Below are 71,801 nucleotides of genomic sequence, written 5' to 3'. Positions count from 1 at the left end.
AGTGGTTTTGAAGATGAAGTCCTGCCTCCATTCATTTGGGATACGTTCTTTTTCCTCTCTCTCAACGGGGGCTTCGATTCCAAGTTCTGATAGTGTTTTCCCTACCGTTTTAGTGATGACGAGGCGCATGACTGGATTCGTGTGGTGTGCATGGAATAGTTCTGAGCCCTCTGGAGAGTCATACGTAAGACTCCGTCTATTTTGTGCTAGTCTGCTTTCAAGCCCCTCAGGTAAGGAAAGCTATAACAAATGCCTGAATGAGTCGCATTATGTCGTGTTCTTTCATCCCTTGCTGAAAGCCCATGACACTGACACAACTAGTATGGGAGAAGCAGGAATCGCCCTCGCCCGACGAAACCCAAGGTTCACTTTCGTTCTAACAGATCGAAAAGCAGCCTACCGAAATTTTTGTAAAGGCTACATTGGCCCCATTGCGCATCGACTTCTTACACAACTCTCGTCCTCACGCTCAGAGGGCGAATGGAAGCAGCTGATATAGATACCCGGCCACTGCGAAGTTAGAGGCAATGAGCTCGCCCATGCCTCGGCCCGAGAATTACTCTTCCGGTCCTCCGACCCCGACACATCGCACCCACCCTCGGCTATGCATATGGACCCGTTCCCATCATACACAGATATTCTAGAACATGAAAGACTTGAAAGACGGAAACTTCCGCCCCCAGGGCGAAAGCTCAGTAAAGAATCTGAGGTAGTGTGGCGTCGCCTGCAGACCTTGTCTTCCCGCAATACATACGTACTGTCCAAGATAGATCCCAATATATACGCACCACAGTGCAGGTTCTGAGTAACTAAAACAGCCTCCCTGTACCACATGGTATGGGAATGCCCACACAATCCACCTCTGCAACCCATAGCACAGCACAACACTGTAGGGTGGGAGGCAGCTCAGTCCAGCTCGGATTCGAAGACCCAAGAGGCCCTCGTGAGATGAGCGAGGATAGCGGCCCGTGCCAATGGGATCCCGGACCAAGGAGTCCGTTTACCGACACACTTTCCTCGGTCGCAAATAAATGTTTTCTTCTCTCTCTTTGTCATGGTTCTGTTCCCACGCTATAACTATCGTCATGTCATACCAACTAGCCCAAGCTGCCACACTTCCAAGTTATCAAACCATTATGGGATATTTATTAGTAAATTAAATGATTGCATTTAACATTCCCTGCCAAAGTATTTTGCATAAAATGACTGAGTCATATCAAGAGAAATAGTTCGCTAAAATGTGTTACCTTTAGTATTTTGACGCTTTTATTGTTCCGTTTCAGTTTCGGTTGCGGCAAACAACTCGCGTACGCTATCTCACATACAAGAAATGAAGTACGGCACAACTACTCATCTTGCATTAGCACCGTGATTGAGATGTATGCTTACATAAAAAAAGAGCAAAAAAATAAAAGACGCAAGTGAAAGAACGCTAGGCGCCAAATGCAAGGCTGTGACGATTTACGATGTGCATGTGGTTTTCACGAATCGCAATTAAGGCTACTTAGTGCAGATAAATTTGCGACTTACAGCCTACTTAGTGCAATAACTGATGTATACACCTCATTACATGATATAACCTCTATATTTTTAAAGCAGACCAGGATAAGCTTCCAATAACCAGGGTGCTTGCACATTAAACTCGGGGATAGCGGGACCCATAGAGGTGGGACCACTCGAAAGCAGTGTATCTTTCCATCAAGGCGGCACCCATGAGGTTTGTCATGTTACTCTACTCCGACCGCCGCGATGCGATTGTGATAATGCTTTATAGGACTGCATGGATTAAATCTTCGTAGCTTTTTTTTTTTTTTGAAAGCCTCAGTTGTTTAATCGAATGCGAAAATTGATCATCGGCATCCCACACCGTAGGTGTCAATGCGAGTAGTCAAGTACAAGTCACGTGATGACAATACTATATGACATATAATGACGTCACATACCGTCATTTTGGTCAATAGTACGTGTGTCAATCACGGAGGCAGTACGCACGCATAATGTCCATGGACCTTCTATTTTATAACACACGTATATATATACAGCGAGTGTTCAAGCGAGCCACCCGGTTACACCATAGCAAAAAAAAAAAAAACACTAAAAGAATATTTCTGCCACACTGCAACTTCAGGAACTTCTTTTTTCTTCGAAGACGACTGAAGAGTGACCCACCCGCCAGGCAGCATTGTGGAATGTCAAACTAGAAATGTTTCAGTTGTAATCGCTTTCACAGTCATTTACTTCAAACTTTGTCCATATCCCTTACACTATATTTATTTACTTATTTTAAGAGTGCATTATAACCTCTTTATTGGTTCACCCCTTTTAGTGGACATGACATGTTTGTTGTCTCGCCAATTCTTTTTCCTTTCACTAGAAAATAATTTAAATGTTATCCTTAAGCCCTATACACAATTTTTATTTATTTATTTTTAAGAGCGCACTATACCCCATTTGTTTAACCCATTCAGTGGCATCATAAGTCTGTCCGGTCTCCACTTATATATATATTTTTACATAAGAAGCACTCATTTATGTCTGCAGTCAGTGTACGCATACCAGGGGTTGAAGCGCATATATGCTTTGTATCGCCCTTCACAGAGAGAGAGCAATTGAGGTGTATGCAAAGAAATGCTCCGATACAACAAGCACCTTTGGTGCCTGTCTGTCTACGTATGTATGAATTTATGTATGTATGCATGTATGTATATAGCCATCTAGCCACCTACACCTGGATGCTCTCATGATCAACCCCTTGGAATACACAAAAAATAGTACTGAAGGGTAAGATGATGTAAGAACACAGTATGCTGGCCATGACATAAATAATGTCACAGTCTCGTTGCCTGTGTCATGAAACACTTCACAAAAACAGTGGCACATACCCGGAAGCGGGTATGTGCCAGTAGTATGTGGGTATGTGCCACAGGTGATTGACTCTTAGTATCTACCTTGGAACAACAAGAACACACATAGGTAACTTTTAACGCTTGAGAGTCAAGAAAAAGTTGACAGAGGCAGTGTTGACTGAACGAATGCAAAGAATAAATGTCCGTGTCTCAGCCAGAATCGTACCTGGTCCTTTTGCATGGCAATCAAGTATTCTATCACAGAGCCACACCAGGTCTTGGAAATACTTTGCAAATTAACCCTAATTTTTAATAAATGTGAAGTCTGTTTGCAGTACTGGTTATCAAATTTCGTGAACGTTTCATATGTACACCTAGAGACAAGAAGACAGCAGATGGGGTCTGGGAACAAAGCGGCGTTAAGAATATCATAGTCGAAATCAAGAATAAGAAATGGACATGGGCCGGGCACGTGGCGTGTATGCAAGATAACAACTGGTTATTATGGGTAACTGACTGGATTCCCAGAGAAGGCAAACACGTGAGGGGAAGACAGAAAGTTAGGTTGGCCGATGGGATCAAAATATCTGCAGGTATAACGTGGCAGCAGAAAGCGCAAGACCGGGTTGATTGGCGGAACATAGGAGAGGTGTTTGCCCTGCTGTGGGCGTAGTCAGGCTGATGATGATGATGATGACATTAAACACCCATGACAGGTACCTTGGAGCATGCACTGAGTCTTTATCAAAAGATGACATTACTAACATATAAATATAAAAGCAGGATTTTTTTTTTTTGAATAAAGGCCGCTTCTGGTTGTTAAATGGCTTGACATGAGCAGGTAACATGTCACACTACAAGTCTATCGTGTGAGGTATGACCAAAAGCTTCAATATGTAAAGCTATAAATTTGGAAGCAACTAAAACAGAAACATAGCAGTTAAATGAATACCGACACAAAAATTTTCCTCGTTCTGCTTTATATATGAATAAGTAGCTAGTGACCTGCATATCAAAGCCGCATACACTCAAAACTCAATATAACAAATCTGGATATAACGAAATATCAGTTATAACAAATTAATAGATTTAGTGTTAAAAATAAACCTTCATAACAAATTTTTGGATATAACAAAGTTAATTTCGTGTAATATACAAGTGTTATAATGAGGTTCGAGTGTACCTCGACCCACATATCAAGGCCGCAAACCTCATCTGTGAAAGCATGTGACGATTCAATATTACAAGATATTTTTCACGGGGCCCAGTTGCACTTCCAGTTTCAGACAGCACCGGCAGAGATGGGATGCAGTGTAGGCTTTGAAAAACTCGGATGACCTCGTGACAACACCAAAAAGCATTTGGCATCATGTGGACAAGAGAATTGTGCCATCTGCAGGAGTGAGTGCATGCAACGACCATGGCAGCCAACACCAACTGGTCACGTAGCTGGCTGCTGGTTGTTAGTGCTCGAAAAACGTTGATGTCAATGTCATGAGGTACCCCGTTTCACATTACGATCTGGCACACACTTTAATATTGATTTTTAGTATGTTCATGGCTATATAATATGTGCAGGATGTTTTGTAGGTGATGTATCTGTGCAAGTGCAACTCTCTCACAAGTTATCTCAAGTTCAAACTTTTGCGGCAGTGCTCCTTCAGAATACCACAAGATAAATGCGAGGTCACCAAGAATGCTACTTGCACTGAACTAGTAGAGAAAATGCCTTAGCAATGTCAGACATTTATTGAATAAGAAAACTACATATTTCACGTTTCCAGCACTTGCACACACACATGCCAAGAGGCATACAGTACTTGCAAATTTGCAAGCTGGTAGCAAAAGGCACAACTTTTTCACTTGGAGCCAGGCTCCTAAGAACACAACCTAAAGAACACTCTGATCCCTTTGAGGAAAAATCAGCTTTTTCTTTAACCACCGGCTTTTATAGAATCACAAATGATAAGCACTCAAGCTGTGCATGATGCAGCTGCTTCACTTAAATTGAGCAGAAAATTTCTGTATACTCATATCTACTCGTAAATGCTGAGTAACTCGTCATAAATTAAAACAATAAAGAAAACACAACAGGCTCACTTAATCTTCAGCAAAAACGAAATCTCTATTGTTTTAATAAAGCAAAAGTATATCAATCTCACCCTTAGTTTTACATTCTGTGAAAAAAATGAGGTGCTGATGATGTCACGATCTAATGCTGCTTTCCAAGTACATGGGTCAACCTTTTTTCTTATTACAATGATGTGTTTCTTCAGTGAAAAGTATTTACCCAAACATTTGCTTCTGAGATCAGTAACATCTGAGCAAATCAACGCAGGACTTTTAGTGTGCTGTCACCACTCGCATGTCTGCATTTTTAAAATGCAATTTGTTGATACAAGCTTTCTTATTTCAGTTATGATTCTTCTAAACACAATTAACAAGCAAGAATTGAGTTATCTGGGTTCTTCTAAAAACAACTTCTTTTCTACTTAATTTGCAAGACCGACTTTATTTCCTTTATCAGATTTTTATGAAAGTGAGTCAGCTGGACCATACACGGCAAGAATGGATAGACCGACTGCCCTACACCACATGTAGAGGATGCATGTTAAAATATGTACGTGCGATGAGAAACACGTAAGCTGATACAGAAAATAAAGACAGTAACAAAGGAAAATAGGAATAAATACGGCAACACAATATTAGCTGGCACAGCTACCTAAGAAATATGCCACGATCGTAGCACTAAAAATACAAGAAACATTACTACAATGCTAAAGGGCTTCCACGATGCTATGAGGTATGCAGAAGCACTATGAGAATTCAGAGGCGTGATAATGTGAAACTATCTTGCTTTTTTTTATTTCGTGTTGGTCGGCAGCACGATGTGATTGGTCGAAATATTTCACGCCACACCTACTGTGTTTGTCACAGCAAGCAACAAAACCCATGATAGTGCTCAGTAGTATAACTATGAAAACACAATAAAAATTTTTGGAATGGCAAAGAAGTGGTTTTTGAATAGAATATAGAAACACTGCCCACGAATAATTTTGGCTTTGAATGATCCTGAGTGGTGGTGAGACGGAATTGATTTGTTTAGGAGCATATTTAGTGCAGCTGTACAGTGGTGGTTAAGCTTTCACACTTCTTTCAAAATAAAATTCCCCTCTATTTTCTATTTGGGATAAAATATGGGGGCATTCTTCAGCTATTCTACAGATTTTCAAGTTTGTTCAGCTTGATTTAGCAAAACCTCTGCATACTAACCATCCTGATGTCGTATTCATTCTGCAATTTTCAGTGCCCGCACGATTCACAAGCAAAATGCTCACCTGAAGGTTTTTAAGTAACTCGACTGATTGTAATTGATTGTGGATTCAGAATTAAAACAGAACGGGACAGAGTTACATTATACCAGCCAAAGATACATAGCAATGATGCAGTGCTAGCTGTTGAGATGAGATGCCATTCTAAACACTGCCCTTGTGCCAGCACATTGTAAAACGTCTTTCCTACAAATAGCGAAACAGTAATATTTAGTTCCCAAATGTAAATGTAAACATGTGAGCAAGAGCACCAGCTATATATGAAGAGCCTTTTAAAGTGCTAACATTTCTGCAATCAAGTTTGATACAGAGGTGTCATTTTGCGTTACTGCAATGCCCAAATGCAATAACTGGCCATTTTGCTCGAAAAGAATCAAAAGCAACAAGCTTGTGGCGTCTGCATGCAACACGGTATGCACCGACCTGCCATAAGCAACACGGCAGCAGTACAAAACATGGTATGCTACGTGTTGTGCTTCCAAAATGATGGTAGGAGTCACTGTTTTTGAGCAGGAAGATCGGCATTTGTCTATCATTCCTGCACATGCATTTTTTCTAATTTCTTTCGAGCAATACAGGCCAGCATCGCATCTAAACTTAAATTTACCTTTTCAATCAACAAAATTTTCACGAAAGCAGTGTAAACAATTATTTATGAATTCCTCATGTAAAAATCTGAACCACTCGTAGCAAAAGTAAAGCTTATCATCACAGCATTTTAGAACTTTATAAGTATTCATCGCTATACAAGAAAATAAATTGAAGCAAAAGTGAAGAACTGAGCTTCAGTACCTGGCTGTTTGTTCTATGAAAACATGGACAAATTTAATTGGTCATTTGCTGAGGAGTTCAACTGCATGCGCCGTCAATCCACCTACTTACGAGATAAGAATGTGTTGAAAGCAGCAGCTTATTCAAAAGAGTCATAAATACCTGGCACTCATGCAACAATCAGTAAACAGTAGGTGCAGTAAAGCCCGGATAATCACTCCAGGAGATGTGAGGTTAGCATGGTTGCGCCCTTTCCCATGAACGCAGCTACACTCTGCTAAATTGTTCACATCTAATGCGGGCTTATCACAGCAATGAATGATCGTGGTTAACGCTAACACACATTCGAGCGCTGTCAACAACTGGAAAAACGTCAGCAGACATAGCCTCGGCTAACAGAATCACCGTTACTTGATGCAAGGTGTAAGTTTTTTGATTATGAAGGAAAATGTTAGCTGCACAACAACTAAAGAACGTCATATGAAAGAAAAAGCTGTGTTTCGTTAGTCAAGTCACAGAAACGAAAAACTCACGGTCTTCATGACCAAGAAAAATCTAGAAAAATGGAATGTGCTGCCCTTGGATTGTGCAAATTACAGTTCCTCTCATACAGGGACTACCAACTCACACGATACTCTTTCATCAATCAAAATCCACACCACGACAAGAGCCCTATCACAGCAGGCTCTTGAAATACAATGCGAACATACAAAATAATAATGACCGAAAACATCCAAACATTTATGCATGTGCCGCGGTGAGGTGCTAGCAATCAAACTCACGCTGAAAACACTACAGCAATTCCTTTTTAGCATTTCCTTCTGTGCGCAATGTAAACAACGCATATTGAAAATTGCCACGCACTGAACAATCTCATAAATTTCTGATGCTTGAATGTGCCAGAGGTTAAAAAGAATAAATATTACAAGGTTTATAAACAAGGCATTAGTGAAATGCAAAAGTAGCTCATGCTATTCTAACCTAACACCACCTGGGTTTTTAAAGCAGAGAGTTCATAATCATTTCTTTACTCTAGGCAATGTAACATGCACACTTGCTGTATGTGTCCGTTTTTGTTAGTGCACACACCAGTATAAATTCCCCTATGTGATACGTACCTGCTAGTGCTAAACAAAAAATATGAAGCCAGGAATCAATTCCAACGGCTTTTTCTTCTTGCCAACAGAATGTCGAGCTGCCAGATTGCCACGAATGCTCCACAATAGCTGTGCCTACTTGCTTGACAATAGGAAATATGTTAGTAAGAGCCACATATATTTTCTAACCTTGCTCGAAACTAGAAAACATGGCTGCAAGTTTTCAGCTATGAAATCTACAAATACCTCGGAAAATAGTAGCAACTACAGCAGGCCCTCTTTGACACGCCTGTGTTACGTAGTAGTGCTGAATGATTACCTGCAGTAACAAATGTTTAAATAAAGCTCGTTCATGCAGAATGACATTAACCGAGGCGTGTATGATTCGGACAAAACTTCAAGTAATACACACAAAACAAAGTCATTGCTATGCCCTTCCAACATGCAGTGTAATTGATAAACGATAAGAATAGCAGTGCGTGATACAATAAAAAATGAGGTATAGTGTGGTGATGCTAAGACTAAGTCAAAAGATGTGCATGTTCTCGCCCAAACAACGGTACAGTTTAAAATGCTATATTATGTTGGCACACACATTGTGGCAAAACACACACTGTGCAACTCGGAACTTGCACACTTGCATATCTAAGCAACGACGTACAGTTAGCTGTTTCAGTCAATTTAAACTTAGTAATGGTTTGGCTTGCCTCAGCAAAGTGGAAAATGAGAGAAGAAACTGCTGAATGCATGATAAATGACTACTATAAAAAAAACACTCACACACTTTTGTTCAACCTGTAGTTGGCGACATATTAAGGCACCCTTGCAGCATTCAGTCGTCCACTAGGAATCTAACGATAAAACTAACTACAGGACGAATGAAATAGGTGAATGGGCAGTATGCGACACAACTGTAAGCATTGGTGTGGCACTGCGAAGGCGACAGTGGAGTCTTGGATGCATGCATTTGGTGGCGGATGCCAAATGAGGTGAAAGGTGCTTGTGATGACAATGCAAGCAAAAGACTCTGGGAGCCACAAGTCTGTTGCTGCAGCAAGCGGCTTTGTTGTCTGCCCTTTGGCACAGAGCAAATGACAAAGCGAAAGAGGGAATGCAAGTATAGTCAGGCCATAGAAGTCTCACTCCGTACGTTTCACAGCCCTGTGATTTGTTACCTGTGAACCTCTTAGTGGAATACTAATTTGAGATGTTATCACTAAAACTACACTCTGCTACAACTTGTCTAGACAGCACTGTCGAAGTACCTAAGTGCATGCCTGCCACTATGCCAAAAAATAGTAATCTTTACTGATAATTTTCTGATTGGCCTTGCCGAAATAAATGCTGCGTTATTTACAATGAGACTGAAACAACTGCTGGAAGTTGTAGGTCAGATACAGTTATTGTTGCCTTTACGAGTATGCCTTTTTGTGTTGCTGTTACTATTTCTTAAACAGCAACAACTTTTCAGCATGCCCGTTTTCCACAGTAAACATGGCGTCCACGACGTTGTGGCTCAGCGTGCAGCTGCAAACGTGCTGTTTGGTTTTCCAAAAAAAAAAAAAAAGTGCTCGTAATATGACACCTAACCTTACACTAAAAAATCCATTCACATTTTTCGTGTACCTATATTTCTAAATGCATTAACGATGTGAGCAAACAAAACTGAAATCAGCAGCAAGCTGCTGTACTACATGTGGAGCAACATGAACGTGCGAAAGCCCCCCCTGTAGCCTTCGCTCCACTGCTAAGATAAGTTCTTGCTGAGTATAGCTGTCGTGGCCACAACTTATCTAGTTACTATAGCAGAATCTCGATAAACGGAACCTCAAAAAAGCAGAAAAATTTGTTACTATTAACAGCAGTTCCATTTGTATAGGAAGATGTATGGAGGTGCAGAGCCACCTGTGGGACACACCGTCAACATTGTTTAGAAGCTGTGAATGTAGTTTGCAATATGTAGTTTGCAATAAAATATGTTTAGAAGCTGTGAATGTTTTGCAATAAAATATTCTTCAACAGTCCACGTTTCACACATGTGCAGGTACCATAGACCCTATAATGTAATAGTGCGGAAAGTTGGGCAAGTTGGTTTGAGGATATTCTCGGAAACATTTCGGCGGGCACACAATAGATAGAAAACAAAAGACGAAAGACGAGGAGTTGTGAGTTCGCGCCTGTTTGACTTCTCGCCTTTCGTTTTCCGTCTATTGTGTGCTCGCCGAAACTTTTCCAAAAATGACCATAGACCCTCTACTTCTATATATCGCTGAAAACTGCAATTGAATTGGCGACTGTGTCATGGCCCCTTTGGGACAATAACGGTTTCTGTACCACTGCTCAGATCAGTGTGCACTATTCCACATTCTGCTCCAGGATAGAAAAGAAGTGCAATGCAGTGAGGTACAACCGCGTACAATGAAAAAGATTTGCAGTTTAAAGATAAAACCTGTTCTCGTCATACTACCATAGAGCGATCGTTTGATACTACAAAAGGGTGTCTTGAAAGGCCAGTTGGTAGACGAAATTGAGTGGAAAGAGTGGAGGAGTGGGGCGAGTAGAGGAAACACGCAACACACACACAGCACTTGTGTTGCACATTTCCTCTAGTTGTCTCATTCCACGCTGTTCTGATAACTGTAGAGATTGATAAGAGCGCCTTTTGAATCCACTGCACTGCGACAGTTGCCAACAGTTCCTGCGAGTTAGCCAGGCTCGTTCGTCTACTAAGCTGCATGTTTTCGTTGCTTCCTCTTCTAAGACTATAAAACATACATTATGACAGCTGCATGGGCTGATGAGCTAAAAGGTAGCACGAATGAACATAACAGAAAACAATGGCATTAGAAATGAATCAACAGAAATGTTATGACATCTGCGAGAAATCGATGCTACAGTGAGGCAATTTGTTGTGCAATGCGACACTGCACGTCGAAATGTGAAACTTCAGCTTTACGTTGCGTAATGTAAAATTGAAGGCATAGCCAAGAATAATTTACCCCTATGAAGTCTACACCAGATAAGAATGGGGCCACCTTGCTCTCACCGGGAAAGCGTCAATGCAGAGCAGGAGTATGTGCACATCAGCTTAGCCTGCACTGCCTGGGCTTTGTTGTAGACAAAGCTCCCCGCTCATTGACACCACTGAATATAAAATTATTCCCAGCACGATTTCAAAAGACGCCTTTCATAGAAGAGCCTTGCTAAAACCGCAATAATGCTTCGCTTTTTTTTTTCTCTACAACAACCGATACAGTAACAGATGTTTCCCAACTGACCTTATTTCCTAGGCTGCCCAAGCAAGTGAAATTCCTGTCCTGCCCAAGCAAATAAATAGCTGCATCAGAAAGATGGTGTGGGAAATAGTTACCTGTTCTGGGAGAAAAAACTATCCAGGGACTTAAACTTTGCTAAAAGGATATCTGACACGACTGCAACGTCAGACAAGTGGCTAACCACAGATGCTCCTTTGCTGTGGTCAACATAAAAAACTCCACGAAATAGACATGCTTGTGGTGACAATTTAGTCGATACGCACATGCTCGACACTATGGGCGTCTAAAAGCAAACAGAGCACATCAATCACAAGGGCTGTACACAACCACCCAAGGGCACTAACATGTAATTTAAATAAATATTCACTGGTAAGAATGGATGGAAGCCCCCACCCTTGTCGACTGTATGTGCTCAGCTTGTCCCAAGGCTCATCCACACCTGCAACTTGCATTGGTCAGGTGACCATTTGCAACTGGTGACCAATGTTCACACCTGCATGCAACTTGTACCCGTCACCACACAGAATTTATGTCTGCTGGCAAATGGCTCGCATTGCCACTGCCCCGTAAAGTAAGCGGACATCCTGTTCCTGTACACGCGATTGGTTCAGATGTTTGTGACTGCCATAACATGGTCACATAGCAGCCATGGTCACACAGAAACCATGGTCACATAGCAGCCATTTGCGAGTAGTTGTGTTGGCGACTAACTCGTTCGCGCAACTGGTGTTCGTTGTAGGTGTGAACGAGCCTTTAGCACTATTCGTAATTGTGAAAGGAAATGAACCCACAAGGAGTGTAACTAGGGTTAGGGAGGCACCACGGCGGCCAGGGTGTCGGCTGCCTGCTGGATGACCTGCACCAGCAAGGCATAGTGCTGCCTCAGTACGTCCAGATGCGGACCCACATCGGTCGGGGAGCCCAGCTCGTCCACGAGGCGCGTGAACTCGTCCATGATGCCCGGAAACATCTCGTCCAGAAATGTGGGCAGCTCAGGTGGGGACAACACCAGGTGCCTGCAAGGCACGGACGCAAACACTTGAAGATCACACATGTTACATTGGTGGGAGGACACAGCTATTGCTACAGAGGTTATTTCATTGTTTTTATAAAGATACGTTTTCTTTTCAATTATATTAAATTTTAGATATGCTTTGATATAAAAATAAGCATGAGTTCACACCTCTCGTAGTTGTATTGTGCCACTGAGTCATCTTAGAATCAGGTCAAACGACAATGGCAGTTTGAATACAGTCTTAGAAAGCAGGTATTGAACACAATTACCACTACAAAATAAACAGACATTAAAAAATTCAAAAACGAAATGTTTCATACAATATGGGCAATGGCCAGCTAGGAGATTCAAATATGCACTTGACTAGCTTATACGAAAGTCGCACAGGCTGTTTTGAAGAGCCATCGAGTTGACGGCCATGAAACTTCGCAGCTCCATTGACTCGAAAGAGTTCACAACATCAGAAAGCAGCTGCTGTGAACTGAAGCTGCTAGGTCCTGGCAAGTTCAGTTTCTGCGAATCCTAAAAAAGTTCCATGACCACTCAACACAGACCTCCGACCAATCACGAGTGGCAGCAAGCAACTTACTTTTTGTAAGGGTTCCGAGGCAAGCCTCTGGGATCGAGAAACACTCGTTCTAGCAGCAGCAACTGGTCATTCACCATTCGGATGGCCATTGGACTGCACGATAGACATCGCCACACATAGCATGAGAAACAAGCAGGCGCACTCATAAACAACAAGTGAATTCCTGGTGCAACGCAGAAGCTTCAGGCTAGACCACGATGCCTTTTTGCGCTGGGCCTAGCACGAAAACTTCGCCGACAATTACAATGTTGCCTAATGCAAATTACGAGCACAGCTTCGAGTTGGGACGAGGCCAACTGTGTTTGAAGATTTAGCTTACCGCAAGGTGTCAACGAAGCCATAAATAATTTTTGTGAGGTAGGACAAGAACCACTACACCATTATTCGTCTTTCTGCAGATGAGTGAGGTATACACTACAGATCTGTAAGGTACTGTGTAAACTTTGTTGATGCCTTGAAGCTACTCTGAATAGCAGCAGGTTTTGACTATTGGTAGAATGAAAGTGATAACACGTAAAATATGCTACATTTTGAAATTCACTACACTTGGAGCAAATGAACAGGTATAACAAGCTTTTAAACTTAAAAAAATATGAATTGATGCGAGGGTAATATGTTCATTTATCTTTGAAATAGGGCTTCGGGGCAGTATAGATTTTTCTTTTGGTTAGATGTATTTACAGTATGTTGCCCTTTCACCGCAGTAAAACCCCTTTTACAGGGTGTCACACAGGGACAAGTACCGTATTTACAATACTCGCGTAATTAATGCACTTTTGTTCTTGAAAAAGCAGACCAAAGTTGGGGGTGCATTTATCATGCAGGGAAAACTTTAGGAAAACTTTTTCGAGATGAGCAAAAAATGCAGTAATGCAAAAAGAAAAAGTTAGGTTGCTTAGCCTTTCGTAAATGACATATGCATATGCTGTTTGGAAACAGCTTCTTTGTTAGACTTACTCATCTATGTTTGTTGAAGGTGCTTTCTGCTGCAAGCTGTCCCTGTGCCACGCATGAGCACTCTATAACAGTGTTTCGTGGCTTTCTTTTGTCGTAATCGCTTAACCGCAACAGTGGCATCTGCTGTGATCTCCAAGGCGCTGAGAAGCGTGCGCTACGACTCTACAACACACTTTGCCAACTTCGTGGCAACCTCTTTAGAACGACCGCGCCGCCGCCGTTAAAATTGCACCAATATACTATCACCGAAGCATCTAAAACAAACCGTCGATAATATGATCATAACGTCAAAACTAGGCAGCCGTCTCACTGTCCACATGAGAAATTATTGTAGAAAAGGTAGCCCATATCTTGCGTTCGTTGAACTATGCACGGATAACAAGCATGAAGAGCAAATTGCAACCAAAGCGAGGATCGGGGGTGCTACCATGTTGCGGAAATGGTCTTGATCCTTTCTGGGTGACAAGCAATGGTGACGAATTGCCTTTCGCAACAGCCATGGCAACAGCAAATCCTGTTGTCGTCGCTCGAAAATTACGGGCGTGTGGCACACAACTTTTTCTACTCTTTTTTTCTACTCATTCTTTCCAAAAACAATAAAAGGGCAGAACAGCTTAACTCAGTTAACTGCCAATTTACAAAATATAACAAATAATGATTCTATGCCTTGAAATTGTTTTTGCATTATGTATGTACTACTTGTATTGAAAATTTATTTCTTCATTTATACTTTTGTTCTGATGAATGTGACAGTGATTTTCTGTAGATGTGCTTATATATCTTTTCTATGCATTCCTTTGAACTGATTATGTTTTTGTTTCCCCCCTAAATAATGTATACACTGCGATTTAGTAATCTGTAAATAAATACATAATAAACTCACTCAGAAGTGTCAAGCTCATTCTGGCGTGAGTGGAAATTGTAGGCTGCATCTGAGAAGTTCTGAACAGCAGCATCTAAAGGAGCTGAAAAGGAAACACATTGCATTCGTAAAGGCATGTACGGTACTACCGTAAAAACCGGAATATAGGTCAACCCCCAACTGTGAATCTTCTAAAAAGAAGAAACTCACAAAATTTCAAAGTATCGCGGCACACCCTTACCTTGATAAGTGCGCGAGACAACCAGCTGCACTGTGGTGACATTTATTTTTAGTTTGACACTAATCTTACGTAGGTGAACGCCAAAAGGCCACAAAGTGCTATCACTCAGACTCGTCTGAACTTGAGTCCGACGACGTCTGTTTCTTGGCAGTTACGTCCCAAAGTGCATCGTCCTACGTTCCATCCAATGCGTTGCTGATGCAGCATTTGCGGAAAGACCTGCGCACCAGCTCCACAGCCTTCTAGTTATCACTTTCCCCCGACTCTTTTTTGTTACACACCCCCTCCATCGTTTGTCCCCCCTTACTCTGAAAAACCCGCACGGCCAGACGAGGCCCGAGTTTTCACACTGCCACCCATCTTTCGAAGATCGGTCGTCCAACTAGTCTCCTCTCAGTTTTTGATTGCTGGTTTTGTTACCTTTTGATTGGTGTTGCCAGCTAGGAGTGACCAATCTACTTGCCAGCATCATTTGCCATCCACTGTACCTGATCATCTGCGTCTTGTGTGGATACGTGTCGTATTGTTCCAATGCACGCGCTATTCCACCGACTTAGATAATTCGTGATTTGTTCTATGTTTAGGACCTGTTTTCACTCACTTCGCACTGCACTCAGCATGCTCTCCGCATGCATTCGGAAGCGCAATGACGGCTTTTACACCAAACGAATCGTGAATTATCGAAGTCGGCAAGACCGCACGCAAGTTCGCCGGTGCCATAATACGATTCTTTGACCTTTGTGCGTGTAGACCACTCTCCAGAGCTTTCCTACGCATGAGTTAGATTTTCGTGGATACTGCACGCAAGCTACTCGACCTCTCTTTTCTCTGCATGTTTTGGTTTTTCAAGGTTACCTTTCCGCTACATACTCCCCTTTCTTCACTCTATCGAAACTCCTTCGCTCGTCTCCACTGCTCCGTGATGCCGCGTGACACAAGCCTCGCTGCTCAAATTCAGAAGTTTCGTTTTCTCACTAGAAATGGGTGACAAGCCCACAGCATTTCCACGCGTGCTGGCTTCCATGTTGCGCGTGCGCATCTTGCTCACTGTTAGTGTACCTGCGTGGTGAGAATGGGAAATGGGAAGCCTTCCGCAATTTTTTCTGCACTCAACAAAGTGTCAAAAGTGTGATCACTTGGCTTGGACGTAATCCATGCATTTAAGACATAGGTGCCGCGTTGTGAAGCGCTTGCTCATATTTGTTGACCGCCCGGCAGCTACCTTGCCACTTCGAGCGTCCCTGTAATCAGCCGTGAAGATGGTGAAGGCTTCGTGGGCGGTGGTGACGACCACGTTTGTGCGAAACTATTTTTGCGAGGCTGACTTCGTCAATGTTGGACCCGATGTTGAGCCTGAAGCTTTCGAACCAGACCACTCCAGCGGCGATCTGTGGCAGCACGTCATTGACTCCAACATTGGACAAGAGAGGGTGTGCGAGGCATCCTTTGCGATGGTTTCATTACCGTCGTTAATGACGCCAGCACTGCGAAACCGTGCATGGATGAGGGCGTTGTGAATGAAGTGCATGGCAAAAGTGATTTAGATGAATCGGACGGCGAGGATGACGAAACTTTGGAGCCAATGAACAAGCGTGCTCGAAGCAATTGGCTACATTAATAGCCTCGGGCAACTTGTATATGCCATGGGCTTCAGCGAAAAGCATGCTGACACTTTAAAAAAACTTGAGACCATCCTTACCACTACTGCTTTTTGAAACACGTGCATCACGAACTTTTTTTCGGAAAAACATTGCCGGGGAAATTTCCCTTTGAACATATTTAAAAGCTGTGTCTAATTTACTACGAACTTCGGGATACAGCGAAACTCAGGTTCATTATAGACCGACTCGACTATATATAAATTAAATAAAAAATAAAAAAAGTAAATTAGAGCACAAACCAAGTACAAAGTGTACTTGTTAAATAAAAAGTATTAGCATGTACTTTAACCAGTCAGAATCGGCCACGCACGGTCTAGTGAATATCACTGACCGTGAAATCTGATTGGGATCATTGTTACAGCTGCTGCCACTGCCTTCCTAAAACACGTCGTCCTCGGTTCCATCGAGCGCGTTCGAATGCCCCATTTTGTCGAAGCTCCTCTCTACAATGCTGGGCAAACTAGGTCCTACAACAGGGCAACACAGGAAGATCTAAGCATACGCACAAAACTGAAAAGGCCTTCTTCGATGGCAGAAAACTTACATTAGCAAGTATGCACTCTTTGCTTTCTTGCGTACCGATCGTGCCGATCATCCCACATTAAAGTACTTCCCCTTGATGTACTTGGCAGTAGCGCCTGGTTCCCATTTTCTTCATCAAAATTTACAACAGCGAGAGTCAATTTTTCAGACTCTATGATTATTCTAGCGTAGCCCATCGCAAGGGAACTCTAAAAATGCATCGGCTGGATGGCGAAATTTAAACTTCCGAAACCGACCAAGCGTGCGCTGCAGCGTGGACGCGGAGAACGAGAGGAACAGTTGGTGCAAAAGGCGCTCGCATTCCTCCGATGCCAAAAGTTGTCCATGCCGTGGCGTGAGGTGCATTCTTGCGGTGTTAGAGATGGGGAGACAGGGGGGAGGCAAACGTTTGAGCAGTTCTGGCGACGCGTCAACAGGTTTGAGTGCTCGAGTACGGTACTCTAGGGACCATATTTCGGGGGAAGTCTTCGAAAGGGACTTTGCACTACCCACCCATTTGGCTGTGCTTGTCTGCTGAAACATTAAAAAATCCCAAGTCTCTTCGTCCACAAGCCGGCGAGCTGAATCGGGGAGCGTAAAATATGCAAGAAAATATTTTTTTTAGCAATGCTGGCAAAATATTAGAGGTGCGCAAATTATGTGAGTAAGTACAGTACTTTTAGGCTATGTGTCAGACTTCAAACAGGAGTGGGCTTGCCCAGTTTTTGCTCAAACGCTATTGCAACGTCACGTACCTCACGACATATCAGCGAATGTGAACAACGTTAAACACAGAGAGAAGCGCCACATTTCAACACTTGATTGTGTCATCATGAAATCATACACAAAAGAGATATGGCATAACGAAGACCTGGTTGCCAATGAAACACCAGTGAACACAGGCAAATTATTATTCTCACTATTACAATTGGACCCACCCACACATATCAAACTACACTCATACCTTAATATAATGATTATGAATGTAACAAATTATCAGTTAGATTGAAGTAAATGAAGAACAGTTTTGTCATAGTTACAGCATGAATAAGTGTTTATAACAAATTTTCGAATATAATGAAGTGATAATGATTTTTAAGTGCATAACAAATTGTGCCTATCGGACAATTGTAAAATCCTCACGAATATATTTTTCTTATACCAAATTACCTGTATAAAGAACTATTTTGTGATCCCCTTCAGGCTGGATATACCCGAGTTCTACTGTATCTTTATTATTATTATGTTGAACTCGCTAATTTTTAAAGTATCAGACATGAAAAAGCGGTTGCTGTTATGCAGCACTTGAAAAAGCCAGTAGTCTTGCTCACCCAGGTCTAGGCCATGACGCGTGTGCAAGTGAAGGCTGATGCAGAGGTCCTTCAGTAGCTGCGCGTAGTCGAACAGGTTGAAGGGCAGGAAGAGAGAGTCGGCCAGGGTGCGCAACAACTCGCCCGCCACCGCCGCCACTGTGGCATGCGCCCGCAACTCTGGGTCCACGTGTTCTCGGAACAGCGAGAAGCGATCGTACTGGGTGTGCTTGCGTGGAAACGCCACTCGAGACAACTGCGTACGTTGATAACGTGAGACCAAATGCGTGTACTGTAAAAGGTTGTTCATTTCGGTATTACAGGACCAGAAAAACTATCCAAGTTAAGGGGGGACGTGCCTTTGACAATGTACTTTCTTGTTTCTGGCCGGATGATAATGAAAATTGGCTCAGACACTAACAATGGCCTCACCGTGCATCCATAAAATTTTCGAGGCGATAGCACAAATACTTTATGAGAGACAAATTATTTTTCCATTGAACCTCGTGGAGGGGGCTGGAGGATTTATAAAATGACAAAAATGGTTGGTAATTACTGTATGCACAGCCAAATGTATGTTGAAGGGGGCTGCGTTCTCAAAATAATTTTTTTGCAACACTAAAACTTGTAGCGTAACGTTTTCTCCAGCGACACTGCAATGAGCACATTTGCACTACAAACAAGAAACCCTATAAAAAATTCTTTAAGGAGTAAAATGAAAAACTAGGATCACAGCCCCCTGAAGCACAGTTCAAGGAGCATTACAAAATAAACAGAATCAAAATCTGTACAGTGGTTGCCCAGATATCTGCTCCACGAGCTGAGTATAATGCCAAAAAAACAGTATTGAGAAAACTGCGTTTAAAGTTTCAACTTCTTTTTTCGTCTCTAAAACACCTAAAGATTGTGATCTTAGGTTTGTCTTGTGATATTTAACTTCTCAGGTATCTGACCAGTGTGCTTTGGTTGCCCTTTCTTTCCCCCATAACCTCCTTTTCATGTTTTACAAAGAACAAGTATGGATTTCAAACCAAGTCCTTTGTATGAAGGAGTGGTGTTATAGGCATGACAGAAAAGATTGTGATTGAATAAGACCATATACTGAAATGATTACACATATTTCTTCTGCTGAAGTTGTAATTAGCATTGATTACTAATATTCACTGAACATTTCTTTATTTGGAGAGAGATTTGCATCAGAAAAATGGATCACACCATGCCGGCCTATGCCTTCTTTCCAAATAACAAAGTTATGGGCAGAAGACTGGTGAAACAGGAATTTTTAGCAGTATATTTAATGACGCGAAACAGGCATATAAAAATTCGTGCCTCTGATTCATACATGCTCTTTTGCCACTCTAGCCGTGAAATGCATCATCATACAGTCGGTCACTGAAACGCTAATCTACGAGACTTGCATTGCCTCAGAACATTCATAGATGTTCGTGGCGATACCAAGCACGGCTCCAAGCACGTATAAATTGCATCACACATGTTTGAATCGCATCACAAAAGCTTATTGACAGCGCTCCATTTTACCATGGAGTGCGCGGCCGCGTGGACAGTGCAGCCGCGTAATGCACTTGTTGGCGGCTTTCTGTGAAGATGCCAGAAAATGTGTAATTACGATGACAAAAAATTGGTGCGCACTGCACCTGGCATCACATTTTCGAGTGACGACACGGGAAACTGCTAGACGCAGTTCCGAGTAATCCTTGGCAGTGAGGGGGTGGGGGGCAAGTGCAGAGTTGACTGTGTGGTCTGCTGCCAATGCGTAAAATGCCCGTACGTGGTTCAGAGGAGCTAGCGAGTGATGTACTTTATTTCTTGCGAACAAGCACGTGGCCAAGAGTGCACTAGCGCATCGCTCCTGCCCGCAGTCTCGCTGCCAGCGGAGTTAAGGCTAAAGACGACTCCGATGACGCACCGCGCGCCCGCTCGTAGTAATCTGATCGTGCATCCGGTGCGGCCGCTCATAGTAAACTGATCGTGCCGCCGCTTACAGCTTCGTTGCTTGCGAAGAAGCACGTCGCCACAAGTGCGTTAGCGCGTCGTTCCTGCCCGCCGTCTCGCTGTTGGCGGAGTTAGGGCTGAGAACGACTCCGATGACACGCCACGCTCGTAGACCGTGCGCCCGCTCGTAGTAACCTGATCGCGCATCCGCTTATGGCTCCTAATTAACGCATAATTATATTTTAAACAATCACTGAGCCGTGAAAATATAACGAAGTAGCGATTTTCGAGAGACATGTCCTCGCGACGCACAAGCATCAGACGAACGACGGTCTCCCGGAGCGAGCATCGGGCCAATGGTGAGGCGAGCTGAGACAACATGGCGGCCACAGCCAATCAAGGGCCTCGAAACAACCTTCAAACATTTGCTTTTTGTGCGCTTGTTTTTATAGGGAGGAGCCAGCTGAGGCGGGAAAGTTAAATGCAGAGAAATGCTCTTTCCGATGAGCCCAAGAAGCCGGCTCCCGGCCCTACCATCGCGAAGCTATAATTTTTCAAAAATCGCTGTTTTCTCGCGATTTCAAGAAATACTTTCGCTACATAGGTGGGTAAAACTAATTTTCTGAAGCACTTCTGCACGGTTTTCAGTGTAGATATTTTGGAATCAGATAGAAAAAGGGTTCCAGAAACTGAAAACTTGATTTTCAAAAAATCGATTTTTTGCCATTTTTCGCGATCCCAAAGCCGCGTCCCCCCGCGAATTGTGAATTCCTCAAAGTATCAAAAAACAAGTATACATGCTACCCCCCCCCCTCAAAAATTCCTTATTCTGTAACCTAGGGCAATGAAATTTTTGATGTTTACAAAGCTTTTTATGCTGATTCCAACTATGTAATCAGTTTTATAGTAAGTCGCATAGTTTTCCTTTTTTGCCCCAACAATATGTAAAGTATAGCTATTTTTGACACACACTTTCTTTGCCACTAAACTTTAGTTTTGAACCATTAACGGCTAATATTAATTCACATTAATAGTAGAAAATAAATAATTAGCAAAAAGGTGAGTATAAGGCACATTAACATGAGAGGTCCTAGAATGTTCAACCCACACTAATTGGTCATTTCAGGGTCGTTATAATTATATACAAGACATCAAGTTTTAAAGAAAAGATAAGTCTACTCTCATTACAACCAACCATGATGATGAGTCTGCACGGTCCAAAGTCCATAATAACCACAGTACGTAATGTTTAAACTTCGGTTAAAGGAAGAAGGTGGGAGCGGGGCAGTGTCACCGCGTGGCGATTGTTCCGATTTCGCTCAGCAGTATGGGACAAACTAGTTCTGCTTGCTGATACATGCTGAATGTAATCAACTACTTGGTTAGGAAAGGCTGCAATCACCAGCAGCAGTGATTAGCAAAATCGCAACGGAAGTGCCAACTATTGAGTGCCGTTACATCAAGTAACGGGATGCTAGGCGGCGCCTGCACAGGTGCCAGGCTTGGCACCAATAAAATGCGTTTCTAGCATACTTTTTCCTCTACTTTTGTTCATTGGCTTGGAATAAATTATTTCTTAATTGAGCGGACGAAAAGGCACATCTGCTTAAATGGGACCGCCTAATAGCTGCTGGGAGCTGTTGCTCTCGCGTAGTCTCCATGGATAGCTGGAAAGTCCGAAGTTGGTCTGATAATTCTGAAATTAGCAGTGCCAAGGCACTTGTGACATTAATATTCGAATTTCACATTAAAACTCACCTTATACGAGCACCCAAACGTCTTACTTTCGAAACTTTGGTAGCGTTGCCTAACAACAACAGCAACTGAAGACTTCCCTGTTCTAACAAACATGTAATGCTCAAACTGGACACTTACCCCAAACTTATTTAGCGGCTTACCATACGGTTCACGCTGATGACGATGGCGATGTAGGCTGCAATGCTTTGTAATGGTTGTCCGTGAATGTCCTTTACGCTCTATACCATTGCAAATTTACGGTACTTCGCCCTCAATGCACTTCGAGGATCATCCAAATTAATCATATTGTGACCAAATATGACCGGATTAACGAGAGTTTGATGCAACTAAACAACACAAAGGCTTGCCTAAGCCATAGAATGGGTCCAAACTATCTGTTTTTTCAAACTATCGACCTTTTATTGTACTTTTAGCCCCCCAACGAAGAATTTCATAGTGAATAAATAATGATCTACCGCAGTGGTTCTCAGCCATGGATGTGCCGAAGACCTCTTGTGGACTGGTGGAAGTGATGGGGGGCCCCTTGCAGTAGATGGGAGGGAGGAGGGGATGGTACGTAGGTAAGTAAACACAACTGAAGCGTGAAACAGGTGCCTTTTATTGCTACCAAGAACCAACCAAACGTGCCAAATCACTTCATTTTTTACAGTTCATCAATACATGGCACAGTCACGCTTAAAGAAAACTGCGGGTGAGGGTTTCGTGGATCATAGAAATGGCTTCGCGAACCCCCATTTGAGAACCAGTGATCTACCGTATTTACTCGCGTAATGAATACACTCGCCTAATAAACGCACCCCCAACTTTATTTAATCATCCAAATTGAAATTTTTTTCCTCACGTATTAAATGCACCCCCAACTTTCATCCTTTGCAGTACCACGAACTAGAATTACTGTATACGCTACCATCAGCCTAAAGGTAGCAGATACAGTAACTCTACCACGAACCAAGACGCGGTGGTTACTCCTCTGTCAATCTTATCTTTCTTCCTTTCTTTTTTTTCCCTTTCTTACGCATACTCCACTCGGTTTGCTTCCACCCTCCCCTCCGGCCGCGGTAGCGCACCATTTTGTTTGTTTTTCTATCTGTGTGCGGCGCGGTCCCTCTCTTTTTGTATTGTTTTTGAAGTAACTATCCGCACGCCGCAGTAGTGTTCACGAATAGTTCGAGTTGTAGTGACACGTATCCCGAAGGAGTATGGCCACTAGCGTGGGTCCGGTCTTGGCGAGCCGCAGAGCACGCGTTAATTGTCGCCGTGGCGAGAACACGATACTGCTCAAGGTTGCAACACTTTATTGTCTGTGGCAACACCAAAACACAGTACAGCCCGTTGCAAAGGCGCGGCGGGAAAGCAAATGGGCTTATCCATACCACAGGCAAAAAGTACTACACAGGGTACCGCGAGCACGTCTCCGTGGTAAAAATGATTCACAGAGACACCGGCACCAAGGCCCGGTTGCTCAAGCGAGGGCAAAGGCGCTTACGTTGGCTTCGGAGAGATACGGGTCGGCGTAGCTTGGCCACGCTCTAGAACATTGTAGTGCCCTTCGGCAGAGCGTACGCAAAGGGGCAACAAAAAGTGAGCATTCACCTCGGGCGCGAGGCGCCATCAGCAAAGTCCGACGAGTCTCAAACAACGGGAGTCGACGGACGGAAAAGGGAATGCATGCTCACCATAAGCTGTCCCGGAGAAATCCGACTTACTACCCGACACATGCACGCGAAACGTCTCGAGAGACCCTGCGCCCGGGGCCACAGTCGACATCCGCTACCTGGTGAGAGGGGTTAAGCGTCACTCCTCACTCACTCAGCGCGGCAGACAGCGGAGGAGGGGAGTCATGTCGGGACATGAGAACGGCAGAAAAGGCGGCAAAGCCCGCCCAAAGACAGCGAGCTAGCCTCGATTCCCACACAGTGTAGAGACATCACAGCTCACAAGCATACAGCGTAGGGAGCTTACATGACCAGTCATGTAGGCTACAGCGAAACTGCCCACGCCATCCCACGGTCATGCAAAAACGAAGCTTTGTGGAGCCGTCGGCATCTGAAATGTGGTTTTCCCTTTGCACCGGGTGTTCGCTAGTGCCATTTACCACCACCGAAGCACACCGAAGGAGTGGAATTTCCGAGGTCGGGTAGGACATCTGATCAAAACAATGCAAGACGGTGAGGAGAGTTCTAACATTGTCATCGTAGCCCTACTTTTTTTTTTTTCACCTCACAAGTGATGCTGCCCACTCTCACCTCATTGAGAGTTCGTTCTAAGCTTGTGCTGCATTTTGTCGTGAAGGATTTGCAGAAATGTGAGCTACACAGCTGGTTTCAAGCTACAGGCGGTGCAGTACGCACTCCAACACAAGAATCGGAATTGATGAAGTACGTTTGCGCTACTGGCGGAAGGAGCAAGACAAGCTACGCGCTACAAACAGAGCGACGTTCGTTCAGAAGACCGAAGACCGAAGACCGGGAAGTTTCCTGCTGTCGAAGAGGAGATTTTGAAATATGACCGGGACCTACGAAATGATGGCTGCGTAGTTTCGCACTAAATGATCCAGACGCAAGCGCGAGCCACAGCCAGGAAGCACAACATCGCTCCCACAGTGTTTAAAGCGAGCAATGGATGCACTACGCGCTTCATGCGGCGCAACACACTGTGCTTGAGGAGGCGCACATCACTTTGTCAGCAACTTCCTCCTTACTGCGAAAATAAGGTAGTGGATTTTCACAAGTTTGCGATACGCCTGTGGCGGAACCGAGAATTCCTTCTTTCGCAAATCGGGAACGCGGACCAACACCCATCAATTATGACATGCCGATGAGTAGGACTGTCAATGAGAGGGGAGCACGTAGCATGCTCGTGAAAACGACAGGCGCCGAGAAGCGGCGCTTCACGGTCATGCTGGCTGTCACGACAGATGGCCGGAAGCTGCCTCCGTACGTTACTTTCAAACGAAAAACTATGCTGAAAGCCAACTTCCCAGCTGGAATGCACGTGCGGGCTCAAGAGAAAAGGTGGATGTCAGCCAATTTAATGGTTGACTGGGTGCAGATTGTCTGGAAACGACACCCTGGCGCCCTGCTTCTCCCGTCTCTCCTCGTTCTCATTTCGCGGCCACCTGGGAGAGAACGTTCGCCAGAAGCTCGAGGAGCTGCGCACAGAGATCGCCATCATTCTGGGTGGACTTCGGTGCTTCAGCCCCTTGATGTTTGCATCAATAAACCGTTCAAAGACAGCGTGCGCCACTTGTGCACGAAATGAATGACTCATGAAAGGCACGCCCTGACGCCGACCGGCAAGATAACGAAGTCATCCATCGAGATGGTGTGCTCCTAGGTTTTGGACTCATGGCGCTCGCTGACAGGTGATCTGATAATTAAGAGGTTTAAGAAGACGGGAAACGCAAATGCGCTAGACAAGAGCGACGACGATCTGTTGTGGGACCAATACTTGGAAGTGGCCAGTGACCTGGACGACGGTACCAGCGATTCTGTCGAAGATTGAAGCAATTGAAGTGCAATAAAAATATGTGCTTTCAAATAGTGTACGTGCATGTTTACTGTAAAAGGTAAGCTACACAATTTTTTTTGCATTATCGTGTTTTCGGCTCATCCCAAAAAAGTTTCAAAAATTTACCTCGCATAATAAACACACTCCCCATCTTTGCTCTGGTTTTTCTGAAAAAAAAAAAGTGCCTTCATTACGCCAGCAAATACGGTATACACGGTGCATATATTTTTTGGAAACCTTCTTTTTTTTTAAACATTTATAATAGGTGTTTTAAAATAATTAGTTGTGAAATCATTTTTGAATTATTGCTACCTATGTATTGTTCATGTTTTCTATTGTACTTGCTTGTTATGTACCTCTAATCATTTTCGCACTACTTCCATGTGTATGTACAGGTCCCCAGGGCTTGAATTGAATTTGAGTTGAATTGAACAGAACGACGAAGTTCATCCCGAACAAGGCTCTCATGAGTAGGCCGAAATATCCGTCAATATATGTTCACGTTGGTCGGTATCTGTTCAAAGTTCTTGCCACTTTACCAACCACTGCCTTTGGTGCCTACCACTCACCTTCTGAAGGATGTCGTCCACATAACTCATCTGTACCACTGGAATGCCTGCCTGTGAGAAGAAAGCTGCGTAACTTCCCTCAACATCCATAGCTCGCACTCTGCAAAGGATGAAGTTGAGAGTATTACAGAAGCCCGTCTGACCAGAATGAAACATTTCACATGATGGGATCCAGCCACAGACCAAAGTGAGTGTACTTCTACGTTTCGGTTCTTCCACGAGAACCACGTTCAATATAAAAACATTGTAACAGCTGATTATTTTTTTAAAACATCAAAGTACGTGAATTTTAAGAGTGGACGAGAGCCTTGATATAGCACAAAATTGAAAAAAATGCTCACTTCAAAAAATTGCAATTTGAGGTATTTATAGTTGAATGTATGTTTTGGAAAAATATTATATTATGGGAAAATACCATTTTTTTAATTAACAGCTTAATATATCAAATTACAAATGTTTTCAAAACCACACACATAATTTTCTTGGCATTGTTATTTCTGTGAAGTGAATCTGTCTTAGGAAAGTTTTCAGCAAGTTTCTGTGGAAGTATTTAAAATTTGTCATTACTTTTTTTAAATGAGATATTTTAAATCTGTTTGCAGATTTGAGATATCTGTTTGCAGATTTTAAATTTCGAATCTGTTTGCAGAGTTTACATCTCCCTTCAACGGTACGCACGCAAAGTAAATTTCATGACAGTAGGATAATAAAAAAAAACTTTTTTAAGACCCTTATCCCCCGCTTAAATCAATTTGGGCTGTGCCCAGGCCCATCTTCTAAACTTTGAAAGGGGGCATGCAAGCTCAGCAAGATACTACGTCAATGCTAAACAAGGCTCTGGCATTACATTGCTGCAATAAAAATGGCTAAGTAAAAAATGATTTGACTGTTGGAAGATTTGAAAGACACAACATGTGTTCTCAAAATATGACATTACTGTTCGTTTAACGTGTACAGATGTTTGTGCAGCTGATGACAGCTACAGCAATTGTATCAGTTCCTTAGCCCTGCAATCACATTTATTAATGCAACTGGGCTGTTTGACAATTTTCAGCAACAGAAAAAACTCAGCCAGACACAGTTTATTTTTGAGTAGCTCAATACCTTGGGAAATCCAGGATTCTATGGAATCTTACCAAGCTGGGAAAAGTCATAGATGGAAATAACAAGCTCTGACCAATATATAAAATAATGACGTTGCTGACTTGCTACGAAGGCCTCACTCATTATCCTGTGAACAAAGCTTCTGTTTTTTTGTGAATAAGTTGTGAATTGTGATCGAGAACAAGGCCGTAGTTGTGGGTTCGAAACATTTTATTATTTTAAATGACTAGTCATCACTCGTCATTTTTCCCAATAACTAGGGACAACGAAGAAAATAGAGCACTCAAACAAATGTTCCTAACTGAAAGTGAAATAAAAGCTGTGATCCCTCTTTCATGCCAGCAATAACTTCCTAACTGAAAGTGAAATAAAAGCTGTGAACCCTCTTTCATGCCAGCAATAACTTTGCAATGTGCAGCCACTGCAACTATATTGTGGACTACACGATAACAAACAAGGCAAGATAAGCAATAAAAATCAGCACACACTATAACCCAAAGATTAGGAAAAAAAGACTTTAATAATTGTAGAGGTTTTACAACTCAAAACCATGATAAGATTAAGAGAGATGCCATGGCAGACGACTCCAGTAATTTTGATCACCTGTGGTTCTTTAAAGCATACCTAAATATGCCTTCATCGAAATATCACAGTGGTGGCTGGGATTCAGCCTTTAACCTTCAGGTGAGTAGTTGAGAACAATAACCACTACACTACCGCGGTGGGTATTCATGAAGACTTGAGCATCTTTGAACCGAGGAACTCAAAAGTGCTTACAACAATTACTTGTCAATTTTCAATATCTAGCCTCTCCAGAAAACAGAAATACATTTTCGAAAGCACAATTGAAACAGAGACAGATCTGGCCTCACACATTTTTTCACGTGACAAACTAATATGGCATGTGGCGCTAGGTCTCGACCTTACTGTCCCGTCGGCACATGCCTTCGAACTTTCAGAATAAAGTTTTTCCAAACCAAACCAAATCGCTTCCACGTCTTGCTAATGTAACGGCACGACACTAGAACAACTATGAGTTGAGAGGAGAAGTGTACTGACGCTGGTCGCACAGGCAACATGGCAGCGTGCCTGTAGTTGGTCAACAGGTCCAGGGGCTCGACACTGAAGTCATCCCAGTCCTCCCCTTCCTCCAGGTGCGCTGGGGCAGCAGAGCCAGCCATAGGAGGAAACAGGAGCCGCGAAGCGTTGCGGTGCTTTGGGAAGGTGGCCACCCACTGCCTGTACACACTGGGCGAACCTTCACCACCAGTCGGAACCTGCACGGCACGACCAACAATCACTCTTCAAGGTGCTCACCCTACAAAGCATCACAACTATTGTTCCAGGTGTGATATGACAATTAGCAAAGAGTTTGCCAAGTATCAAGTCCCACAACTATTGCTTTAGAGAAAGGTTTGCTACCTTAGAAGTATGCCAACTGCTATTCTAGGAAAAAGCTAACTAGCTACCAAGTTTCACAATTGCTGTTTTAAGTAAGAGTTGGCTAATCAACAAGTTTCACAGCTATTCTTCAAGAGAAGAGTTTGCCAACTACCAATCTTCGCGACTATTGCTTTAGGTGTAATATGATGGCTTGTTTACTGCAGAGTGAATAGTTTGCTAAGTACAATGCCCCGCAACAATTGTTCAAGGGAAGCATTCGATGCTTATCACATATCACAACTACGTAGAAGAAAAGTAATCAAAACTAACATACAAGTGAGCAAAAAAAAAAAACAGAGAAAGAAAGTTGAGCCCTTGAAACACCCCTCCTTTGATTAACTAATAGGAGGAAAGAGTTGGCTGTGAACCAAGTTTCACAACTATTATTCAATGAAGGAGTTGGCTAGTCAACAGGCTTCACAGCTACTGTTTTGGGGAAGACTATGCTAAATACCAAGTTTCACAAGTGATTTTGTTCTAGTGAAGAGTTTGCTAACAACCTAGTTTGACAGCTAGTGTTTTAGGAAAGAACTTGAGTTCACTAACCACGAAGTTTCACATGTATTGTTCTAGCGAAAATTTTGCTAACTATCACGTTTCACGAACACATACTTGCTGGAAGTACTCTCCGCGAAAGCAATAAGAGCTTTACCTTTTGATTATGCTCACAGTAAGGTTGTAAAACGAGCTATATATGTGAATATATTTAGGGAGACTTCTGAATAAAGTTTACTGGCGAGTTTGCGCCCTGTCCTGTTTGTGTGTTCCTTCCTGTTTTCGTGGACTTTGTGCTTCTAAGTTTCAAGTTCACATACCCTGTTCCAGGGAAAAGTTTGCTAACAACCAAGTTTTGACAGCTACTGTTCCAGGGAACTGTTCTAAAGTACCCCATGGGACATTTTTATATGGTAGCATATTAAACGGGGCACAGCAGTAACCAATCTGTCATGATAACCATGTTTTTACTGCAGACTAAGCATTAATATACAGTCGACTCTCATTAATTCAAACACACTTAATTCTAACTTCTGGTTAATTAGAACTGACGCTGTGGTCCCGTCAAAGCTATGTGTATTCCAATGGGCAAAAGCACCCTGTAATTCGAACGCGCAAGCACTTGCGATGGTTAATTCGAACATACCGCGCTCCGAAAATGCTCTCAGCACCACACCCAATCCCGCGGCGGCACGAAGGAGGAAAAGAAGAAAAGGGAAGAAAAGGCTGCGGTGGAATGTTCGCTCTCTCTCAAATGCCGATCTGTGACATGCTTACGCCACTTTTTCCATCCCTGAAGGTAGAGACCCTTCTCCTTTAAACGCTGCTCGAAAAGAAAGACAGAGAAAAAAGCTGTCACGAAGTGTTGATTCTCTCTCAAATGCCAATCTTCGACGCACCGGTGACATGCTTCCCCCTTTCTCGTCCCTGCCATATAGAGATCCTTCTTCTTTCAACACCGCGTGCAAAGAGAACAAACAAACAAACAAAAAATGACCCCGTATTTGCATGTTTCACGGCAAATGTCGTCGAGAGACGATAGTCTTGCGTGTGGAGACAGTGAACAAAACGTTTATTTGATGTTCTGCACGAGAAAATCGATGAATTGTATTCTGGAAGCGCTGTGTTAGAGAGTCTCGATCCGTGCAGCGAAGCCGACTGAGCGCATCCAGGCACATTAGACACGAGCACTATCCGGCAGTTATTTTCGAAAATGAAGGAAGGCATGCACGCCTACACAAAAAGATGCATGCCTGTCTCGGAGGTGATAAGGTGCAGAACGCAAAGCGACCGGCAGGTGCCACCACCGTGTCATCTTAGCTAAACGATGGAAACACTTGCACTCTAGAGCATCGCGCTGCACTGTCAGCGCAGTGTGATAATCGCTATGGTCCATTGAATTACTTATGCGTGCCTATTCTAGTACAAAACCACACATACAGCCCCGCCGCGGTGGTCTAGTGGCTAAGGTACTCGGCTGCTGACCCGCAGGTTGCGGGATCGAATCCCGGCTGCGGCGTCTGCATTTCCGATGGAGGCGGGAATGTTGTAGGCCCGTGTGCTCAGATTTAGGTGCACGTTAAAGAACCTCAGGTGGTCGAAATTTCCAGAGCCCTCCACTATGGCGTCTCTCATAATCATATGGTGGTTTTGGGACGTTAAACACCACATATCAATCAAAGCCACAATACTAAATATTGACGTGTTGTTATGGTGCCTCAGATATGCGCAATAATTTCTTTTTAATTTACAATAGCACAAGTATGAACGCTGAAACTTGAGCAATATTGGTGGGCGCTACGGATGGGGTTGGCCGTTTGGGGTATCCCTAGGTGCCGTTTGAGGTATTGTTACGGCGGACAAACAGACAAATGTACAGAAAGACAGACGGACCAAAATTTTTGTGTCGAAATACCTTAAAAAAAAATAAAACAGCTGCTGCGGAGTGTCTGTTCTCTCTCAAATGTCAATCTGCTTCTCTCTGCGTGAAGACGCTCCTTCTTTTTCCTCACGTGCCGGCCACGCTGCGGCTGCGGCGCAGAGGGTAGCAGCGGAGATGCAGTTTATCGTTGTTTTTAGAGAGTGTCAGCGCTGGACATTGCCGCATTCAACTTCTCTTGCCAGAAGAATGCTTAAGCCGAAGTAGATATACTATGCAAGCTGCGTGCGAAATCGATTGCCTCGCTGCAAGGCAACGTGTGCAGACGCACATCACCGATCACTTCAAATAATAATAGATGTCCTGTGATTTGTGAATAAATGTAAGACTTCTGGAACTTCCCCCTCGTGTGTTAGCTCAATGCACATGCACGACTGCATGGTGAGCCCTTTGTTCATTTAGCTTTCATTAATTATAATTTCTATAAATTTGAACAAATTTTCAGGCCCCTTCGAGTTCGAATTATTTAGATTCGACTGTAGTTTTGAAGGAACTTCATGTCATACTCAGCAAATACAGGACTTATCACTCCACAAAGCCAAGATAAACGCTCTGCAAATAACCTGAACATTTTCATGCACGAAAATGAATGTCCTCACCTGTCTGGTGGCATTGAAGACCGCATGGTAGAGTAGCGGGGAGGCTGCCACACTCAGTGATGTGGACCCAAGCACCGGCTGACCAAGGTCGATGTAGGCCACCACACGACCATGCAGCAGCTTGAGGTTCTCCTGAACACCAAGCACACGCAACCAATCTTTCATCTTAATCTGTGTTATGAAGGTTAATCCTTGTGTGCTCACAAACAAGCTGGCGCGATTAGGTGCATTTGGTTGAGCATTTAATATGTGACGAAATATTTTTAAAAACATGTGAGTGGCCTGAGTCGAACTACACTGATGCACTCATGAGCTGTTACGTAGCAAACTTCTTGCAGGGCGAGTGTTTGCTTTTCGGCATGCAGTTTTACTTTGTGGCCAGCTGCTACACTGCAGCTGCTACACGGTAACAAACCCTGATATAACGAAATATCGGTCATAACGAAGTAAATGAACAATGGTCATGCTAAAAATTGCTTTCACTTCTTTGTACAAATGACAAAAGAAGGCCTAAAATCAACTGTCACGACCCTTGTATCAGCCTCTGGCTGGTTTTAGCATGACGCGCTTGGTCGTTACAGGAATCTCCATGGGAGGCCACCACTTTTCCATGCATGCGCGTGCCATCACACTGGAAAACTGCGCGTTCAAAGAAAAAAGGGTACACAAAGTGCTCAAGATCATGAGGCATGCGTGACGCATGTTTTTTTCCCTGTGTCAGCCCTGCCTGCCTAGCTTCCAGCACTTTTGTCGGCGCGAGAGAAGAAAGAATACAACTGCAGTGTGCAACAAATCTTTGTAACTCTGCTCGTACTGGACGGACTTTAAGAATTTTTGTAGCCGTGAATTAATGCGGCAATAACATTAGCCTTGCCAAAATATTCGAATGCTTAGAATAATCTAATAAATAATGCACTCTTCGAATTTACTTCGAATCCGAACTGAAATTATTGAAAACGTCAAATTATTCAAAATGAACTAATAGGTACATATACAGTCCATGTGTGACACCCTGTAAAGGTTGTTTGACTGCAGTGAAGAAATGCTAAACCGTGAAAGCACCTATTTAAAAAAAATCCACACTGCTGCAAAGCCCAACTGCAAGGTTAAATAATGATATTACTCCCACATCGCTGAATTTTTTTTACGTTGAAAAGCTTGTTATGCTGACTTATATGCTCGAAGTATAGGAACTTTTAAAAATTACCATATTTTACAGGCTATCTCCTGCATACTACTGAAAGTCGAATTCTGCTACTATTCAAAGCTGTTTCCACTTTCATTGATGCAAAAAAAATTGCATTTGCACATGCCTTGATTCAATTTTTTAAAAACATTGTGCAGGTTAGCTAGATCATGACAATTATGCTCATTTTTTTTTGTAATATGCGATATCTATACTATTTGAATTTGATTTGAAATTATACCACCAAAATCGCTAACAAAAAATATTTATTCGCACAAACCTAAATAAGACCTTTTAGTGAATCCATTTCACGGCTACTTGAATAAGTATTGCAGGGCCCCTTTAAGCATCCTTTAAGTTTTTCTTTTCACATAAAGCACTTCACTGTTTAACTTAATGAAACCAGCAGACAATGAAGCTATGGAATGTATAGCGGACACTACTGCACACAAGTAAACCTTTGGACTGCGCATAGGGCAGCCCACCCACCTGCCAGAAGATGATTCTATGTCAATAAAAGAATTTTCAATCAATTAATTGGTCAATCCATCAACTAATCAATAAATCAATTGGTGTGTTCGTTGGTGAATGGATAGAGGCACAAAACACATTGTGATCTTTCATCAGGCATGTACTGAATCGAGTTCCTTCAAATTGGTAAATAACCAAATTTCTGTGCCTTAAAAACCCATGGTTGTCAGATATGACATGAGGCTTAAAGCAAACACATCAAGTTAATGCTCAAGGATTGAAATGCACCATCAAAACAGTCAGTATATAACCACTAACATGCTCAACTATGCACAACTACTTGAGGTAACTGTAGTATCTTGTTATGAATCTGGGTGCTAAAAGCAACATTTGCTTCGACTGTAAGTTGTTTGTGTCAAAATTCCACCAATATCACACAAACTGAAGCAATGGAAGCAAGAATACTAATAAGCAATACTCAGCCCTAAATTTTCATGCTTCAATACAAAAGTGCTGTCCTGAAATGATCAGTATTAGAATGAGACAACGGTCCACCAAAATGTGTTTACCTCTAGCCACTCAACAACGCCCACTGACTGGAATTCCTCGGCAGCCCAGCTGCAGAAGATTACTGTGCGGCGTGGCCTCCAACCTGCATTGTACGCCGCAGGAGGTATGAGTGGCTGGCAAGGTTGTTCCAACAGGAAATACTACTCATGGCTGTAGAGTGTACTCATCAACTTGTAGAGAGAACTCACGTGCTGTAATCTACCATGGCAATGAGGGGAAGTTCATAGTTTTGTCCAAATCTTTGAGCTTTCGTTATAATCAGGAATGCACTCACCGGGTTCACATATCCCCCTTTATTGGTAGTACATAGCTGTAAAGTGTGCTCATAAACTTTTAAAGAGAACTCACGTGCCATTATCTACCATGGCAATGAGGGGAAGTACATAGCCTTGTCTGAATCTTTAAGCCTTCGTTATAACCAGCAGCCCACTCACCAAGTTCATTTGCTATAGTATCCCCTTCATTGGGGGTGACTATGTTTGTGTTCAGAACTTGTTTATTACAGTGATGCCTCAACTTGTGGCTAGAAGAGAGCAAGATACGTTGCTCATTGAATGACCTTGGCCTTCTCCATACTCAATATGTTTTGACTTGACGTTAGTGTGCTGTGCTGACCACTTTGGTGAGGGCATTACGAAGTTCAACCGGTCGTTCGACATGCAGCGTTTCAGCATCAAGGTCAAGAGCACTACCATTCTTTTCTGGAAATGAATGCAACCAAAACTGACTGTACACATGTTTGGAGTCTATGATTTCATTCTATTTATGTCACAGTACAATTTCATGGACTGCAGAATGATTAAATATATATTGAATTCTACAATAATTACAATTAATTGCTGAAACTCGCACAAACCACTGCATTACTTCATTTTCTTTCTTGTATTGTGATTCTGAGTGCTTTGAAATTATGTTACGATAATTTGACACATTGTTAGACAGTGCATCATAACTGGCACCTGAAGGGGACATTGTGATGCTACAGAGCAAAAATAATGTTGCACACTCCCTGAAGTGCGGCACAAGGAAATCCTGGCATACTTTATTGCTATGTCTCAACTTAGGACAGTTTTGTATTCTTCGTAGTGTGTGCTTTCTGTCGACGGCCTATTGGGTGCTTTTTGTTATTGCCCAGGGCTAAGTAACAAGCACAAGCAGCCCCGGAGGCAGTGGCACTAAGCTCCAAGTTATCTTCGAACGTGACCGAATATGTGCAGTATCGTGGAAGTGACAGAAGAGACAGGATAGCTTTGCTCAATGCTTTATATGATTATAGGTATTAAACAACATTTTCAATTCTTCCGGCTTTAACGTGGCAGTCTTGTAACTATGACTCCCCCGGTGTGGCATAGCATAAGTCACCAGATCTCAGGTTCGATAGAATTGATTTTTTTACATCACTAAAATTAATATTTTTTTATGATACTTTGGCTACTATACTTTGCACAAAATAGAAGGGTAGAAGCTTGGGCTATAGGGTATGTCATGATGAGTGCTATAGCACGAATTGAAAGAGAGGATGTGAACTGTGGCGCTTATATTCAGTTGTCTTTGTGTCCTGCATAAAAGCTAAAATTAAAACTTATGAAAGCTTCAATACACTGAAGAAATTTATCAATTTAATTATTTCTACAACATGTATAGCATCGAAGGCATTACTGTAGTACAGTTCGTATACTATATGCTATATTTTTTTGCAATAAAAGGGAAAGAAAATATATAAAGCAAGCTTAACATTCTCAAAGGTAACACAAAGTTAAAACACAACTAGGACAATATTTGTTATCATAAACAAAGTTGGGAATGAGATCACGGTTATCAGATACGGAAATGCATTTTTCCGGCTACAAGTTCTAGTCTCATGCAGTGTATGGGAAAAACAATTAGGAAAAACTGCTAGTACCACAACTATGTTCACGCACTTTCTTTGTGTTAGTCGTGCAGAAATTGCTGATTTTACCAAGATCAATGTTTTTTCCGCAAGAAAAAAATAAAAAATAAAAGAAACGGAAGAAGTGCAGAACATGTCATCGAAACTGTCTTCAGTATCTTTTATGGTAAAGTTGTGCAAAAAAGCTTGATGATGATTAACCAACTAACACATTGTCTGTATTTCAAGCAAACGATAGTACAAACTGCATTACCCTCAGCCTTTAGAAGCGTTCCGAAGGCTGCACTCAGTTCGAGCAGCAGGGCTGTGCTGCCAATGTCCGAGTCGCCCCACGCATCGCGGCCAGCGCCCACTAGCACGTAGCGATCTGGCTCGACACGCCCGCGCACGTAGCCGACTAGGTCGAACACAGATTGGTTGCGCAGCATGTTGTGCAGCTGCAGCTCAACCTCAACGGGTCCCGGTCCAGCACCAAGGGAGGCGTTGCCCTCGCCACCTAAGGATCCCTGCATGTCCACTGTCATTGGCGGTCCACCTAGATGCCTGCATGAAGTATGACATAGAATGCAAACAATATAAAAAAAAGTAGTCAGTGATAACTCTTTGTCAGTCTTTACAGCAGACAACGTTTTATAAGATTTTATACATACGACATTTTATAAAATACTAAGCAAGCATCCCTCCCCATGCAAGAGCTCCCCCTAATTTTACTGCTACTATGGTGGAGCTATTAGGCTTCTAGTTATACTGTTAGTTGTCGACGGAAAACTGTCACAATCATGAGCTGGCATCCAATCTCTTCGTCCTCTTCTGTTTCGCTTACAGAACACAAGCCCCGATAAGTCTGGCCTGGAATGCAATAGCTTTGATGGGCGAGAGAATGAGCACAAATAAAGAAAGAAAGATACAAATAAAAATGTACAGAGACATCCTCAGCAAAACATATTTCTTGGGGTCATGGGATTTCAACCAGCAAATACACAGTCCGAAAGCTAGCATCAAAGCCACTCTGCGGTACAAGCACGACAGCTGAGCTACAGTGTACTAGAAGGGGAAGTGTGTTGTGCGGCACCGAAAAGAGATTACTTGCGATGACCGTTCTACGTGCCACCAGATGGTGCTGCTGGTCACAGGAGCGCTATGTTCGCCGCAATGATAGCTTTGTGGGCAGGTTGCGCGGCTTATTTATGTATCATTTCAAGTTATTGTGGGGAGGGGTGCAGCTGTCTACACAATTAATAACCACTGCAATGCCACTCAATGATGTAATCTAGCCTTTGGCCGAGGCAGCTGCCACTTTTTTGCTGTGACGAGCGTACACAAAATGCAGCCTCACTATTTAGAGCTGTCCTTCTCGCTAGCCTAGCCTATTTATCTTGCACAGGATTATTTTTATATAGTGACCTAAGTTATCGCTATCGCTATCGGATGAATTTTAAAGCATTAACTCAGAGCTTAAATATATCTATGCATATGAGCGTCTGTGTTCAGTCATGAGTGTTTATCATTCATATTGTTTTCCATGCTAGAGAGTCAGGAAGCTTCAAGCCAATGCATCTGTGTGTTGCTTTTAGTTTTGCAGCTGGTCACACACAACGAAAGTTAGCAACATAACAAACATCTAATTCTGAATTTTATTTTCTAATTCAAAATTTTTGCAGAAGATTGATCCTTACAATGTAGCAAAAATATCATCACAAAGAGACACAAAGTAGCCTAATTAATAATATTGTGGTTCAGAAATCCAGAAGCTATTAATTATTAACCCCACCTACCAAGGAAGATGCTCAATTACATCGCCTCACCTTCCGTTGTATCAGCTGTCCTCAGAGCTCCTCAATTACTTATATAGAATCAAAAATGAAGAGGTACACAAAATCTCACTATTCTTTGTGTCAGCGCATTAAGATGTGTGTCACACCCTGGCTCATTTTTCGCTTTCATCTGACTAAAGCAAATTCTCGTGTTCCTAAGCTTGGCTTTTCTTTTCCGTAGATTACCAACACTACAATCCAAGCAGTTTGTTTTGCAGATAATTTCTGACATTGCTTTCTGAAAAGGTGGTTCAGTATCAGCCTTCTTTAATATTTACAGTGAACACAAGTATCAAAGTCATTTGCTATGACAAGCATGCAGTTCATCGAAAAGAATACCCATTACACTATGAGCATTCACCAGCGGTCAGTCTCAGGGGATCCCAATCATGTTACCGTCAACAGCATTCCAGGCCAGGGTACAGTCAGCTTGCTTACATTGTTTATTAGTAACTCTGCCTCCTCTGATGCTACGAGTTCGTCTGGTGCCACTCTTTCCTTCTGAATACAAGGGTATTTATGCGGTTAGAACACTTTTACCACTTTGCTTCTTAATTTGGATGAGTCGCTTCAGTGCTAGACCACGTTGGCTTTCAACTCAGCATAAGGAAATTTGAGACTCAACACAGTAGCAAAATTTCTGGCCATGCACTTGAATTGGCGAGCTTTTGAAAATGGCAGTCCTTGACATTCCTGTTAAGAACATTGATGACTGAATTGACTCGCTCAATGTCGTTATGTGCAACTGCTAAAAACATATTGCTTTTTCGTGTTCACTTCGGTTCGGGGAGAGCCTGATCGGTAAGGTTGCGATCCTTCCAGTGTTTCCTTTTTTTGTGGCAGCAACTCTGAAAGGTATTTGGGAGCACACATAAAAATAGTAGGAATGGCATCCTTTGATAGCAGCGGTTGGTCTCGGGGGATCTCAGTGACGTTACTTTTTATAGTTGTCTGAAAAGTATGCTGTGTTAACCTTGTCTTGATGTGCCACTCACAAAGAATGCTGCTCTCGTCGTCAATCACTTCTCTTGATGTTCTGCGACTATTTTTCACTGCAATCAGCTTCATGTAGCACCCAATAAAAGATCACGCCTTCTTACATGAGGGATAGCCGCTGTCACAATTCGGCGCAAAACAGAAACCGTCTCGCTTGTCCAGCTGTCTCTCTGTTATTAATAATGTTCTATTTTTTTCGTTTCCGTAAACAAACGCAGACACCACCACCACTTATTTACTAAACTACAGCACAATGTAGCAAGAAGTAGCGGCAACGAGAAATATTTCACGCAAACAGTGCAAACTGGCAAGGCAACACGTGCCAGCAGACATGATCCTTTATCTCGCAGCACCCCTAGTGCACCGAAGCTGTATCCAAACTGCTTCATCGCTGAGGGGGCCCTCTTGCCTCCATTAGGATGCACGGCGCATGGCACACTTCCCCTTTAAGATGTTGGCCAAGGAAAAGCGAGTGTATGCATAAAGAAAGGAAAGAGAGAAAGCAGAACACAATATTGAAGGAACAAGCAAGAGGGAAAAAATAAAGATATAGAAAGCAAGAACTAGAGAGAGAAAAAAAGGGAAGACAAGAGCAAAAAAAAAATAACTAGAGGCAAAAGAAACGGACCAGAGAAAAATGAAAGCGAAAGAGAAACAAAGTGAAAATTAAAGAGAAACAAAGAAGGCCACCAAGCTCCACACTTCTCCCAGGCTTGGCCCCACTGGTACAAAGCTGCCATAATTTTAAAATACTCCTGTGTCCTTATGAGAATTCTACCCCCTTCCTCTTCTCCCCCTACCCCCCAATGTTCCAATCATGCAATGCATCCATGCAACACAGGCTTGCTTGAATCGTGTTCAATCCTGCTAGGCAGCACAATTGCTGAGCACCTGCGCCTGAAGCTTGTCGACAAAATGTGATTTTTTTTTTTGTTGGCATAATGATTGCACCCCAAGCTTTATGCACGACACCCATACCCATGATATTTTTCAGGGTCCCATTAGCAAAAGCATGGCCTCTGAGCACTGTATTCCAATATCATACCTATAATGATGTAGTCACTCAAAGCAAGGCTTTCTAGATCTGTGATTGCTACTGAGAGCCGTTGCAGTGGGTCATCATTAGAGGTGTTTCCATGTCATGCTAACCGCACGTGATCGCGCAGCCATCGAGTTTGTGAGCCATCGCAATATGCTGTGCCATAAAGGACAGGGAGAAGACTTCTGAGGAAGTCCTCATACACTTATTTTCTTTCTTTTTTTTTTCAAGAAAAACTTCGTAGCTGACATCTTGAATTTTCGTGCTGCTCTGGGAAAGTGCACCCCCCTCCCACTCTTCACTCTGCCACAGCGCTTACTTGTGAACTCATGGTAAGTACATTTACCAATGAGAGTGAAGTCATGGCCCTTTAAAAGGACTCTCCAAGAGAGTCAAACCAGTGAGATTCGGCCATGAGCACTTACCGCAACAAAATCTCGGCTACACTGGCACTGATGGTCTGCGCCGGCACCATAGGCAGGTACACTTGCTCCCGAGGCAACCGATGAGCAGACACTGCGAGGAAGTTGGAAATACGCTTAGGAAATACTTGACATGGAACAAGTGAGAGCTTACGATGAGCGCTTGTGATTGTTTACAGCTAAGTCCATGTCTGGCTTACACTGCCTGCAGTGCTGAAATTTTGGAAATTAGGCCAATTGCAGAATTCCAAGTGTTCAGAAAACAGTTGTCCTACTACCAGAAATAATGTTTAACAAAGCTTAAATTCAGTCTAGTTGGTACAGCATTGTACTGTAGTTTTACTGAGCGAAATGCACAAACAAGTATCTTGATACAAGAGGACGGGACAGGTAATGTGTAAACTGCCAACTATTCACTTAAATACAAAAAAGGTGCTGAAAATAATAGCGACATCCTGTTCCTAGTACACACTTCAAACAGTGCAGGTAACGAACTTTCCGAACTTGCTATGCACCCACTACGTGGCCTTAAGAGATTAGGTGCAGCAATGTGTGTGCCTTTTGTAGTGGGTGACCAGCTTTAAACCACAAATCCATTATGATAATCACATGTCCTGACGCTCACTGGCAATGGGCACTTGTAAGATGTATTATTAGTGCAATATTTCATGTTGCATTGTGAATCATGTTTACAGGATGCGTGTGTTTATAAAGCATGGAAGCTACTTTCACTGCATTTCCAAGCAGAGGAAGTTCCTTTCACTGTATTCACAAGCTGACGCGTGGCCGTGTGGTAGAACATCTGCTTGCTACGCAAACAACCCAGATTCGATTCTCATTCGGACCCAAACAACCTTAGTTTGGTCCCCACTCTGTTCCAGGTTTTTTTATCATTTATATATGTTATTTGCATCATTCTCAATTTTTCAGTCACGGATAAGATCAAAGATGATCTTTCGCTCTCAATAAATGACGACGACACCGACGCCAACATTTCCGTAAAATGAGCTCTTTAACGCTATCACATTAAAATTAGGCACAGCACAAAGAGGAATCACATTCCCATCAAGTGCCATCAGCAGCTACATGCCCTGATGATAGCAGCATCTCTGTCGTGTACCTATTTTCTCTGTTCTCTTTAGATGTGATCGCATGTTTGACCAAACGCAGAAGTTGGCGCATAGCAGGTCAAAATGAACGCACGAAATCATGGAGGCATATTTCATGTTCAAATGACACTATAATATGAACTGTGCATCTATCGCTCTCAGTGAGGCTGCTTATAACATTATCGACAAATGCCAGATTAGTTGAGACTAAACACACGGAACATGATTGCCACAAAAATCACTTGCTATTGAAAACATCTTGTTCTAACACAGTCTTCATTATCTTCAAAGTCTTGGGTATATCTTTGACACACTTTTGCAAAAATAAACAGCTGAAAGTTTACGCACCACCTGTCTTATCCCCGTGTTTCAAGTTACCAATTTGTGCATTTCGCTCAATGCAACTACATTACAACTGAGATGAAACACTCGGCAGATCCGCAGTTCACAGCAAGGCAGGTCCTTAACACACAGTAAGAGGAACATGTTGACACTCCTTAAGGAAATCAGTTTTATGCGAAGCAGTCGGCAAGTAGTAACAGCCTATGTTTTATTTTTTGGCTTTCGACCAAGCGTCACAAAGTGGAATGATGTGTTTTTGCATATGTAGTAGCACGAGCCCATCGTGAGCTTACCAGGCACGTAGTCTACGCTAAAGTTTAAAGGGTTACTAATGGTCCGGCACAATATCAGCACTCGCATTACAACATACACATCAGTATTATTGAAACTAAACGCACTTTATGCTGCGATGATGCGAATATCATACGTAATTTCTGTTACCGTGCTCCTCCGGGGTCGAGCAAAGCTTGCTGAATCATAGGAATACAAATGTAATGTTTATTACACTGATATAAAGGCAGAACTAAAACTAAAGCCACAATTATTGTTAACGGGACATGATCCCAGCATCATCAGAGAACACGAGTAATGTTTTAGGCACCGCAAAACCTTACCTGGTTTTGCAGTGCCTATGTAGTCAGACCTCCTTTGACGAAGCTACAATGTCGTGAGGTGGTCACCGTGTGACACGGCGTCAAGTGACGTCATATGTTGGCGATGATTTTTCGCACTCATCACCAGTGCCATGCAATTTTGATGGCCAAATTTTGCGTTTGGGGAGGCATCTAAGGCATTCGCCTTAAGATCTGGTGATCCCTATTTCCAACTGACCTACAGCCGGGTATCCGGGTGTCTGTGGATCTCCGAGGAGAGGTCCCAGGGGGCTGGCACTGTGACTTCCGTCAGGTGGCAGCCACCACCAGGCAGTGCTGCCTTCCTGCTCTTCAGGGTAGCTTGGAGGCAGGGGTCGAAACTCGCGGGGGTCAGGGTACAGCAGGACTGCACGCGCACCTGCTCGCTGCGCCATCGCCAGCTGTTGGCCCAAGGGCTCCGTACCGAGCCGTACAAGTAGGACGCTGCCTTCAAGCGTCACGTTAGAACCGTGCAGCCAGTCCACGTCCGTTGAGTGTAGGCGACCCGCATACACCAGGGGGCCCTATGCAACAAGTTCGCATTAGTGCAACAATGCAGTGTGTAAAAAAAAAGGCGGTTTGCTCATCATTGAAAACAAAGATGACAATGACAGAGTGCACTCCTATCAAAACAATGAATAGGTGAAGCGGTGCCCTTTGATGAAGGCAAAAGGAATAATAAAGACTAAGTGGCTATTCTGGTTTTTAAGCAAGACAGGTTTCAATGCTCATCTTTAGAGCATACGCTACGGTGTAAAACACTTGGGTGTAACACAAATTCTTGCATAGGACAATGTGTGTACAGTGACTCATTGTACCACTACCATAGTCACCTGTCATCATGGCTTCCTCTTTGTCTCGGCTTTCAATGCTTGTAAACTCTTATCACGTCTATTCGCTACATTCTGAATATAAAAAGTCTTCTCATTAAACCCATATCATCATTACTGTTGGCTTAGCGCTAACATGACTAGTGTTTTAGCAATTACACACTGCGTTGCTGAAGGCACTTTAACTTAAAGTAGTGGCCAAAATAAGGCCAACTTAGCTTCATCTTGATTTTAGCAGCACACTGGGAGACTAAGAAGAAAAGAATGTGCACATAAGAATGTACTTAGCCCTGATCACCCAGTGCCCTGCTAAAATCAAGATGAATATGTACCAACTTGCTCAAGTTTAAATTCTCAAGTCAAATTTGCTCAGATCATAAGCAGATCAAGTCATAATCTGCCAGATTACACCCCCAGCAAGGCAAGGGCATCTCCCATGTTGCACCAATCAACGCGGGTCTGTGCTTGCTGCTACCATGTTGTGCCCACTAACTTATTGATCGCATCCGCCCACCTATCGGTGAGCCGTAAGATCAAGAAGTCTGTCTCCCCTTTTCCCATTTGCGTGTTCGCTTTCTCTTGTAATCCAATGAGGGCTGATAGTGAAAGTATTGTTTGTGACATTTTTACAGTATTTAGTAGCTTCAGTGTGTGGTAATCCCAAAATTGAATTGTAAATAGTCTAATGCATCATGTAATTAATGCTAACATCATTAATTTAAAACAATTTTACGTCAGTTCAAGACGCCCACCTATAAAAACTAAAACTATAAAAACTAGCTGCTCACAGCGGGGGAGCACCTGATACTACGTGAACTCAAGCTTTGGTGACAATGTATGTGCCATTTTCGAATTGGGAGACTCACAGGTGGTGAAAAATGAAACAATGTGGTTTATTTGAGTGTGTCCTTTTCAGAAAAAAAAAAAAAAAAACCTTCCTAGCGTAAGCAGCCAAAACCACCTTGAGAACAGTCAAACAACAGACCAAGAGGGGTGATGAAAAATACTCCTCGCAGGGTGCCAGTCAGGGTATAATGCATGCCCTGCAAATGTTCTCTGATGACGACATTACTCGCCTTACTCGTGAAATGTCATGCAGGGCCTCTCAAACCAGACAAGATGTTGATTGGTAGTGATACTCAGATGAGCACTCACCCTTACTTTAAAGCCAAATTAAAACATCTAATAGGCAACGCTCGTCACAAATAAACAGTTAGAAGTACTCCCGCACGCAGAAGTCCCAAACAGCACAAACATCTCGAGTTTCTAAATTTGGTGTCAGGTATCCTTCATGACCCGCAGTCGTCCTGCTAGACAGTAGACATCAACAGCAGAAGAAATGAACGCGGGCCGGGCATGTAGCGTGTAAGCAGGATAACTGCTCGTAACTGACTGGATTCCAAGAGATGGCCATTTTAGGTGGCATGTCTTGACTACAAGAAAGGTTTGGCCACTGGTTCTAATAGATGATGTCATATGGCATATTTGGTTGGCCGCTCCGGTCCTCCGGCTCAAGCCGCCAGATGCAGAGGCAGCTCGCAATCGGAGTGCGAGAGGCAGAGTACCAAACGAATATGTCGGCGGTCTCAAAATGCTCAGAGCAATGCGCCTGTAGCGCCATCGACAGCCAGTGTGAAAATCTGCCGGGTAAACACACGGCCGGTCTAGAGACGCGCGCCTCCCGTCCGATCCTCGTTCGAGCTGCTATCTTCAAAGCAAATCACGGGGTAGTCTGCAAGCTGCTGTAGTGACAGCATTGACGTTTCCTCCCCCTTCGCTAGACGCCTCATTATTGACATGGTGCATTTATGGCTTTGTAGATGTAAATTTGCCTCATACACACTCAAAAACATCACTAACTATGCACGTTAACGAAATACGAGCCCAGCGATGCCCCCTTCCGAAATGCATGCTCGTGCTCCTCCCCTACCGGCAGCCACATAATTGGCCGGCTCATGTAACATGATCCGTCCTCCCGGTCAGATCGCGCTATGTCTGACTTTGAAGTCCGAGTTTGAAGTCAGAGTCACTTTGAAGTAGGGAGCGTTTTGAGTCAGAGGCTGATGCTCTGAAAGAACCAACCAGAGGTAGTCTGAGTGCTCGAATTCTACCAACGGAAAGCGCAGCCACTTTTCAGAGTGCTCCAGAGCACTCGAAAACGCCTAACCGAATATGCCAATAGTGGTAGCAACGTGCATCTGTTACAGTTTTGCATTGAGTGACCTCGTGAACCCTGGACATTACTACAAGAAAAGCTTCATTTAAACGTGATCTCCTAACAGCAATCTAAAATATATGACCGCAGACAAACCAGAAAGCAACTATACACAGATATCCTTTGCTGGTGTGAGAAGATTAATTTTAACTGAATATGAAAACTGATAAGAGAAATCAGTTTTGTCGAAGCCCACGAGATGGATTAAGGCTGGTGAAAGGAAAATTGTAATCGTCAGGTCTCCAGTGACGGAATCACATTATTTGCTTCATGCTAACATTTTAACATGCCCGTGCAAAATGATAGAGGTCTGGCTTCACTTTTTGAGGCATAATTTACACTCGCGCTCACGTGACACGTGAGCTCGAGTGTACAGTCTCACGTGACAGCTACTGTTTTTGGTCAGGGCCAATGTGGTGCTTCCCTTTCCTGCTCCTTTGAGTTCCCCAAGACATACATCAACCCCCAAAAAAAGACACACACACACACACACACACACACACACACACACACACACACACACACACACACACAAAAGAATCGGCTCCCCTTTTGTAAGTCCTGAAGAAGTGTGTAGCAAGAGTACCCAGCTATTCCAATTATAGTAGAGTTTTCATTGCTTTATTTAACAAACCGTCAATGACGTCAATGTTTGAGGTAAGCATGCAGTGCTTCCCTTGCAAAAATACGGTCTTGTTATGGAGGTTTGCAAACTGAATGTGCGACATCAAGGCTACTTCTTGATGCACAATATTAACTTCCTGTTTGTTATGTCAGTCGAGATATATGTCATCTTCACTGAGTTCTGTGAGGTTGTTTCCTCCTTCGGATGTAGCAGGCGAAGTGCCAGGGAAGGAGAAATTGTGCTTTCTGCGAGGCAGTGGCACCCTCTCAAGCGGCAGAGGAGACAACCGTACATTTCCAAGAGCTTTTTAAGCAATCCTAAGTTCTTTATAGCAATTACTTTTGGTTATTTCTGCTAACAATCTTATTTTAGACCTATTTTGTTTGTTTCAACATGGTTTTTAGCATTGCTTGGCCTGGTTTTGCACCTCTATTAGCTACTTGATTTCGAGCGTGACCACGCCACATATCCGTGGATAGACGACAAACCAAGGCCCTAAAGTGCTACACCCCTAGAAACGCCACTTTGTAGCACTTTCGAAGGTACAGTAGCATTGTAATGCCATTTTTCTGCTCCCTTTTCCCCCAGGAAGAATTGATTGACTACTCACTCTGATGGCACCATTGTCCGTGCAGTAAGCAACATACGGACGGTGGTCCTCCGTGAAGAGGTCCAAAACTGCCCCTTCTTTATCAGAACCACTGGCAAAGTGCCGCAACCGGTTTGGGCGTGACGAATCGGGAAAAGAGAGCAGCACCTCGTACGTATGCAGCTGCACAGCTTCGAGACCTTGGTCTTTCCAACGCTTCTGGAGCAGCTCCACGATTTCGGGGTCCGTGCGCAACTCGAGCAGTTGCCTGCAGTCGCCACAACAGTGAGTCACGTGATTAGTTTGTACCATTACACTACTGTGAATGTGGCCCACATTAAAGGGACTCTGAAACAGTTTTTTCAAGTTTTGTCAGGGTTTAAGCTAGAGCATCATTATACCATTTGCACCACAAATTTAGTAACACGCCATGTACCAAGGCCACTACAGACAATTATACCCTCCTCCTGACCTTTGCCAGGCCTCAACTCATGAGGCGCCCTGTCATCAGTAGAGATTGCAGAGCTCTCATGAGCGCGCTCGACGACTTGAGCTTTTACCAGTCTAGACCTCTGAGATGGCACACCGACAGATTGCATGCAGTCCCGGAGGAGTGCCCACGGCAGCACGCATACTATCTGGAAATAGAGACGAAGATCGCAGAGTGGTTCATATCTGCTCCGACATTTGCCACCACCCTACCAGCTGATCTTACTTCCACGCATTCTGCAGCCCATGACAGCCACTCAGATAAGCAGCCACAGGCTGCTGACGTGCTCTGGCCTTGTTGAGTGGCCAGAGCATGCCACTCTGTGAATGGGTGGTTGAAAATGCATTTGGCCGAGTTGAAACGATCTGCAGTGATTTGCAGCTTTAAAGCATTGTAATAAATGACACAGTTTACGCAGAGGGCTCCAACCAGTCTCTAAATAACCCTTGGGACTTTGTCTACTGGCACAGTGTGTTTGTATGAAATTGCCAAAACCATTTCAGGGTCCCTTTAAACGGAGACACTAAAGCCAAACAGCAGATCTTATACGAACTTGCTCTTGGGTTAGTTGGTAACTCATCATATTTTAGGTACTTAGCGCAGCATAGTGATTCCCAAAAGACACTCTCACATTCACACACGCTTCCGCTCAAGAAACACACACCGCACACAGTGCTTACTACCAAGTGTTTATTGTGCATGACTGATCATCTTATATATCTACAGGACAATACACAAAAGTAATAAACAATAAATGATGTGCATGGGCAATGATCCACCAATTACAAACATGAACAAAAGTGTGTGTGAACGTGAGTGTTGTTCGAGAGATTACACAGTTGGGCTGAGTACCTAAAATAAAAAAAAAAAAGTAAACTGACTTGGATTGTTTAAATGGCATTCCAAAAACCTCATAGTGCTTGTCTTGTGCCAAGGAAACAGTTAGAAAGAAAATCCTATTTTAGTGGTCTGTGTACCATTAGCACAATGAAAACCACCCACCTCCCAGAATGGCTGCCTGACTTAGCCATGGTCATAGTTAACTCACTTTTATTGCATGATAACCGATGCTGCGATGAAACATAGCAATGGGCTTTAGTGGAACACGGGGAAAAAATAGTATTGTTAAGAAGTTCTTATACAGCAGAGCTGTTATGGTCAAGGCTAGCTGTGTGTCGTAGATTGAAAATTATCATCACCATGAAGTGGCATGCGCTCCATCACTGCTGAACAGGTGATCAACAAGAGAAGCTCAAACGTAGTGAGATTTGCCCAATTTCTGTGGCTCACGCAGGCCATAAGTTCAAGATGGAAAACTATATTCATCCTGAACCGGCACGTGTTCAATGACCACCGAATCATTTGAAACGTGCCCATTAGCTCTGCCGAGACCCAGTCTCACGTGACAGCGCAAGCTGCAGTAAATTTTTTTTTTGTACAATTCAGATTGTAATGCATTATAGTTGCATCTTATTCCACCTTTCTATGCAGCAAAATGTCTTGTTTTGCCATGCACAACTTAGTGCTTGCTATTACCTACACTGATACCCAGATACGTCACCGGTCTTATGTTTCGATATACCCCACACAGGTGGCGCAAACCGTGTCGGTCGCCACTTACCTCAATTTCTCAGTTGCTAAAGCTCTGCTGCGTATATTGTTGACATTTTAAACATTCCTGAGCACTGACCTTTCCCTCTGACACAAAATGTTATTTTGTTATTTGCCTTTAGTGTCTCTTTAAAGGCCAACTGCAATTAAATTTCATACTGGCCAAATCCTTGGCAAAAAACGAACGCTTGCCAGTGGGAAAGAAACTGTTTTGTGACATTTTAAGACCCTTGCAGGTGCCGCGACTACATGAGTGAATAAAGGTGTTTTATTTTAGGCAATAAAAATTGTTCGATGAGTGCTATAAAAATCTAGCCTCTGAAGGCTTCACACACAAACTATGCCGAGACAGAAATACTTTGCCGCAGATAAATTGACATGCCAGTGACCAGTCAATAAAAATTTGTCAACTTTTAAATGATTGAGCTGAGAACAGCTGTTCATATGGGAGAGTTGTATGGACTTTAAAAATTTTAGCAGAGTGATGCAATCTGGCTAAAATCTATGACAAAACTGGGAAAATTGGCAGAACAATGCTTCAGCTACCTGCTATGGCTAAACCAGACTTTTAAGTATTCAACAACACATAATCAAGAACAAAAATATGCTCAGACATAATAAAAATTTAAACCCATAATGTGACCATCTCACATCTACATCTTAAGCCAATGTTGCCATGCAGTGTGCTGCGTTCCTGAGAAGTAGCATAATTTTGCATTGTCTTGAGTAAGGTATTGATGACTGATGAAAAATTCTTAGAATATGGAATGTTGCCGGAGTAAATTTTTTGAGTAGTGTACTAGCGGAAACGAAGTCAATCAGCTGAAGGGTTCATTGTCTCTTCAAGTTAGCATCTCCCATAAACTGGTTTAGCATAGAATTTAAAAAAGAAAAGAAAAAAAAGACCCTATGTGGACAGATGCGTAGAGGTGAATAAATTTCGCCACATCCTCTATGATTCATGAAGAGTGCTGGTTGCACACGGTAGAGGTTTCTCATATTAGCACACACCGAATGACTCTGATCGATTCGCTGTTTCAATTTTCTCAAAGGTCGGGCGCTACGGTATGCAGATGACATTTCGATCGCAATCTAGCACTGAAGGTGCCGAGTTTCTTGATCCCGACTGGTTTACATATGTAAAGATGTGAAAGAAAATCAATCGCACTCGGGATATGCGCCGATCCTGATTGGAAATAGATCGCGCATGTCACAGCCCTCAATTCACATGCAGCCGCTCCCTTCAACCGTTCGAACCCGTCCACACGTCCATACAATACTGCGGCGGAATCACCAAACAATGGGAATATCAAAGACGCAGCATTTTGGGAAAGGAGTCGATTAAGAGCGGCTGACGCCGGAGGCGCCCGAGAGTGACACACACCCGTCTCGCTTGGGCAGGGCGCGTGCGAAGGTGGCGAAACAAACAGAAAGATTAAAAGGGCGCTGACCCTGCAGTTCGGTTGATGCCTTCAGCTTTGATGAGGCCCAGGAGCCGCGCCCTGATGCTCGGGTCGGCATCGTACACGGCGTGGATGGCGACCGACTTGCCGCGCACGCAGCCGCTGTGCTCAGTGTGCGCGAAGTAGCCGACCAGAAGACCCGCGAGTACCCCGAGCAGCGCGATGCCCAAGCCGCCGATCACGAGGTTGCGGTGCGACACGACTCGTATGTCTTCCGTGGTCTTCTCGTAGATCTGCACCGCGCCCGTCGGTTCGTGGTCGGGCCATGTCATCGGCTCGCTATCGCCGCCGTTGTCCTCATCGCGGTACGGCCGGTATTGGGCACTCATGACGAGGCGGGCACCTGTTGATCGTCGCTGCTGCTTTCTCAGGAAGACGCACTACATGACACGTGCGACGGCACGCGCGCGCGGTTCTTGGTCGAGTTTCGACTGCAGCGGAGTTTACGAGCAGCACGGGCCGGCGCAAACGTCATCCAACCGTTTCCTCTGATACAGCTCCGCTACTACTAACACAAGTAAAAAGCTTTGGGTTGATTGCTCTGCGTGTTCGCGCCCCACGCCTACTGCAAGTTGTTAAAAGTTCTAGTGGGTGAAGTGGTCGTCGGTACCATAATCTTCGCATTGCTGCCGTAGATTCACGCAACGTGCGCTGCAGTCCTTAGTTCCAATTCAAAGGGGAGGCCTATCATCATCATCATCTTACTTTTTTACTTTATGGCTAGATGGCAACAGCCGTCGCCCGATCTAAAGGGTAGAGCCACATCAATCTATTTATTCCTATCTACTTATCTATCTAATTACTTATCTATCTATTTATATAGTTAATTAACTATCTAATTATACATTTATTTATACATCTATCTATTTACCTAATGGTCTAAACTATTTATCTATTTATTTTTTAAATATTTATCTACTTATTTGTATGTTTATTTATGTATTTACCTAACTATTTAAACTGCATTCAGTTTTTTTGTATGATGATGATAATGAACAAAAAAACGTTGTTGTTTGAACTCGTTTTGCTTGTATTTACAAACAACTCGGTAAACACAAATTTTGTAATTATATTTAATAAAACAAGTAACGCTTGATTCACCCTTAAACCAGCGTGCTTCGTCAAAGTCGAAACAATCCAGCAAGATCCTATCCAAATTGCAGTCGGCAGCTTGTCCGTTTTGAGCCTCGTCTTCCACGTCAGTGTTCAGCCGCCTCGATACACATACTTCGCGACTGTTGAGTACGATGGTGTCTTGTGCGAGTTTAATATCGGTGCTGACTTTGTACCTAGGCGTAGCGCACGCGATACGCTTTCACATAAAGCCCAACACCAAGCGCTGCCTCAAGGATGAGGTGCTCAAAGACGTGCTTGTTTCCGGCGAGTACCACGTCTCCGAAACGCCGGGCCACAAGACGGACCTGACAGTGAGTACCACAAGCTCGATGGGCATGGCTGCTTTCACAGCGATGACGCGAACAGCCCGCCAGTCACCGGCGATGCATCTCGCGAGCTAGCTGCTAAACAAAGCCTTGTGCGTCGTAACTCCCTCCAACGCTCCCTCACTCAAGTATTTACTTTCGCGGATGGCCGACAGCCGTGTGTAACTCACACTTGGCAAAAATGTGCATCTGTCTGCTTCTAAACGAACGATGGGAAGAGATGTCCATACTGTTCAGCTAAGGGCCTTCTGCTTCGCCACTATATTAATGACGCACGCAAGTAGCGTCGAATGCGTGTGGCGATTGTTCACCCAGCGTATAGTTACGTGATGGTGGTTACTGATTGGCAGCTTCAGTGATCCATGGCGCATCGCTTCTGATACCGCTTACAAACGAAACAACGGTACCATATTTAGCGGTGAGAAGTTTACTTAAAACGGTAGATAATGAAGCAGGTCAGAAGGGTGGTATGGAGCAGGTCACTGCAGGATTTGGAGAGGAATAAATGAATTACTTACTCTCCAAGCCTTTCGTAACCTCTTCTGACCGCGTTAATTCCCGTTTCGTAATACAGTGGTGCACAGTGTTTTACTCAATTTAGGCAGTGTTTGCCTTCAACACCTGCATGTCCTTGCAGTCATTTGTTGAGCTACATTGCAGTGTGGTAAGCGGCACAGATATTAGAAAGAAACTGAAGAAGACTGGCAAATCAGGTCCGCATCCACCATTAGTGTGCTTGCAGGAGGTCTCTTCATTGCTCTTGCGTCATTGCATTCGGCACCGTCATCTCTGGGACCGATAACATTCTCTGAACACCCGCAGGTAAAAGACAGCAACGGACACATACTGTACAACAAGGACGACATTAAGGAAGGCAAGTTTGCCTTTACCACTGATGCGTATGATGTGTACGAGGTCTGCTTCACCACCAAGATGCCTAGCGAGGTCAAAGGTGGTGACCGGGAGGTCCAGCTGACGCTCAAGCATGGTGCAGAAGCCAAGAATTACCAAGGCTTAGCCGAAGTTGGCAAGCTGAAGCCACTTGAGGTGAGTGACACTGTAATGCTCACATTGGTAGTGGTAGGACAACAAACTTGTGTTGTCCATTTATGTGTGGGAACGTCATGCTGTTTATATTAATTTAAAGATGCTGCAGTCTGCCAGTGTGTGACCGCAAACGCGCTGGTCAGTTATCCAAGAAGAATATACCCATATTACGAGTAACTCATAATAGGACACCAAAATGTACCCTGAACAATCGAAATCTCTCTCCCATTCATGTTTTTTGTGTATATAATTTTCTATTTTCTAAGTGCAATAACAATGTGAGAGAGCAACACCTGGATCAGTTGCAAGCTACTGTACTACACTCAAACCTCATGATAACGAAATTGCATATTACATAAAAATAACTTTCTTATATAGAAAATTCGTTACAATGGTATATTTTTAACATTGTATCTATTTTTTCTTTACTTGGTTATAACCGGCATTTCCTTATATCCGGGTTTGTAATGTCAAGGTTTGAGTGTACACGCGGAGCAACACGATTATATGAAAACCCAGCCTCCGTGGCCTTCACTCCATCGTCGAGATAAGTTGTCACCGTGTATAGCCCAAATGAATCTGCTGCTAACTGTTTGTCTTTTTGCACCACTCTCGACCAGATGAAACTGCAGCAGCTGGAGGATCTCTCGGAAGCAGTGGTGAAGGACTTTGCGTACATGCGCCAACGGGAAGAGGAAATGCGCGATACCAACGAGTCGACCAACTCGCGGGTCCTCTACTTTTCCATCTTCTCCATGTGTTGCTTGCTCGGCCTGGCGACCTGGCAAGTCCTCTACCTGAGGCGGTTCTTCAAGGCAAAGAAACTCATAGAGTGAAGAACAACAAACTGTTTTACAGGATGGGCTGTGAGTGTTTGTGGAGGGGGGCACATACTGATGGGGCAAATAAAAAAAAAAAAACACTTTCCTTACATTTAGTATGTGGAAGTGCACACACAGAAAGCTTTTTTTTTTCTTAACCTCTGAGAAGGAACAGCTTTTCTATTAGCATGGCTATTGATATTGTATCTATGATGGCCCCCTTTATAACTTGTTCAGCGCCGGCTACATTTCGAAGGGTTGTCTGCTGTGAAAGTGTTGCAAGAGAAGCAGTGTCGCTTGGCGTTGCACCTCTCGAATCAAACATGGCACTGTGTAAATAGAAATTTCATAAATAATTATTTGCTCTCACGTGTGGTACTTACATTAACACTACCAAGTATTGTGTCGGTAGCATCTCTTTGTCTGCATGTGTACGGATTAGCTGGCTTTGAAATTCCGGAGTTTGTGAGGGCACACCAAAAGTTGGGTCAAGTCACAATGTCCGATCAAAGTCATTGGGTCTTTCATGTTTGCACTAGTTCGAAGTAAGCCGTTTTGAGCATCGGAGCACATTGAAGTGTCCCGCTTATATGTCTCGGTGACCTCATCTATATTCATGAATAACTCTGTTAACTTTATAGGAGGAAGGCTTTAGGGACAGATTATCTGCACTTATATGTATCAGATCGTGATGGACAGGCACACATAAATTCCAGACCTTCTTTATGTCTGCATCCGGAAGCGTTGTTTATTTGTGATTGAAAAATAAACATGACCGGAGAAATCTGTGCATTATCTTGGCATTTGTGGTTGTGTTATGAGCAAAAAATAAATAAAAGCATCAAATACTGGTACACCATTTGTTATGTATTTCTGAGATGAAAGTATTGCATGACTGAGCTTATTGCTTCTTCCTGGGTATTGTGTCCATGCAGTTTTGCTGTTTCGTACTTGTCGTAGATGCCAGAAAATTCAGTGCATGTTTTATATTACCATTACTCAGATTTTGTAGTGATTGTCCTGAACATTTCTCACTGTAAGCAGCGAGGGCAATTATGTTCTCAAACACACCAGGCAAATTGCCATTCATTCCACATCTACAAATAAATCTTCTTATAACAAAAATATGCCGTACACAAAAATAATGTCATATTTGGGAATTCGTCAATGTATATCTTTTCTACTAAATGCTAACTTATTCATCATTTAGTTGGTTATATGAAGATTTGACTACATGGACAGTTTATCTTCATACGTGCTTCTAAATTATGTAAAGAAAATTTGGAAGACATTAAAAATGACAGGCCTATTCACTGTATCATGTTGTGGTAACAACTTGATACAGGCTGCTTGTTGCTCGTTTAGAACTGATGTTGAAACACATGCACTCTGTGAAAACCTCTGTTCTAAACATACTCTGCAGGGATGTGCCTATGTAAGTCTATTGGCTGTCCAACTGACCACAGAAAGTTGCTCATTAGCAATAGGTGTGGATAATTGTATGCGATAGGATTATTGCTTTGAGCATGCCTGACCTGCAGCCTGCTTTCATTGCTTAGTGCGTGCAACTACTGATGGATGCACCCCGCCTTTTCTAACCCTGTAAGCCATAGCTGTGGTATTTACGGTGCAGTTTAAACACACAGGGTTGGTGACAAAATGGGGCCAGTGTGAATCATCGGCTGAAATTTTCCACTTTAGGTTGTCTCTTCTGGATCTTTTGCTGCTCTTGTCATATCAAGGTTTGTATAGCATTTGCTGTTATTTCAGCTTCTGTAAAATACATGAACATAAGTAATACAATGGGGCTGAAAACTGAAAATCACAAGTTTCACACAAATGCGCACGGCATTAACTTGAATAGTCCTGTATCCGAGCCACAACAGTTGAACAGGTTTCAGTTGAGATTGTTCCACTGTTGACTCAATAAAATCTTAATTTGTTGGATGCATTATTATGGGTGTGTACAGATGAAAACATCCACCAGAAGCTTACGTGAAAATTTGAGTTGGTGGTGCCTGAAGCGAAACAACCGAAACGAGGACGGTAAGGTGGAGGATGAACAAGGTGCTGACTTACAACTCTCTTGATAACGTTATAGGCATGCATTTCTAAGCAATACAGAAAAAGAAAACAACATGGAAGTATCAGAAATGTTAATTCAGCAAAATATGATGCAAAGCCAGGCGCGCTGAAAACCCTGTGAATTACTTTTAATCAGTTGTGCTCTTGAGCTTGTTTCGAACGAATTCATATGCCCCAATTATATAGGAAAGAAGTGAAAACATAAGGGCTCGTTTTTCCTTGTTAGACAATAAAATGAGAACTAACAGACAATGATGCAAAGGGAAGTACAGGAGATGATCGTTGTAAAGGTAAACATATCTGACGGAAACCTGTGTGGCTGGGTAAAATTATTTGAATAGCCACTCTCCAGCCGTGTTTAGGGTTGTCACTTTCTCCACCCTCGTTCTTACTGCGTTGTTTTCTCCCTTGGTTTCAGAAACCGTGTACATACACGCTCGGTAAGTTCCCAGTTTATTAACCGATCAACTGTGTGTCAGTCAGGTTTAGGAATATTCTAAGCCGGCAAGCCATCAGTTATGTTGATGCAACAAACGAGAACCGGCCGAAGAATGAAACCAAAACTATCCGTAGCACCACTTCAAACAGACCTCCACCCCCCGAAATTTGAATGGGTGGGAGTGTATTACCGAGGACAAATAATAAAAATAGGTATTTTATAGTGTCTTCAGCTAGTGTATCCCCCCCCCCTCCTAAAACAAAAAAAAAATTGTCTATGATATGGCCTATGGCCTTTGAGATGGTGAGCGCGCGGCATGTTTCTCTCTGGCCGTCCTAATCGCCGCGCTCCTAGTAAAACTTAAGTCACTGGAAAATTTTAAACGAACGAATATCGCCTCGTGCGCCTGACTACCGTCAGAGGGCGCATTCAGGGGGCTAGTCCGGGGTGCAGGATAGCTAGTAACAAAGAAAACAACAAGGGAGACTCTTTCACAGGTGGTATGGACAGATACGATTCCAAAGTGGCACCAGTATCTAAGATAGGTAGAGTCCGCGGCATAAATAGACGTAGCCATGAGCGCCTAGCCAATTCAGACATAAGGTATATTAACATGCTGGGTGGTAGGAACAGGCTGAAGTGGGAAGAGATAGAAGAACAGCTAAGGCAGGAGAGGCCGATGGTATACGGTTTTGTAGAAACACATCTCAGGGACATGGAACAACCTCCTAACAATCCGGACTACGCATGGGAATATTGTAATAGAACAGAAGGCAGCAGAAAGGGGGGTGGTATTGGGGCATTCATTCATAAAAGTACAGACTGGCAAAGGGTCAAGCAGGAGTACAAGGAACATTTATGGCTAAAAGGGAAAGTGGCAGGGCAAATGACACTCCTTGGTTTCGTGTACTTGTGGACGGGAGCAAAGGCCAGAGAGGAAAGCCAGGCAATGGTAGAGTGTATATCAAAGGACATTCAGGAGTTAGGAGGAGAGTGCGAGATAATTATATTAGGAGATACGAATGCACACATAGAAGATATAGATGGGTATACCGACCCGACAGGCAAAATGATCATGGATATTTGTGAAAGGCTTGATTTGATCATTTGCAACAGTACTGAGAAGTGTGAAGGGCAAATAACATGGGAGGTAGGAAGGCTGCAGCAGTCGACGATAGATTACGCACTGATGTCACATAGGATGTATGATAAGTTCAGGGGAATGCACATAGATGAAGGTGGCTCCAGAAGTCTGGGTAGTGATCACAAACGTATCAAGCTAAGTTTTAGAAAAGCAGTGAAAGTGGGAAGGAGACAAGATGAGCAACTACAGGAAAATTGTTATTCAGTAAGGCAAACAGAAATGGCTACTAAACAAATTGAGAAAGTAATCACTGAGGATAATAAAACAGTGTGGACATACACGAATCTAATTAGACTGTTTGAGCTAGAGCTTGGTAAGGCACGTGACAAGTCAATCCAGAAAAGAAGACACAAACCTAAAAATTGGTGGGATGAGGAAGTTAAAAAAGCCATAGCAAAACGTCAGGAAGCCTCTAGGAAACACAGACATGCTAAGCAGTGGGGTGAACCGACAGATGAGGTTGAAGGAAAATGGGACATCTTTCTAAGCTCTACAAGGGAAGCATCCCTCCTGATCAGTGAAAAGATTAGAAGAAAGGGTGCTCAGTGGCTGGCAGAAGTACATAAAAAGGACAGAAAGGCAGCTGCGAAATTTTGGAACCATCTAAACTCCCTAAGAAATGAAACAAAACTAGAGCAGAGGTTTATAACTACAGCTCAAGGTGCTAGGCTAGAAGGGGATGAAGCTATTGAATATATAAGAACAAGGGTGGCAAAAAAATTTCAGCTAAGAAGTGCTTTATGCACCATAACAGACAAGGATGAATTAAGTGGCGCAATGGCTTCATTTTCACAACGACAGTGGGAAAGGGCTGAGAAGAGGGTTCCTAGTAGTACGTCAACAGGTCCAGATGGCATTCCAATTATGCTGATAAAGACATTAGGTCCGAAGTCTAAACAGGCTTTGAGAGAGGAAGTGAGCCAAATAATAATCGATGGTGAAGTTCTCGATGGATGGAAACTTAGCAGGATGAGCATGATCTATAAAGGAAAGGGGGACAAAGCTTACATAAACGACTACCGTCTTAAACAGTGACATCAGTGGTCTACAGGCTGGCAATGCAGATTATAAAGGAAAGGCTGCAGGCATTGATAGAGGATGAGGGGGTGCTGGGGGAACTGCAGAATGGGTTTTGAAAACACAGGAGGTTGAAAGACAATCTGTCCTCACTGACGCAGTGCATCGAAATAGCAGAAAAGGAACACAGGCCGCTGTGGCTAACATTTTTGGATATCAAGGGAGCGTACGATAGCGTGGTTCAAGAGGAATTGTGGGGAATACTGGACACACTAGACGTGGAAGATGTAGTCACTAATCTTTTAAAGGATATCGATAAAGGTAACAAGGTAGTTATAAAGTGGGAAAAGGTAGTTATAAAGTGGGAAAAACAGGTATCCAAGCCTGCCGAGGTAAAACGGGCGCTTAGGCAGGGGTGTCCCCTGTCACCCTTATTATTCATGATGTACCTACAAGGATTAGAGGCCAAATAAGAGGGAAGTGGACTGGGCTTCTACCTCTCTTTCGTCAAACAAGGTAAACTCATTGAACAGGCACTACCAGCAGTGATGTACGCAGATGATATAGTGCTAATGGCCGACAACAAGGAAGATTTGCAGAAATTGGTGGATATCTGCGGTAATGAGGGAGATAGGTTAGATTTCAGACTCAGTAAAAAAAATCAGCAGTCATGATTTTTAATGACAATGAAGGTAGTGAGCTTAGAATACAGGAGGTCACGCTAGAGATAACAGATAAATACAAATATCTGGGCATATGGATAAGCAATGGGGCCGAGTACCTAAGGGAACACGAAATATACGTAACGACTAAAGGTAACAGGAATGCAGCAGTGATGAAAAATGGGGCACTGTGGAATCACAATAGGTATGATGTTGTGAGAGGAATATGGAAAGAGGTCATGGTTCCTGGTCTGACGTTCGGCAATGTGGTATTGCGCATGAGATCAGAAGTTCAAGCAAAATTAGAAATTAAGCAACATGGAATAGGTAGGCTTGCCTTAGGAGCTCACGGGAATACACTAAACCAGAGAGTACAAGGTGATATAGGATGGACATCATTTGAGGGCAGAGAAGTTAGCAGCAAGATAAAATTGTAGAAGCGATTGAGAGAAATGGGGGAGGAGCGTCGGGCTAGGAAGGTATTCAGCTACTTGTACATGAAGAATGTCGATACAAAATGGAGGAGGCGAACCAGAAAATTGACTGGTAAATAAATACTCGGAAAACAGCAGGGGGCCAAACCAAAAAGAATTATCGGTTAATAAGAAGGTGAAGGAAGCTGAGACTGATATGTGGAGAATTGGCATGATTAAGAAGTTCGCACTAGAGATCTATTGAACTTTTAAGCAGGAAATTGCCAAGGAAAGGATCTATAATAATACTCGGGGTAGTTCTCTACTGTTTGAGGCCAGGACGGGAGTATTGCGAACCAAGACATATCGGGCCAAATACGAAGGGGTAGACACGGTATGCAGTGCATGTGGAGAGGAAGAATAAATTGCCGAACACTTGATAATGTTCTGTAAAGGGCTTCATCCTATAGTTCAGGATGATGGCGCAGAGTTTTTCAAAGCACTGGGGTTTAGGGACAGGGAGGGCAAAATAGATTTTAAGCGGGTAGAATTAACTAGAAGGAGGTTATCTGATTGGTGGCTAAAGTCAAGACACGAGTGAAAATAAGCCCTTCACTGCAAAGTACGATTCCTCAACCTCACCGTTTAAAGAAAAAAAAATCTAGTTTTTGGTTCATTAAGTATTACGGCTTGGTAGCGCTGGTCACCGCCCAATCTAAAGGGTAAGCCTATTCATTTATCCAACACTTGCTTTAGGAGCACACTGGAATACCCCAAATCAGGGGGTACAGGGTGACATGGGATGGACATCGTTTGAGTGCAGGGAAGCTAGCAGCAAGGTAGAATTTGAGGAGCGATTGAGAAAAATGGGAGGAGCATTGGGCTAGCGAAGTTTTCAGCTACTTATACATGAAGAATATCGATACTACATAGAGGAAGCGAACTGGAAAATTGTTGATTTGTTGGGTTTAACGTCCCAAAACCACCATTTGATTATGAGAGACGCCGTAGTGTGGAGGGCTCCGGAAATTTTGACCACCTGGGGTTCTTAACGTGCACCCAAATCTGAGTTCACGGGCTTACAATATTTCCGTCGAAAATCTCAAGCAAGTATTTAGACAACAGGAGAATACCAAGTCAAAAGGAAACACTGGTTAGGAAGAAGGTGGAGGAAACAGAGAGGGACATGTGGAAGATGGGAATGTTTACGAAATTATCACTGGAGACCTACCGAACTTTCAAGCAGGAAGTTGCAGGGGAAAATATCTACGATAATTCTCGAGGTAGTTATCTGCTGTTCGAGGCCCGAACGGGAGTATTGCGGACCAAGACGTACTCAGCAAAATACCAAGGCACAGACACGGTATGTAGTGCGTGTGGAGGGGAAGAGGAAACGGCTGAACTTTTGATAACGTTCTAAAAGGCTCCACCTTATACTCCAAGATAATGGCGCCGAATTTTTCAAAGCATTGGTGTTTATGGACAGTGAAGGCAAAATAGACTTTAAACGGGTAAAAACAACCGGGGGAGGCTAACTGATTGGTGGTTACAATCAAGGCGCGAGCAAAATTAAATCCTTAAAGACATCTAAAGGGCATAGCCAGATACATTCACCCATCCATGCAGATGTGAATGCAGGAGAAGCTGACGCCAAGTGTAGACAATGTGAGGTTGAGAAAAAAAATAGAGAAAATGATGGTTGCCCAGAATGAACTGATGATGAAAATCGCCGAGCTAGAGACTGCGCCGGTGACAGATCAAGAAAAACGAATGATATGGTAGAAAGGCTTAGTTCATCTGACGAGACACTTGAGAAGGTGAGGGAGGTGAACAAAGGAGTGGCCGATGGCGAGAATGGTAGGGCACCAGCACTCAGAACGGCGGAGAAGAAAGGGAAAACGGGTTCGGAAAAAACACGTTCAATCGGTTCAATGGTCACAAGACCTAGCTTTCGCGAAGTAGTTGTGGGAGTGAAAGCGAACAAAGCAGCCGGCGGTGCAGGCGCAAGTAACCTCCAGGTTCGGGACACTTCAGCAGAATAGTCAAAGCATGTGATAATCAACGGGGACTTTATATCGATGCGCGGAAACAGTCAAAGAAAGGGTGAGAAGCGACAAGAGAGTTTCATATGCACGACATAATCTTAAATCAGTGATGAGGCAAGCGAGCGTAAGACTTAACTAAAGCAAATGGGCGAATCGTAATGATTACGGGTGGTCTAAATGATACATTGAATGAAGAATGAAGGTGTCGGCGTGTGACGGCAACCCGCAAAGAGCGGTTGTTGACGCAAACAAGGAGATATGGCAGATAAGTCGAGTGAAACCCAGTCAAAAATATTCAATGGGTCCAACTGGAAAATTTCCATTTAAAATCAATGGGTGTTGGACCAGTAGGATTTTCGCCACCCATTGAACATTATCCCGTTCGAATCAATGGGTAAACCCTTATATTCCAAAGGGGGATCCAAGTGGCTCACCACTTCAATGCAACTGGTTCAACAGGGGACCCCATTGGCTACCAGTTAAGTGTGGCTGGTGCTGAGCAATTGCCAGTTAGTTGCAATGGTGCGCACCATTTGAAATTGGTTGGTGACAAACTGGTAGCCCCTTTGGCCTCACATGGCCAGCCCATGAAAACGAAATGGTACGCTGGTGGTTGTCCAATTGGTGTGAATTGGCTAACCCGTTGAATCTAACTGGTGGTCAATTAAATATCCCGTTGATTTCAAATGGTCAACCCATTAAGACTAAATGGTACGCAGGTGGTTGTCCACCTGGTGTGAATTGGCTGACCTGTTGAAGCTAACTGGTGGTCAATTGGAAACCCCATTGACCTCAAATGGTCAACCCATTAATACTAAATGGTATGCAGGTGGTTGTCCACCTGGTGTGAATTGGCTGACCTGTTGAAGCTAACTGGTGGTCAATAGGAAACCCCATTGACCTAAAATGGTCAACCCATTTATACTAAATGGTATACTGGTGGTTGTCCACTTGGTGTGAATAGGCTGACCTGTTGAAGCCAACTGGTGGTGAATAGAAAACCCGTTGACCTGAAATGGTCAACCCATTGAAAATTAATGGTAGGCACGTGGTTGCCCGGCAGGTCTCAGTAGACTAACCCGTTGAAGCTAACTGGTAATCCTGTGGTTCCAGATGTTTGGCCCACTGATCGTAACTGGCATTCCAAACAGCCCCCAATTCATTCTAGTTGGTAAGCAAATTCAATGTGGCTGGTAACCACATGACTTCCCACATTGTTGCAAATGGTCAGCACTTTGATGGTAATTGAGACTCCAATGATTCCATATGTTTCAATAAAAGGTTGAGTTGGGCTAGTTGATACATACTTGGATACATGCAGCGCGAACTTAGACAAAGAACACAGACAAGCGCTCGTCTGCGTTGTGACTCTCTGGTCTTCGACCAAGCTGCACTGCATGTATCCAGATGATTGGCCCAGTGACAAAAGCTGGTGTTTAGCCAGTCACCATTCTACCTGGTAAGCCAATTTAATATGGCTGGCCATTAGTTTCTGGTAAGCACTTGGTTGACGCTAAATTGCTAACTGCATTTCAGCCAGCCAGTGGTTGGTATACAGAGAGAGCCAACTGAAGCTAAGTAGTAGTGTAGTAATTGCAGTCTCTTGGCTGACCTATAAACATGATTATCACATTTCTGCGGATGCAAGTAGAAAATGACAATCCTGTAGAAGGCTGGCTGTCATCACACTGCACTTCATTAATTGCAATTTCACAACACAGTGGAAACAGCACAGGCTGGATTACCTAGTGTGAATGTGACATTAATGCACACTCAAATGCATGCACATACAAGATAAAAACAATGGTAGAGAAAAAAAAAATATGAAAGAATGAAAATTTATTCACACATTCCATAATATTTACACTATTTAGAAAATGCACCAATGGTCCTCCTCTGTTAAACTTCCGCAACGCCCTGGTTGTCCTTCGCCCTGCAAATGTTTTGCAGAATTTATACATTTAGTCAGCCACACAATGGCTTACATTCTTCCAAGTCTAGATGTGATTTAACATAAAAACATTAACATAAAAATAGCTATGCATGTTGAAGGGGTACAACAGCTGTGCCAATTACGCGAATTTGATACAATTCCCCGCTTTTGCGCCGAGCTGCCAAAACCATATTGCGCCACGCTGCGCCAAAATGCCAGACGAGCCTCCAAATTTTCTCAGTCTCTTTCTGTACATGCATGTTGCAAGCAGATGAATATGGCCAAGTTTCTCTTAAAAAAAGGGGGGGGGGGGAGTCCTTTGACACAAAGAACACACTTATCTTACCGCTTGGCAAGCTTCTCAATATCTGAAAGCTTCTCAACAATGAAGTGGTTCATCTGTTTGACTGCCAACGGCAGTACTCCTGCAGGCACGCCTTGATGCTCCAGACGTGCTCTGTAGCAGTCTGAAACAACAAAAATTATCAATAAATAGCCTTGAAGAAACCAGCTGCTTAAAGAACTAATAGCATCGATATTACTTTAAGAACACAAAAGTTCAAAATTGAACTTTTAGTCATATTTCTTGATGCAATGAAGTGTTATATGCTGAATGGCCTAGAATATGCCTTAGCAGCACAGGCTTGAACAATACAGAAAGCATTCTCCAGTTAGCAAAAGTGTTCCGTTCCAGCATTTATTAGAAAAAGGAAACTGCGAACTTAGCGTGCACATGCACAAAAATAATCTAAAAAAGTAACATTTCACAGCTCTCCACTCGCACCATGTAACTGTGTGGATTTATATAGTGCAGGAAGAAAGCAGAGAACACTATTTCTTTTTTTGTCATTTTTTATGAAAGAGATATAAGTTATGATGAAAAAAATGCTGGCAGTCTACACACTAGCTCTATTGTTGGCTTTTCTTTTTTTCGACTATCTTTTTGAACTACCAGTGCATTTAAGAGACTTAAGACTTTCACCTGCCTGCACTCCTGACTAAAACAAATGAATTTAATAGTAAGTAAGAGGCAAGGTGTTGGGTCACATTTTTACAACTACATAGTTTATGTAAAATTGTGTTCATAACTGAAGTCAAAGCAGACAGTGTGAATGCTTAAGTACCGTTGTAACACAACGTCATATGCCGCGAGCGAAATAGTAGCGTATAGACCTTGTCATTAGGTATAAAAGCTGCAGTGCCACAAACAAAGGCGCGTCCTACCGCAAAAGGGCCTTATATACTCCAGGCTGATATACCCGACGCTGTTGGTATCTCTCTGCGGCCAGGTAAATACCAGCGTCATCTCCGTAGAGTTTTCAGGTATATGCATAAATTAATAATGACACCATACTTATTTGCGATTGCACGCGGTAAATTAACAAAATGAACTATGCTAGTGGAGATTATCGATAAAATACTTTGTAGTTACTAACGGTGAACAGTGCTTAGCAGTCAGCCAGGCCAAAGAGAATGCATTTCGCCGGCAACATATCAAACAAAAGCAGGCTTACCTCCCAGTGCCAGAATCCGGGCCCTATAGTAATCGCTGTCTCCACTGTCGTCCGTCCATTTGACTAAATAGAGGGATTTGGACTTGAAGTCTTGCTGGTGACGGGGGAAGAAATCTTTAACGTCTTCTATTGGCACCGTTCCAATTTTTTTATCATCTTCGTACCGGACTCGAACGTGGGTAATCATCTTGCAATGCTGAAGAAAACATCTACACACGTGCGCTACAGCTGGTCAAACGCTGGTCGCACACAGCAAGCAACAAGGGTCGACCGCAGCTGCGGATCTGATAGTTTGTCAATGAAAATGTTATTCTTCATTATAAGTAAACAAAAAATCAGAATAATTTTAAAAGTATTTTTTTACTTTTATAATGTTTGTTTAACGCTACGCTGTTTCAATCAATTCACATGCAGACTGCTGGCTGCAGGGTGTCTATGCAATATGGCAGCCGCTGTGGCCGCAGGCAGCCGGTGCACATTGTCCTATCGCTTACATCGCCGTTTCTGTACTTCGTGTCCCGGAGTGAAATAAGCCGTCTTGTTGCTTCAAGACCTCGCGATGGAGCGCGGTCCGAAGAAAAGAAAGAGAGGACCCTACAAGACTTATTTAAATCCCAAGTCTCAGTTCCAGCTACCAAGGAGCACCGCACGCGCTTGCCCGCCGACCGTAAGTTCTGATCATTTTCAACATGGATGGGCACTTTCGATCGGGGTTTTAGCTTGATCCGGGCCCTGCTGGTATCAGATCAGCGGTTGTCCACAACATTAATCTGCATGTTGCTCAACGACTTCGATCGTTGCGCCGTGTTTTACGGTCTTCCTTTTTACCACCCTTTATAGTTCTGCCCGCGAATGATCGAATGTGCTCGGCCGTGTTAAATTGCTATTTTTTATCAGTGCATTTTCTTTTTCATTAATTTAGCGCAGCAATTTAAGTCCAAATCTCATTATTTTCTTCTAGGGTGCCAGCCCTAGCATGCCTTCTTCGAGTGATGAGGCAGACAGCGACACTGAAAGGGCAGATCCACCAAGTCGAACAACATCACTGAAGAGCCGGAATAGTCACATAGCTAGTCCGGGCTCCGAACGTCCGGAAAGTGAAGAAGATTTCCCCGAGTCCGATAATGAGCCGGTAAATTGAGCTGGTAGTAGAATGCTACGAGAACTATTGTTTCTATACGATAAACCGTTTACTATATCGGCGCACTTGTTCTATCACAGGTAACGTCAAGTGGAGGCCGGTTAGGCTCGTCAGCTGGCAGTGCTATGGAAGCTCCTGCTGCAGCCCCTGAAGCACAAGAGCAGAGGAACAGCGCTGATCCGTCACAGAAATTTCCTGCACGCGAGCCTCACGCCCCAGCAGATGAAGTTATTTTACTAAGGCTTATCAGTTAATTAGTAAGCATACACATGCTATTTTATGCTTATGTATTACGATGGGAAATTATAAATTTTGGTTGGTTTTTTTTAGGACTCTCCACTTCAAGACGGCATTGCAAGCCTTTCTGACGCAGATGATTCGTCACTGTTTGATAAGGATGAAGAGGTAACTTTTACACACTAGTTGCACTCTACAAATATGTGCAGCTGGAAGATTCACATCCACTAGAATAGCCTTGAGCAAGTGCATTGGCACTGTGGTTTTCTCTTGCATAATCAGTTCAAGACGAGTTATCACTTGGGACAATAAACTCTGGGAACAACCTGCAACAGGTTTTCAGACCATGTTCTTAACACTGTCTGTTGTCATGTAATTTACGTGCTATGAGTGAACTAGCACAGCTAACTAGAATAGGCAGATTGGGTTACTGTGGCACTAAATGCTTCTTTTTTTTTTTCTTCACAGGAAGCTTTTTCAAGTGACCATGCTTCACAGCAAGGTTTCCCTGGAGATTTTCTCACATTAGATGATGACATGGTGTGTTTGTTTTCACTGGAAATAACTAGATTTATGGTCAGGTTTTAAGGGCACTACTTTCACAGGCTCTTTTATGTACTGGAAAATGTCTGTGTAAATTGGGCACTGTTAAGAGGGACACGTAGCGGTGATTTGGTGAATGATTCATTTCAAGATCACTGGCTCTTTCATTTTAAAGAATATCTCACCAGTTGGTCTGTAAAAAGTTATCAGCCTAGCAGGCATGATATTTTGTACTGATCAATAACAGAGTTGTTTGCTCATATTCATTGGGCTTATCACGGTTCACTATAACTGAATTCTGTGATAGCTTCATTGACGAAAGCTTTTTTTTTTTTTTACTTTCAGCAGCCTGCTGCAGATCCAGTGACAGAGCCTGATCCATCTTGCAAGGCACGCTTTGGAGACCTTTTTACACAACTTGTCACTGAGAAAGTGGTTCTTTCGAAGGGAGATATTCTCCTAATGGCACTAAAGCATGCTGTGAAGAATAATTTGACTCTTTTGGGTTTAACTAGCTTAATAGATTTAATTAACAGAATTTTTGATAAACCTATATTACCTCACTCACAGTATCACCTACATAAACTTTTTAGCGAAACTGGCACCACTATGACTTTTTTCTTTTTTTGTCCGAGATGCTTTTCGCATATTGGCAGTCTTGAGACAAATTCTTACTTGAAATGCTCGAAGTGCAGTCACACAACTTTTGTGTCTTCCCTTTCGGATGCCCCCTTTTTTGTCACTCTCGATGTGGAGTCGCAACTTCAAAGGCTACTTAAGGACTGTGATCTTCTTGATTTAACAAAGCCCCTTCCGACGAATGGGACATTTTCAGACATCTGGGATGGTACAATGTATCGTACTTTTGTAGCCGAATCTCAACACTGTGGACCAAGAATCAGTTTCTCGTTGAATGCAGATGGGACCCCGCTTTTCAAATCAAGTGGGACATCAATTTGGCCCATCCAGCTAATTGTTAATGAGCTCCCTCCACAGCAAAGAATGTCCAAATTGGTCCTGGCCGCATTGTGGTTCTGGAAAGAAAAGCCAAACATGGCACTTTTCCAAGGTACTTTTGTTGAGAAAATGAACGAGCTGTGTGAGAATGGCGTTGAATTACAACGTCAAGGAAGGGTTGAAAAATATAAGGGTTGAAAAATATAAAACACCACCGCTGTCGTCTTGGGGCCAGCACAATAAACAATGTAGGGGCCAAAGTAGCGATGCCATCGCCTGCGTCACTTTCGTTGACATGACAAACTTGACATCGCACTGACAGTGTTGCCAATAATTCTGGCAAGCGAGGCGAGTTTTTCGAGGCAATCTTTAAAATTCATTTGCAAATAATCTGCGCATCTCTCAAGCCTGTAATTGGCATAAATGACAGGAATGTGCGTAAGAGTGTACCCAGCGAATTTGATTGAGATTCGTTGACCTCGAAAAACCACCGGAGTTGACCTTTAAGCATCCTTAAATAAGTAAAGACATGCTGTTCACGTGTAAACTGTTAACCTGTATGAAACCTGTTTCTCAGTGCTTTACTGAAATGCCAGTTGTATGGCAATGCCTTTTTCCTCCTTTGGAACTAAAATTCCTTTTATTGTGATTCAATTTACTGTTATAAGTATTTGTAATATTTGAAGTATCTTGTACGCCTTGTGTTGCAGCACTGGCCAAGAAATTTTTTTACACCAAAATATGTTCTGTGCTATTTAAATCCTGTTTGCCTTGAAATAAAATTCTTTTTTTTTCAATGTTATTGTTGCCTTTCATACCTTCTTTCGGATATCTTGTTAGTGAGAACATCTAATTGTTTTCTCTTAGTTGCATAACCTTTTCTATCGTATGAATATTAAAAAAATTCAGTCATATCCTGCAGCAGCATTATATGCAGTGACAGGTAGCCCATAAACACGTGACATCAGGTGCTCACTGGTAGTTAGCCATATTCCCTAGTTTGGGAATAAGACATCGTTGGTACATTGTGATGCTGCAAACAGTAGAAGGTGCGGTTCCAATGTGTACTAGTACTTTAACTGCTGCATTTTCATGATGCATATATGGAAAGCTTAATCAGATGCCCTGATACAGTGGTTGTTTGTAAACCAGGCAAGTGTTGTAAACAAGCTTAATTTAATCCAAGGTTTAAGTAAGTGACCGAGCTCAGGGATTCCAAGCTGAAGCACTAGCTCGAATTCTGTTTGGGTAACACACATAAATGAATTGCTTTATATGGAGGGTTGGATGCATCACCGTAGATTTCCATTTATGACTTTCAATACTGCTCAGGTAGAGAATTGTAAAAAATAAACTTCAAAGTTATGCATGTACTGCAATTGGGGTGTCCTATTGGACTCTCCCATTGCAGCTTGGGTCCCATTGACGTCCATTTGAGTCCCATTGCAACCAACTGGAACCACCTATCATGACAGCAGGTCATCCTGTTAGAACTTCAAATATGCAGAGTTGGTTAAAATGTTAGAAGCCACTACATGGGAAGTCCAATTGGACAGTCCCATTGCAGCATGCACTTCCAATTGGGCACCAGTTAGACACCATTTGAACCCCACTTAGCCCCCTTTGCCACCCATTGCTCCTAACTGGAACATCCAGTTGGACCCATTAACTATTTTTGACTGGGAAGGCTTTGAGGTAGTTGAAATAAACAGAGAGGTGCATAGGTGGGGTGGTTTTCAATGAGACAGAATTCACTTCGATAGGAGGCTAGGTCATGAGGTGACTTGCAGGACGCGCAGTAGCCTTGTTTGAGGCATGCGGACCCTTCAGTGTCCAGAACAGCTAGTAACAAGGAAAACAACCAGGGGGACTCTTTGACAGAGAAACCAGAGAAAAAAGCACAGCATATCCACGGAGTGACTGATGATGAGTGGACAAAGCGTCCATCCGTCGATCGTTCCGCGTGTCTGTCCATCCGTCCGTGCATGGGTTCAAGTGTCCAAGAATGCAGACGGCACGTGGTTAACACCAACGAGACGTGAGCCAAGGAAGCCGAGTGCAAGAGTTTTCAACGTACCCGCCACTTTGCTTCTTCCATGCACCAGCAACGATCCGCCATGCACGGCGGCTATCCAGGAGACTGAAGGAGGCACTCATTCCTAGCATACCCAGATACAGTTCACACAGCAGCCAATCGAAGAGTTGTGGTACAGCGCCATCTAGAATATCCTCACTCCACTACAGTTTTTGTATACTTTGATGAGACAGCGCCGTCTATTGTGCAGTTATTATACTATACTATTAAACTGCCTTCTTTTCTTTCTCGCCTCTTCTGTCAGCTACGCGTGACGCATGAAAAGGTTACATTGAAAGGAGCTTCGCTTCTAAATGAAAGAAGAAGGGAAAAGGCGCGTGTTACAATTAGTTGCATTAACATGCAGGTTGCAGGAAAAAGGCAAAATGGCTTGAGATTGAGAAGCAGTTAAACAAGTAACAGATAGGTGTGTGAGCGATTACAGAAACACACCTTAGAGACTTGGAAGAGCCACCACAGGAGCATTTCATAAAGGAAAGGTGGGGGTGTTGGAATGCTAATCCATAGCAAAGCCAGATGGGGTAGAGTGAAGCAAACGTGTTCGGAGCACCTCTAGAGTTCGGCCCGCACAGGGAAAAGAAAACGTGGCTAGGTGTAGCTTACTTGTGGACGGGGAATAACTGCAAAGAAAAGAATTTGTAGATAGTGCATTGCATACGCACCGATAAAAAATTTGGTCATGAGGCCTAAATAATCCTTCCTGAAGAAAAACGGCTATTTGGGCTAGTTGGTTGAATTCCATGGTAATAAGGGTTGCAGCGCAAGCACGAAGGTGCTGAAAGAAACGGGAAACGAAAGGCGAGGCAAGGAAAGTGTTCTCTTTGTTTTTCTTGCCTCGCCTTTCGTTTCTTCCAGCACCTTCGTGCTTGCGCTGCAACCCTTATTTCCTTCTAGAAGACATGAATGGTCACATACAGGATATTCAGACACCAATGGCAGGTTATTGCTGAATTTCTGCGAGTAACACAGTCTTGAGATAGTTAATGTGGGGCATACGTGTGAGGGGCAGATCACGTGGGAAGTCGGACACAGGCAATTGATTATTGCCTTATGACAAAGGGAGTCTATGGCAAACTTAGAGAGATGAGAATAGACGAGGAAAAAATGAACAGTTTGGGTAGTGATCATAAACGCATAATATTACAAATGGGGTATAAAACTGAAAACAAGATTACAGAGTCAAAACTTTGAAGGTCGTTTTTAAATGACACACAAATAATAAATATAGACGCAAAAGTCCAAGACAAAGTAGGAAAACTACCGGGCAAGGACTAAACGTATAGTGAGCTGATACGTGGAATGACGAGAGAGATTGAAAAAAGAGAAGAAAGCTATTTGCTGGAAAGGAAAGAGAAAACTATAAAGTTGGTGGAAGAGAGAAATCCGGGAAGCGATCGAGAAGCGGCGTGAGCCATCACGGGAGCATAGACAGGGAAACAGGGAGAAGCGGCCACATGATGAAGTCAACCAAATATGGGAAATCTATTTAGAGAAAAAAAACTATCCTGCAGAAATTGTTGGAGGTGAAAGTGAACGCTGGATGACATAGATTCGCCAAAAGAAGGTCATGCCTAGAATATTTTGGAGCGACCTAAAAACGCTAGTTAGGAAATCTGTCACAATGCAGCAGCATATTGTAGATGGAGGAAATAAATCGGAAGGGTACGAGGCACCAGGCACATCCGAAAGGTAACAGCAGATTCGTTTAAAAAGGTCACCCAGAAGACTTCCCCGGGGAGTAAAAGTATGGAAAAGAGTACAACCGAGGAAGAGGTAGATTGAGAATCTCAATCGAAAAAAGGCCGAAGGAAACTCCGGGCTGAGATGCGGTACCCGTTCACCTCATTAATGAACCAGGACATAGCACAAAGAAGCACTAGTGAAATGTTGAAAAGTGCTCACAGGAGAAGGAAATACCAAGCACTTGGACCACTAACCATTACATCCATTACCTTACAAGTTGGCGATGCAGGCAATAAAATTAAAAGTAGAAACACGGACAGAACACTATGATGTTATGGGAGAACTTCAGAAGGGATAACCTGTTTGTTCTTACTCAGTGTATATAAATATCTAAAATACAGAACAGGCCCTTATATGTAGCTTATCTGGACATCACTGGG

The 71,801-nt window shown here is 43.2% G+C and overlaps 3 protein-coding genes and 1 long non-coding RNA gene across 7 annotated transcripts; 2 read left to right on the top strand and 2 right to left on the bottom strand.

Moving 5' to 3' along the window:
• Positions 1-11,815: 11,815 nt before the first annotated feature.
• LOC119163973 (putative N-acetylated-alpha-linked acidic dipeptidase) lies at positions 11,816-50,615 on the bottom strand. The gene is made up of 13 exons (XM_037416064.2): positions 50,132-50,615; positions 46,601-46,847; positions 42,520-42,844; positions 40,241-40,331; positions 36,220-36,509; positions 34,075-34,157; positions 31,849-31,980; positions 28,432-28,649; positions 26,269-26,368; positions 18,500-18,734; positions 14,766-14,847; positions 12,926-13,018; positions 11,816-12,337 (listed from the first exon to the last, which is right to left on the bottom strand). Exons 1-13 carry the CDS (start codon positions 50,470-50,472, stop codon positions 12,130-12,132), a joined length of 2,445 nt encoding a protein of 814 aa, XP_037271961.2. The 5' UTR covers positions 50,473-50,615; the 3' UTR covers positions 11,816-12,129.
• A 679-nt stretch (positions 50,616-51,294) lies between these two features.
• bai (Transmembrane emp24 domain-containing protein bai) lies at positions 51,295-54,307 on the top strand. Its single transcript, XM_075870806.1, has 3 exons — positions 51,295-51,570; positions 52,408-52,632; positions 53,253-54,307. The coding sequence occupies exons 1-3, from the start codon at positions 51,391-51,393 to the stop codon at positions 53,466-53,468; spliced, it is 621 nt and encodes a 206-aa protein (XP_075726921.1). The 5' UTR covers positions 51,295-51,390; the 3' UTR covers positions 53,469-54,307.
• Positions 54,308-63,080: 8,773 nt separating this feature from the next.
• On the bottom strand, positions 63,081-64,303 carry LOC119163971 (uncharacterized). The gene is made up of 2 exons (XR_012885447.1): positions 63,538-64,303; positions 63,081-63,191 (listed from the first exon to the last, which is right to left on the bottom strand). It is a non-coding gene; the product is annotated as an uncharacterized LOC119163971 (long non-coding RNA).
• An 809-nt stretch (positions 64,304-65,112) lies between these two features.
• Positions 65,113-68,385, top strand: LOC119163970 (uncharacterized). Of its 4 annotated transcripts, none has more exons than XR_005108782.2 (6): positions 65,113-65,372; positions 65,667-65,837; positions 65,927-66,103; positions 66,177-66,251; positions 66,552-66,623; positions 66,975-68,385. XR_005108782.2 is itself a non-coding variant. In XM_037416060.2 (4 exons), the coding sequence occupies exons 1-3, from the start codon at positions 65,265-65,267 to the stop codon at positions 66,098-66,100; spliced, it is 453 nt and encodes a 150-aa protein (XP_037271957.1). In that variant the 5' UTR covers positions 65,113-65,264; the 3' UTR covers positions 66,101-66,103; positions 66,177-66,415. The 4 variants fall into 4 exon arrangements, 1 of the variants encoding a protein (XP_037271957.1); XR_005108781.2 differs by having other exon boundaries at positions 66,972-68,385; XR_012885446.1 differs by lacking the exon at positions 66,552-66,623 and having other exon boundaries at positions 66,972-68,385.
• Positions 68,386-71,801: the final 3,416 nt, after the last annotated feature.

This window comes from Rhipicephalus microplus, chromosome 8 (assembly GCF_043290135.1).
Source record: "Rhipicephalus microplus isolate Deutch F79 chromosome 8, USDA_Rmic, whole genome shotgun sequence".
NCBI lineage: Eukaryota > Metazoa > Arthropoda > Arachnida > Ixodida > Ixodidae > Rhipicephalus > Rhipicephalus microplus.
The sequence above is the reverse complement of the archived record's forward strand: the minus strand, read 5'-3'. Positions and strand labels throughout refer to the sequence as shown.

What these genes read in the sequence shown, in the direction of transcription:
- LOC119163973 (XM_037416064.2), bottom strand. Translation starts at nt 50,472, where the DNA reads ATGAGTGCCCAATACCGGCCGTACCGCGATGAGGACAACGGCGGCGAT. An exon ending in CGGACAATGGTGCCATCAGA is followed by an intron (nt 42,845 to 46,600) that starts GTGAGTAGTCAA and finishes CTTGTTGCATAG; the next exon opens with GGCCCCCTGGTGTATGCGGG. An exon ending in TCTTCAATGCCACCAGACAG is followed by an intron (nt 28,650 to 31,848) that starts GTGAGGACATTC and finishes CGTGCCGTGCAG; the next exon opens with GTTCCGACTGGTGGTGAAGG.
- bai (XM_075870806.1), top strand. Translation starts at nt 51,391, where the DNA reads ATGGTGTCTTGTGCGAGTTTAATATCGGTGCTGACTTTGTACCTAGGC. An exon ending in GCCACAAGACGGACCTGACA is followed by an intron (nt 51,571 to 52,407) that starts GTGAGTACCACA and finishes GAACACCCGCAG; the next exon opens with GTAAAAGACAGCAACGGACA. An exon ending in GCAAGCTGAAGCCACTTGAG is followed by an intron (nt 52,633 to 53,252) that starts GTGAGTGACACT and finishes ACTCTCGACCAG; the next exon opens with ATGAAACTGCAGCAGCTGGA.
- LOC119163970 (XM_037416060.2), top strand. Translation starts at nt 65,265, where the DNA reads ATGGAGCGCGGTCCGAAGAAAAGAAAGAGAGGACCCTACAAGACTTAT. An exon ending in CACGCGCTTGCCCGCCGACC is followed by an intron (nt 65,373 to 65,666) that starts GTAAGTTCTGAT and finishes ATTTTCTTCTAG; the next exon opens with GGTGCCAGCCCTAGCATGCC. An exon ending in CCGAGTCCGATAATGAGCCG is followed by an intron (nt 65,838 to 65,926) that starts GTAAATTGAGCT and finishes GTTCTATCACAG; the next exon opens with GTAACGTCAAGTGGAGGCCG.